This window comes from Nicotiana tabacum, chromosome 18 (genome assembly GCF_000715075.1).
Source record: "Nicotiana tabacum cultivar K326 chromosome 18, ASM71507v2, whole genome shotgun sequence".
Taxonomy (NCBI): Eukaryota; Viridiplantae; Streptophyta; class Magnoliopsida; order Solanales; family Solanaceae; genus Nicotiana; species Nicotiana tabacum.
The window spans coordinates 118,397,552-118,469,640 of NC_134097.1; the positions used below are offsets into that span (position 1 = coordinate 118,397,552).

Sequence of the window (72,089 nt, forward strand, 5' to 3'; positions counted from 1 at the left end):
GGGGACAACTTCATTTACGGTCGGGGTTCCACTCCTCCGGGAACAACATTTTTTCCTCGGGGATGATATCGCAGGTCCTCACTCAGATGAACCGGCTCATCCAACCTCAGTCTTTATCCTCGTCGTTGCTAGCAAAGAAGGATTTGGTTGACTGGCATTGGAGCTTGAACAACCCTCGAAAAAGTTGGGGCCGATACAAGCGGATAAGATCACTGAGGGTGAACTCATGCACCAGAAAGAACGGTGGATCTGGCCGAGGGTGACTTGATATCTTTTACAGAAATCGATCACGATTGGATCAAGAGGACCCGGTGTGAAGGGGTAAGTGTAAACACTTAGGAACCCCTTCACGTGGGTGGTGATACTCTCCTTAGGGGTAGGGATCTGTACCACGATCTCATCCCCCCAGCCACAATCCTTTTTCATAGCCTCGAGGTGTTTCTCCGTTATCGAACAGATATACCTTGATGCATGCTCACATCAACCAGGAACTGCATGAGGGTTTTCGAATTTGAAGTCTTTCGTTATGATGCAGGCCCCGGGAACGATCTCGTGAAAGGCTGGCGTTTTGTCACCGGCCGGACTGGAGGAAGATGAGGAAGCCTTCTCCTTTTGAGGAACTGTTTTAGAGGTTTTCGCCATTGTTTTAGGTTTAGAGAAGCGGAAGGAGTCGGAGTTTGGTATTTTCGGCGCTAAAAGGGCGGAAGTAGCAGGTGATGAGAGAAAGAGATGAAGAGAAGGAGAGATCAGAGAAATTGCAAAGAGGAAGTAAAGTCCTTAATTCAAATAAGGAACCATGTATTTATAGGTAAGCGACGATGGTTCGGCGACGTTAGTGGCCGACCACTACTGGCACGCATTTAGTGTTTTGGGGAAGCAAACCGACGGGACGTTTCAGTCACCTCGAGCGCTTACGTCACGGGGATGATGTTATCATCAGGGACTCCGAAAAACTGAGGCTCAAATCGTTTCTTATCATCTTATTCTAAGAAATGCGGGGACTATCTGTATACGGTCAAAATCAGGTATGCCTGATTTAGTAAGCTCGGGGAACCGCTTGAAGAATAAGTCCAAAATAGACTGGGCTCGAGCCCGAGGCAGAGTTCGAATATCAAAGTGCCCGTTGAATATCAAGGCGCATAACCAGCCTCGAGATAATGCCGTTGTGGTTTTGTAATAGAAAAAGTAAGATTCCCACAATGGCCCAAGATCAAGGCGTAAATTTTGGAACGAATTTGTACGATTTCGTACTAGGCGGTTAGACAGTTGTCGAATTAGATTCCTTACTAAAAATGGAAATGTACCTTATTTAGAACTCCCATATTATATAAAGGAGAGGCCATTCACTTGTAAGAGGATCAATCATTGGCAAAGGAATATACATTCTTTACTTTCTAGCTCATTACTCATCATAATTGTCCTTTAATTTTATTGTTCTTACTTTATTGCTCTTGCTGACTTGCCTCGAGGCTACCTTAGCACGAGGTCGAGACTTACTTGCACACTAATTTGATTCAGCTTACTTCTTTAATTTATACATTTGATTTCTTGATTATCAGTTAGTATTGGACTAAATTACGTATCTTTAAAACCCCAATACAAATTTAATTGTTACTCAAATTTTAGGGGTAAACAGTATCGAATCTTATTTTATACATATGTGTTCGAATAGAAGTATCAAAATGATAATAAGCCGTTGTTTGTTTGATAAAATTAAAAGTGCTTTTGTACTTTTTTATTACGAAAACAAAAAAAAAAGAGTATGTTAGAATAACTTAAATGCTCTTGAAATTCTTTTGGAAAACAAATAAACTAGAAAGTATTATAACTGGGAGAAGGACGAATGAATTTATGTTAATCCATTTTCTTTCACTTATGTTCCGTAATTAATTTATAGGGTCACAAATTTATACAACAATGAGTAAATTCGGCATGTATTCTGCATGCATAGACGACCTTGTAACAGGGCAAATGAATCAGATAACAGTACCGATTCTTTGGTTTATGCAAACTAAAATGAATTCTAGATTTAAATTTAATGGGTTTAATATCTATCTGTTACCATTAAATTTAGCTGCATTTTTACAAGTATGAGTGGGTTCAGATAGTAGCTAGATTCATGCAAAACTTTTGGAACCGTGGCGGAAGCCATCGTTATTGAAGGGGTGTCAATTAATGTCCTCACACACACACACACACACACACACACACACACACACACACACACACACACACACACACACATATATATATATATATATATATATATATATATATATATATATATATATATATTTATGCATCGTGTTTTTACTTCTTTCTATTTTATCTTTCTTTTAGTAAAAATTATGAGTGCCCAAGAGAAGCAAACTATCATGCGCGATGCCTAAAGTGGCATAGCCACATATATTAAAGAGTGGTCAACTGAACACCCTTCATCGAAAGATTATAGTATATATATAAAAATTTATATTGTGTATTATATAGGTCAAAAATTATTTTTATATGTGCATATTAAATTTTAAATCTCTTTATAAAATTTCTGACTTCGCCACTATTATGCCTCTGTTTATAATATCTGTTAGATTTTAGTGAAGTGGTCCTGTCTGTGGTCAGTTAAGACTCAAGAGGACGGTGATGAAACATATAACAAACAAACGGAACTTTTCGTGGAGAAAGACCAAGTCTTGGCATGATTTATCCTAACTGTACTTTGCAAAGCAATACACATAATTGAAGGTCCACTTAACTTGATTCGACCGATTCTTAGTGGCCCTACTCTCTCTAAACTAATGTATTACTTGCTGGTGTTTTTCTGCTGCCTAATTAATACCATGCCCTATTTGTTACACTTTTTCTCAAAATATCTGAAATCTGCTGCCTAATTAATACTGTCCGGGATCGCTTGGTTGAGGAACAAGTTATCACATTATTATAATGATGGGAATATAATATAAGGATTATATATAAAAGAAAACAATCCGGTGTGCCGGGGAAGGGTTGCACTCCCAGAGAGTGTGATGTAGGCAGTCTACCCTTATGCAAGCATTAGTGGATGATTCCACCGCTCAAACCCGTGATATATATAGCTACAAGACTAAAACAGGGTGCAAAAATTTGAGTTTCTTTTTCAATCAACTGGCATAACTTGAACCTAGCCAAATTCTTTCTTTATTTTTATCTTAAAATTTTCTAGTTTGTGATTAAGGACCGTCAAAAATGAGATAGGTGAACAAGTTTAGGGAGCAAACTTTTAACAGAAAATTTAATTTATGTGTGGCTCCATCAAGTAAAATTCTCGATCAAAATCAAGAAAAAACAACTTCATACTTCAATTAATATGAATATCATTATTATTTTGACACAATATGTACTATGTTAATATACGCGTAGGTGTAAAAGCATTAATTGGCATCTATCGTTCTGGTTTGAATTTTAAATGAGTATGAGTTTATGATTATACTATGTAAGTATATAAGAGTACGTGTAAAAACATTAAATTGGACTATAATATTTTAGGTTTGACTTTTGTCTTTAGCAGGCTTTCCAATTCAAGAGGAGCATGTGAGTATTTTTGACTCTACTGTTTGAAACCAAATAAAGATTGGTTCAGAGTGATGACCTAAATATAATCTCCAGTAGGAGGTCACCGTTAACCTACCCTATTACAATTCCACCAAACTCTTCTCATCCATCTGCCCGACCGCCCAAAACAATAAAAGGACGGTCCATTACACAAGGTATTTTAGGGGATTTGCATCTATATTCATTTTTTGGATCTCACGTTTTAACTTGTACCCGTTTTACAAAAAAAAATTACAAGCATACCCACTTTTTCGCGTAACTTCAGCATACGGGACTGAAATAGCAAAGACAATCACGCAAAACTTCAGCATTCTAGTAGACGAGACTGAAGTAGCAAGTGTGCTGAAGTTTTTGTTTGTAATTGTTGAACTTAAGCATAGTAGCTGGAGTTTTGTTCTCTATTTGCTGAAGTTTTTGTTTGTAATTGCTGAAGTTTTTGTTTTTGTAGGCGAACTACAGCTCTAGAGCTGAAGTTTTTGTTTGTAACTGGTGAACTTCGCTAAAGAACTTCAGCTGCGTCAAATTATCGAAATGGCAAAATCGTCGGATCCAGAGAAGAAAATTACTTGTTTGACATCGTCGGAGGAGGAGGAGGAGGAGAACCAAAGAAAAAAAAGAGGAAGAAAGGGCAGAACATGTGATAGAAGTATTCCTTGGAAACAATTCAGAAAGCATCAGCCTAAGAGCACGTTGTCTAGTAAATTTAGCTGAGTCCCAAAAGAGGCAAATACAAATCAATTATCCCAAATCAGAAGAAGAACTTCTTTTAGATAAGAATTTATGGGTAAGAGAACACTATTCGTTCGAGGAGACGAGGGTAAAATCACTTTTACCATCAAAAGAGGATGAGAATAAGTGGGAAAAATACTTGGAATGAAAGAAGCAGAGGGAAAGAGAGATTTGTTTCGTACTGGAAAGAGAAATTCGTTTGGAGGAGAAGGAAGAGGAGAAAGGGGGTTGAAGTTGTTTAAAAAGTGGGTACAAGTTAAAACTTTTTAAAAATGGGTATAGATTAAATGGGGGCGACCAAATAGGGCACCCCATGCAATTTTTACGGTATTTCACGTTCACGTAGGGTTCAGAGAAAGGCCGCACTGGGTATAATATAAACAGCTAGAGGCGTAGACACCTTGCTTGAAGCAGTGTCACGTGACACCGATTCGTCGAATTTTTTTTGTAATTTGTATAGATAAATAATAGATAAAATTAAAATATTGGATATAAATATAAAAATATGACACCGCTTGCCATTACAGTAATATATTTATTTATTTACTTTTTCAAATATTGACATCGCTTACAAAAATTCCTATGTATGCTAGTGTAGACAGTCTATCCTAATGCAATAATTAGTGGTTGTTTCCACTGCTCGAACATGTAACCTATATATCATACAAAAACAATTTTATCGTTGCTCCGAAACTTCTCTTCTGACTGTCGAAAATAAGAACGAAAAAAATAGAGGGTAACTTTTATATGATGAAAAGAATAAATCAACGAATTTTATTAGCAAGTTCAATGATCATAACTTAATTATCAAGATTGACATAGGCAGTTTGGCATTTTTCAAGCATCTTGATATTTTGAGCAAAAACAGAAAAATTTCAGTTATTTTTAGTTGTCAAATACTAGGCTGGTGATTTTATTGGAAGAAAAAAAATATCGAAAGTTGAATGATTATTTGGAAAATTAGTTCTTTTCAAATAAATCGAAAAGGAAGTGCACATTATTTGAAAAGGCAAATATGTATAATCAAGTATAATAATCTATCTTCGGCTACGGTCATTGAGTCATTTGCATCTATACGCGCTTTTTGAGTTACGTTTTAACTTGTGTCTGCTTTGCAAAAAAAATTACAAGCGTACTCATTTTTTCGCGTAACTTCATTATACGGGGCTAAAGTACGTAGCAAAGACAATCACGCAAAACTTCAGCATTCTAGTAGACGGGCCTGAAGTAGCAAGTGTGATGAACCAAATGTACTGAAGTTTTTGTTTGTAATTGCTGAACTTAAAAATAGTAGCTGAAGTTTTGTTCTCTATTTGCTGAAGTTTTTGTTTGTAATTGCACTAAATAAGCTAAAGTTTTTTTGTCCTGGATTCATTAGTTTTGTCATTAAGCTTTTTCAAAAACTTCAGCAGAAGATGCTGAAGTTATTTAGTTCATTTATAAAAACTTCAGCACTAAATAAGCTGAATTTTTTTTGTCCTGGATAAGCTTTTTCAAAAACTTCAGCACTAAAAGCTAAAAAAAAATTGTCCTGGATTCATTAGTTTTGTCATAAGGCTTTTTCAAAAACGTCAGCAGAAGATGCTGAAGTTATTTACTTCATTTGTAAAAACTTCAGCACTAGGTTGTAGTTTAGGGGTAGCTTGCTGCTCATAAACTAGCTTTTAGGGTTGAATTGGGGCTAAGGTTATTTTTTTTAATACAGTATCATGACCCATTATAACTCGATATTAAGCGTCCGTATTATATTGCCCACGCTCCAGATGTCCGAGCGTAGGGTTTGGGGGGGGGGAGGAGGTTGTAAAGAGTCTCACGTCGTTGGTTATCCTCACTTCTTGAGCTAATTTTTGTGATTGGGCCTTGTTAGGCCCAAGGTTCATTTCTTTAACATGGTATTATAGCAGGACCCGTTCCAACCCGATGTTGGGCCTCCATATTATATTGTCCACCCTCTAGATGTCCAATTTTGCGCGTGAGGGGAAGGGGCAGGGGGGAGGTTGTAAAGAGTCCTACTTTGTTGGTTATCCCCACCTCTTGAGCTAACTTTTGTGATTGGGCTTTGTTAGGTCCTAGGTTCATTTTTTTAACATAGTAACATAGCAGGACCTACTCCAACCTGATGTTGGGCCTCCATATGTCCAGTTTTGAGCGTGAGGGTGGAAGAGGAGGAGGTTGTAGAGAGTCTCACGTCGTTGGAAGGCAAATTGGGTAAAAGATATGTTGTGAACAGAGAGCACTGCCTCCATCCCCACATTGCTTTCCCTATCACAATTGTTGGGCCAATGAATTCCATAATATGAAACCTTTAACAGCTTCTTGGCACTTCAAATTTAAGTTCTAGAATTCATAATTTGCTGATTGCTACCTTAGGCCTCAGTCATGTTTACATTCATGACAAGTAGAAATCAAGTCTTAAATTTGTAAGATTCAATTAACCAATTTTGTTGCATGAAATTTTTGTGTGCACATTGAAAATCTTAGTATCTGTTGGTAAGCATGGTTGTTGTCGGTTGCCTTAATTGGTCAGCTAGTGACACTTAATAATTGGAAACTTAAAGGTGACTTTGCTATTCTTTACCTTGTATACAAATGTTATGCCTTTCAAGATAATGATAACAAGAAAGGTATGTTACTAATTTTAGTTGTGAATACTAATTAATTCTTTGGTTTTGAAACCGGCTCAATTGTAGGGCTTCAAGTATTAACATAATTTTCAAACGAAAAAACAGCTCAATTGCTAATCAGTATTGTGTTTTCTTTTTCGTGGCGTTGGTTGTGACGGTTATAGAAAGGGAAAGAAAAAGGCCCTTTATGAGATTTGAACCATAGATAAAAGGTAATAAGTGATATCCATTATAGGAAAATGACATTGTATAATCGCTTTTAAAATAATAGTCAAAAAATATTTTTTATATATATATACAATCTGTATGGTATATACAAAAATTATATAACTTTTATACACATTTTCAGCTGCAAGATATAAATAATTTCTAGCGTGGGCTAAAAGTAAAAAAGCCCCTACATTATTTTCCCTTACGTCTCAAAATTTATTAAGTTCTATCACATGATACAACGAATAAGGGAGAATACATTTGCATCACTATTGTCAAATTCAATAAACCTATTTTCAAAAGTATTTAAGTTATATACACCGTTAATGTAAGAAATTTTTACATCAGTAGAATACTTTTATATTTTTTAGCAAGTAGCGCTATTATTTTCAAGAGGCAAAATACATAAGTTGTCACCCGAACTATGACTCAAATCCCTGTTACACACATTCCAGGAACGAATATTACTTTACACACCCAACCTTTCCAAAGTGTATCTAAGACACACCATTTTTTTCTTAACCAGTTTTTCAGAATATGTGCAATATCACGCACCAATCAAACAGTGACACGTGTCATTTAAAAAAAAATTAAAATTATAACCCTCATCTTCCTCGTCTAAACTACCATGGCAGTCTTCCTCCTCTCTCACCATCAAACACCATAGCTTCTTCCTCCACCTTTTACTTAATAACAAAGCCACCATTAATTAACAAAAATCACCAGAAAACACACCCAAAACTCCATCTTTTCCGCTGAAATTGAATCAAAATTTTTGAGCCCAGATCCAACTCATTTTTCATTTCACTTCGGTAAAAGTTCGACCGCCATTAACTGCCATCGCCACAAGTCAACTATTTAAAAGTCGTCCATTAATAAAATTAAAGAATGTGCAAAATCTTGAGCTAAGCTTTAATGGTTGGAAAAAATTTCGAAATATTCTCGCTTCCTAAAAATTTGACTTCGTCATGGGTAAAGCTCAAGTTAAGCTTCTCTACAACGAGAAGAGATATAAGAAATCGTGGTATATCTATTTGAGAAGAAGGAGATCGGGTGGTGGAGCTCAAGGAGTAGCTATGGCAGAATTTTTAAAAAGGAAGAAGATGACTCAATTTAAAATTTTAACTAAAAAAAAATTGACATCTGACACAAAATTCTTCTGTTCACGCGACTCATTTGTTGGGAAAAACACGCACTATCCACGTGGGCAAAGCAGTGTGTATTAGATACACTTTAAAAAGATTGGGTATGTAAAATAATATTCGTTCCTAGAAAGTGTATAACAGAAATTTGGGTCATAGTTCGGGGGTAACTTATGTATTTTGCCTTTTCAAGATTATGAATCATGTATTTTAAGGAGACTTAGCTGTACTTTTAAACAATCTGATGATGTATACATAAGTTAAAATATGTTAAAAATTATAAATCTTTTCTTCATTTGGATTACACAAAAGAAAAAGTTGCTTCAATTGAACACGTGTAATAGTAAAACCGAAGTATACTAGTCAAAGTAAAGATATTGTTTGGCATGACTAATCGAATCATCCTTGGACCTGGATTAATAATGATGTAATAAATTATTAGAAATTCATATGGTTATTCATTAAATTCCAGAAAGGGTCCTGCAAATTTAGTGCTCCCTCCGTCTCATAATATATGTTATAATTTTCTTGTACACGCCCCTTAAGAAAGAATAATTTTTTACTACTTTATGCTTATTAAATATTTTTTCTTAATTTATTTGTCATCTCTATCGATGACCTTATCCATATTTTTACTAGATGTGCATGCAATTGATTATTAAGGTTAAAAAAAAAAATATAATCAATTTTATCTTGAACTTCTAAAATAACAACTAATTTGAAATAATTATTTTTAGTCACCACGATACTTATTATGAAACGGAGGAAGTAAATTTTTATGTGTGGTTTGTTCTAAAAGAGAATTTATTGTTAAGCCATTACTAGCAATGCTTTCCATTTCGGAACATATACAACGTGTCGCAATATCTGTAGCCTAGTACATTCATCATTTGGATTATTTAAGATATTTTACATAATAATAACATAGTGTTATAAATAGAATTTTATTTAAGGTGAATGTTTATATTTAGAAAGATTTTAGGGTTTGTTATTTGGTGGCTAAGTCATTTTTTTCCTATAAATAGAGGGGTTCTATTCCATTGTAAATCATCTCATATCAATAAGAATTCTCTCTCTACTTTTCTCTGCAATACTCTTCTTCTTATTTTATTGTTTCATAACACATTATCAACACGAGACTCTAACCAATAGGATAGCAGTTTTGGGATTGAGAATATTAATTATCCATTGTTCAATAAACTTCTTTCATTATTAAATTCTGGATTTAAGGTAAGTATTTTACTTTGTTTTTAAATATATCACACTCACCTCTAGAAAGAGGTTTGAGATGAAATAAGAAGATAATTTCATTATTATAGCATGAATGGTCATTGATCACATACTTATTGTACGCCAAAATATTTTGGCAATGTGATTATTAAAAGACAATGGTAATGCAAGAAACAGATATAGCATATAATTTTGACCATAACCATAATGGTGTAACTTTCTCTTTAAAATAGATATTCACCATATGGATGTTGATGAATATGTGGTAGTACCAAATTAATTGAGAGCTTTGGAAGAGCCAATTATTACTATTTTGGAGGAATAAAATTGATTATCAATAAGGCATTATGTTGTAGTAAGTCTCAAAGAAACTTGTTTAGTTTCTAAAGTATTCGCGAAAGCGGTTGGTTATATTGAGACTATAAATAAAGGAAAGATTTAATATCTTTTATTACTACAACTTGTAGCGGGGTAATATGTATGTGAAAAGTTACTCGCTTTGTTCTCCAGTTTGTACTACACAAATAAAAGAATACCACAATAAAGTGGATGTTTATTGATATAAAAACTCATATCATAATAAACTTGGAGTTTATCGATAATTACACACGTCATGGTGTAAACCTGAACTTTATCAATATTGATAATTTATTCAGTTGACATAATTGGTTTAGCCATGATAATTTAAGTATGATGTGCAAAAATAAAAGAGAATTACATGGGTAAATATTAAAGAACTAAAAAGTTCTTTACGAATTCTCTTACATTGCTTGTTCTTATTAATTAATAGACCAACTAAAATTGGGATTGAATCCCATGAATGCTGAAAATATCAAAGGTGAATATGGGCCCATTCACCTGTCATTTATACCACATAAGATGCATCTATGAGATGGTTATATGTGCGATTATTATTAACCTGCAACCTGGCCGGTGTTTGCGAGGTAACTTGCTCAGTAATTTAATTTCAAGAATAATTTCCATATTTTCCATTCAAGACAGTTTATCTTGATAAGTTGGTTTACATCACAGTTGGTTTAGCAAAATGATTTATTGAGTGCCTCCACTTAATAGCTAAACTATTTCTTATGAGAACAAAGTTATATATATCAGTCTGATATACGTTATATACGAAAGTATATTATTTTCTCTCCTCACAAGTGGTTCAGGGTCAAGAACCAAATAATTCTATCTTATTTGTTATTGATGTGCGGTGTATATTTTGATTAACACCATAAAGCACAAAGATGGATTCTCAAAGTTGAGAAAACAAGTTAGTTTTTCTAACATGAGGGGGAGACATGATAAACAGTTGAGAAAAGGTTACGTGAAATGAATTATCATGTGTACATCTAGATTCTCGAAAAAAATAATATGAACTTGAAATTCATAAAAGGATAATTCATTTGCAATATATTGCAAAGCATGCCAGACGCATTTGCTGACCCAAAGAAAGTAACTATATTCTCATTGGTGCTCATATTAAGTCCTAGAAGGACAAAGTCTATGGTACGCGTAAAGCGTATAGACAGATCGGTTTCAAATAACTTCTTGATAAAGAAGATGAGTAAATGATCATAATAAAGGAGGCAAGTGATCTAGAAGATCACATGACATAAAACTTTATAAAATCTCACGAGAGATTCAGGTATCTGAAAATATGAATGAAGAGATCTCTGTGTCATGTCTTTAAGGAAAAAAAACTGGAACCGATATAAAATGTTCTTCGACGACATTTGTCATAATGCTAAGTATAGATGAGTATATTAAGTCTGTCGAATACAGACACAAAAATATTAGCCAAATAGAAGAGACACAATTCAAATAGAATTGGTTTCATATAAAAGACATGTAGTTTTGGACATGTAGTCCAAACACTTGAAAGTATAAAGTCAATAGTATGTGCAATCAGCTTTCAATATCTTATTTGTATAGCATGACATAAAAACTTGATATGCATCTAATTAAAGTCTATTTATATGACTTAACTTATATGACAATCCTTGAAGGATTTAAATCGCTTAAAGCATATACAATTCTTGGTCTTGAAGTACCATATCCTAAGTGCTATTTGCACACATATGTATCTTGCTATTACTATAAGCATGATAATGTGATAGCGAGGATTTTCAAGGTGCAACATATTCGTTGGAGTTAATATGACTATTTTATTCACCAAATCTCTATCGATGTCAACCTTCAAGAAGCGGATGCGAAGGCTCAAAGATGTGAATTGATGCTCTTATTAGGGAGAGTTAATACGCGTTGTACTCTTTGTCCCTTACAAGGTTTTGTCCTAATGAGTTTTCCTTGCAAGGTTTTTAATGAGGCAACCAAAAAGCTTATTGTTAGATATGTGTACTCTTTTTCCTTCACTAGAGTTTTTTTCCACTGGGTTTTATTTTAGTTAAGATTTTAACGAGACACATTATCTGTTGAATAGACATTCAAGAGGGAGTGTTATAAATAGAATTCTATTTAAGGTGAATGTGTATATTTAGAGAGATCTTAAGTTTTGTTACTTGGTGGCTAAGTCACTTTTTCCTATAAATAGAGGGGCTCTATTCCATTGTAAATCATCTCATATCAATAAGAATTATCTCTCTCTATTTTTATTTTTATTTTATGAAACTTCTTTATCCACATTTTTTGTCTTCTCGATGTTGACTTTCGTTCCATAATTATCTGTATCTTCATCCTGCATTCTTCCTTAACCATGCTTATTAACTTGTGAGGTCTGAGAACTTTTTGATTCCACAATGCTTCATTCCTAACTTTCCATATATGGTAGATTGTAGCTACCAACACTGTGCTAACAGCTGATCTGCATGCTTTACCCCTTATATTCCTTGTCATTCTTCTCCATATACCACCTAAACTGTGTTGTTGTAGTCTTATATTCAGCCAATCTAGCAGATCATTTAGATAGTTTCTAGAGTACTTACATTCAAAGAACAAATGGTCTATTGTTTCAGCTTCTTCTCCACATATGACACAATGATCTTTTTGACATATCCCTAACGTTGCCAGTCTCTCCCTCGTTAGGAGCCTTCTATGCATAGCTAACCAGCATATAAAGCTATGTTTTGGAATGTTATTTCTGTCCCACACCCATCTACCATGGCTCCAGCTATCTCTTCTTCCTTGTTTCCACGGATATCCACTCTTAGTTGTGTACTTCCCATCTGCTTTTAGCCACCCCAGTTGTGTGTATCCTGCTACAAATTGATCTCTAATTGAGCAGATCTTCCTCCAGTACCATTAGCAGTCTTTTGGGGGTTGGTACTCCCACCAGTCTTTCCCTTTCAAATATATATAATTCACCCATTATACCCACAGATTGTCTGCTTTTTTGCTATATTCCAAACATATTTAGCAATGGCTGCTTGGTTCCAAGCCTCACATTCAATAATCCCTAGTCCCCCTTCTATCTTAGGCCTGCAGATAAGATCTCAAGCTATTAAAGGCACCCTGTTGGTGTTCACTTTGCCATTCCATAGGAAGTTCCTACAAATAGCTGTAATGCTCTTTAGTATTTTCTTAGGGAGAATGAAGATAGAAGACCAATAGGCATGGATATGCATTAGTACTGAATTGATTAACAGAACTCTTCCTGCATAGGATAGGTTCCTAGATCCCCAACTTTTTATTCTAGCACACATTTTCTCCACCAGCATTTCACAATCCACAGCCGATATCTTTTTTGCTGAAATTGGCACCCCTAAATATCTGAAAGGCAAGACACCTCTTTTGTACCCAGTCAGCTCACATATATCATTCACTTCCTGTTGCTTCATGTTTGCACTATATATATTAGACTTAGTGGCATTAGTATGCAACCCTGAAGCTTCTGAGAAAGCAGCCAGTCCCCTTAACATCAACAACACTGATTGTACCTCTCCTTTGCAGAATAGTAGTACATCATCAACAAAACATAGATGATTCAGCTTCAGCCCTCTGCATTTTGTATGGTACTCAAATCCCTGCATTGTAGCTACATGTTGCATGATCCTTGTGAAGTACTCCATGCATATGACAAATATTAGAGGTGAGATGGGGTCACCTTGCCTCAGCCCTCTTTTCCCTGCAATGTTACCATATATCCCTCCATTGATTGCTATAGAGTACTTTGTAGTTGTGATACATTGCATTATCCATTGTATGAACCTGCTAGGGAAGTTTAAAGCATGCAACATCTCCTGTACAAAATCTCATTCCACAGTATCATAAGCCTTCCTTAAATCTATCTTTATCAGGCAGCTTCTAGTAGATGCTTTCCTGTTGTATAGCCTAACCAGATCTTGACAGATTAGGACATTCTGAACTATACTTCTCCCTGCCACAAATGCATTCTGATTTGCTGAGATGATTTCTGGTAACACAGTCTTCAATATCATGCATAACATCTTTGATATTATTTTGAACAAGGTGTTACAACAGGCTATTGGCCTATACTCTCCCACCTCTTCTGCATGACTATTCTTTGGGACTAATGTAATCATGGTTGAGTTTAGGCTTTTAGGCATTGTACCTTTTTGAAAGAACTCCAGCACACCAGTAACAACATCCTTGCTAATAGTATCCCAGCAATCCTTAAAGAATTGGCTAGTGTAACTATCTGGCCCTGGGGCTTTGTCCCCTGTTATTGACCATATTGCTGCCTTGACATCTTACTCCTTATAGCTCTGTATCAGCCATTCCCTTTGAGCATGTGATAGTGTTGATCCCTTCCTTACTAATTCACTACACACACGTTTCTTGTTCTCATCTTTTTCTCCAAGTAACTTCTTGTAGAATTCTATAAAGGCCTGAGCAATCTTGTCTGGATCTCTTCTAGTTACCCCTTGAGAGAATCAATAATTGAGAAGATTCTATTCTTGCTCCTTTTTTCCTTTATTGCACTGTGGAAGTATTTTGTGTTATGATCCCCTTGAGTGAGCCATAACATTCTACTTTTCTGCCTCAAAAACAGTTATCTAGCTTCTCCCCAAGTTCTGTATTCTTGTGCTAAGTAGATCTTTTTTTCAATTAATTCTTTATTTCTTTCATCACCTTGCAGTTCTGTTTGACATCTCTTCAGTTCTTCCATAGCATGCTCAGTCTTCCTTTCAATATCTGAGAACCTTTCCTTGTTCAGTTTTATCAAGATTGCCTTCAATCTGTTCATTTTTCCTATCATCTTAAACAATTTGTTGCCTGCTATTTCTGCTTCCCAGCTATGCTTAACTCTTTCTTTGAAATCATCAGCCATTTTCCACATGTTGAAGTATTTAAATTGCCTTCTCTGATTTCCTTTGCCATTATCCCAGTTTACATAGCAGGACAATGATCATATAGTCCCTCATTCATGTAGTGCACTTCTGAGACTGACAATGCAGTGATCCAGTTTGAATTCACCACTACCCTATCTATTCTGCTATATACCCTTTCCCCCCTTCTTGTTTGTTATTCCATGTAAAGAAAGCCCCAGAGGACCTCAACTCCTAAAGACCACATTCTGCTATACATTCTCTAAATTCCCTTATCTCAGCCATAGTAACTTGTCTCCCTATTCTATCCTCCTTATTCAGAACACAATTAAAGTCCCCCATCAAAGCCCATGGTCCATTTATACTACTTTTTATATCCCTCACCTCTTGCCATAAAGGCCTTTTAATAGTTGGATCATTGAATCCATATACAAAAGTGACATAAAATTTTGACGATTACCACTATACATTACTGCACAGTGAATTACTTGTGCAGATACAAACTCAATTTGCACCTGCATGATTGCAGGTTTCCATACTATCCAAATTCTTCCCCCCGGATGAGCCCCTAAGTTGTTTGTTAAAAACCATCCATTACAAAGATTAAGAGCAACCTTTTGAGCATTATTCATTTTAATCTTTGTTTCCAGGAGCCCAAATAGACTAACTTTACATTGATGCAGAAACAGTTTAACTTCCTTCTGCTTTGCTAGTCTATTTAGCCCCCTGGTGTTCCAGAAACCTATACTATCCATTTCCTGGGGGAGGGCTTCCTCTCTTCCCCAATATTTGTTCTCCTTCTCCATTTTCCATCTTCTTCCCAGTTCCCTTCTTCCCCTGCTCCACTACTCCCAGGTTACTAGTCTCTCTCAATGCACTAAAAGAATTCTCTAAGTTGATCTTATTCTTGGTTATATCCTTTCCTCTTTGTGCTCTACTTCCCTTCTGTATGTATGTTGCTTTACCCCCATCCATTACATTGTTGTGATGGTTTTCACTAGCATTTTGTTCCCTTCCATTCTGCATTTGGCTTCCTTCCTGCTTTCCTTCTTTGTTCTGCTCTCTTTCCTTTTTTGCCTTATTATGTTTATCCGCTTCTTTTATACTTGCCATCTGTTTTTCTGCCTGAACATGCTTCTTACACTCCACCATCTCATGCCCATAGTTGTTACATTCCTTGCATAGTGTTGGCTTCCACTCATAATGCACCCTTTGTTCAACTATTTTTCCTATTTCATTCTCAAACATTATGCTCTGTGGATAAGGCTGATCTAGTGTAACTTCCACCAACACTCTGGCAAATGTCATCCTCTCCTTCCATGTTGTGGCTCTATCTGCTTTTAGAGGTTTATCCACTAATCCCGCAATTTTTGTCAATGCATTCTTCCCCTAGTACTTGATGTCCAGTCCTGGGAGCCTAATCCATATTGGCACAGTACTGAACGACTCCCTTCTAGTGTCTATATCTGGTGACCAAGGCTTTATGATGACAGGCTTTTTATCAAACATCTGGACTCCATCTTCCAACACCTTCATTCTACTTTCAGTTTGTGTAAATCTAACCAAAAATACACCTCTGTTAACCTGAGCTACCTTGTCTATTCCCAATTTCCCTCGGATTCTATGAAAATAGCCATTCATAACTACTGGAGGTGGATTAGATCCAAGTACATAACAAATTACTGCATTACTCCAATACTCTACTTCCTCTTTGATATCCTCCATAGTTATTTTAACATTTTGTTTTGTAGATTCATTAGTTTTCAATTCTAATTCATCTACATCAGGACTATTAGCCACAATTCTGCTCCATAACCTCATTTTAGGTGCACTTTGAGGCTCAACCCCCAACGTACCTTCATGTTCTACTTCATTCTCCACGATATCTGCCCATGACTGTTTTCCTGATGAATTGTGCTCCATCGCACCTCCACGCATGAGCTTCACTGGTGTTTCCTGTTCCATTGATGCCTTATTTAACTCTAACGGAGTGATTCCTTGTAGCACGTTGATGCTCCGAGTTTTCTTCGCATCAGCTGAGTTCGGGATTCCAATTCTAGCATTGAATGATTGTTGAACACTCTCCTGACTCTATTGTCTTCCTCCTCTAGCTTTCGATTTCCTCGTCATTTTCAACTTTCGTTGAGAGGGAATTTCATTCTAGAGAGAGAAATTTTTCAATTACCTCTCTCTCTATTTTTCTCTGCAATACTCTTCTTCTTCTTGCATCTATTAGATGATTACATGTGTATTTATTCTATCGCAATTGAAGCTTGCGAGTTGAGTTGCGATATAGCATGCATAAATGATTCACCTGAGTACAATTTTCAGATTATATAATTGATATTATTATTATTATTATTATTATTATTATTTATTATTATTATTATTATTATTATTATTGTTATGAATGTTGCTGGTTATTGGAGTTGGACTCACACAAAAAATATATCTGAAAACTAGATTACTATAAAAGTAGAAGGATTTATGTAAAAAAAAACATAATAAAACATATTTCACTAGCTTTATTCATCATTAACTATTTACTCCCTCCCTTCACTTTTAGTTGTCCTCTTTTGACTTTCACTTCCTCTAAGAAACAATAAATAAAAGATAATATTTCAAAAAGCGTTAGAAAATAATTTGGGAAATAAGCAATTAATAACCTCTCAGTGGGGTTCAGGGGGTGGGTCGGGTAGCAAGGGAGGTAGAGGGGGCAAGGGAGCCTATAAGTTGAGAATCGGGTCATGGAACATAGGTTCACTAACGAGTAAATCCATAGAGTTGGCGAAAATCCTGCAGAAGAGGAAGATTAATATAGCGTGTGTCCAGGAGACTAGGTGGGTCGGATCGAGGGCGAAAAATGTGGATGGGTATAAGTTGTGGTACTCTGGTGTCCTGAGGGGTAAGAATGAAGTGGGTATCCTGGTAGATAGTCATCTTAGGGAGTCTGTGGTAGAGGTCAGACGGGTGAATGATAGGCTAATGACTATTAAGTTTGTGGTGGGTGAGGGTACTTTAAATGTCGTTAGCGCGTATGCACCACAAGCAGGCTTGGATGAGGATATTAAAAGGCAATTTTGGGAGGGGTTGGATGAGATTGTTCGTAGTATACCGCCTTCTGAGAGGTTATTCATAGGAGGAGATTTCAATGGTCATATTGGGTTATCTGCAGGTGGGTACACTGAGGTGCATGGCGGATTTGGTTTCGGAGAGCGGAACGGAGGGGGCATTGCGCTGTTGGACTTTGCCAAGGCTTTCGATCTAGTCATTGCAAACTCGAGTTTTACGAAGCGGGATGAACATTTGGTTACTTACCAAAGTTCGGTGGCGAAGACTCAGATTGACTATCTCCTCTTCAGGAGATGCGACAGAAGGTTGTGCGAGGACTGCAAGGTTATCTCAAGTGAGACCCTCTCAACGCAGCATAGGCTTTTAGTGATGGACATTTGTATTAGGATAAGGAGGAAGAAGAGGTCAGTACGAGGACGCCCCAGGATTAGGTGGGGCGCCTTAACTAAGGATAAGGCTAAAGAGTTGGAAGGAAGGTTATCGGCAATGGGAGCTTGGAGAAGTAGTGGGGACGCAAACACAATGTGGTCGACGACGGCGGACTGTATAAGAAAGGCAGGTGTTAGGGATATCTACGGGCCACTATGGTGGACACAAAGGAGATTGGTGGTGGAATGTAGTGGTCCAAGGTAAAGTGGAAGCAAAGAAGGCGGCTTACCTAAGGTTAGTAGGGAGCACTGACGAGGAGGAGAAGAGAGAGAATAGTCAAAGGTATAAGGTAGCTAGGAAGGAGGCGAAGATGGCAGTGACGGAGGCTAAGACGACAGCTTTTGCTCGTCTGTATGAGGAACTAAGGAACAAAGGTGGGGAGAAGAAGTTATTCCGACTCGCTAAGGCGAGAGAGAGGACAACTCGGGATCTGGACCAAGTGAGGTGCATAAAAGATGATGACGGCAAAGTTTTGATGGGAGATGACCAGATTAAGAGGAGGTGGCAGACCTATTTTCATAAACTTCTAAGTGAAGAAGGGGATCAGGATACTATACTTGGGGAATCGAGGAATGCCGACAGTCACCATGAAGTAAGTAATTGTAGGGACATTGAGATCGATGAAGTCATGGAGGCAATGCGTAAGATGAGAAGGGGCAGAGCTACCGGGCCAGACGAAATTCCGGTTGAACTGTGGAGGTGTGTGGGTAGAGCAGGCTTGGAATGGCTTACTGCATTGTTTAGTGTTATATTCAAGACTAATAGAATGCCTGAAGAGTGGAGGTGGAGTACAATGGTCCCGCTGTATAAGAACAAAGGTGATGTCCAGAGCTGTAACAACTATAGGGGCATCAAATTATTAAGTCATACCATGAAAGTTTGGGAGAGAGTGGTAGAAATGAGAGTGCGAAGGACGGTATCTATTTCAGACAACCAGTTCGGGTTCATGCCGGGACGATCTACCACAGAAGCTATCCACCTTATTAGGAGGATGGTGGAACAGTACAGAGATAAGAAGAAGGATCTCCACATGGTGTTTATTGATCTGGAGAAAGCGTACGATAAGGTGCCTAGGAAGGTCTTGTGGAGCTGCTTAGAGGATAAAGGGGTCCCGAGTTACTATATTAGGGTGATTAAAGACATGTATGAGGGAGCTAAGACTCGGGTTATGACAGTAGGAGGCGACTCTGAACAGTTTCCAGTTATTACAGGGTTGCACCAAGGGTCTGCGCTCAGCCCATTCCTATTTGCCCTGGTGATGGATGCACTGACTCATCATATTCAAGGGGAGGGTCCATGGTGCATGCTATTTGTTGATGACATTATTCTAATTGACGAGACAAGAGGCGGCGTCAACGAGAGGCTAGAGATTTGGAGACATGCTCTTGAGTCGAAAGGTTTCAAGATGAGTAGGACGAAGACGGAATACCTTGAGTGCAAATTTGGAGTTGAGCCGACGGAAACGGGAGTTGAAGTGAGGCTTGACTCTCAAGTCATTCCCAAGAGAGGTAGTTTCAAGTACCTTGGATCGGTTATGCAAGGGATCGGGGAGATTGACGAGGATGTCACACACCGTATAGGGGTGGGGTGGATGAAGTGGAGGTTAGCGTCGGGAGTCTTGTGTGACAAGAAAGTGCCACCGTTACTAAAAGGTAAGTTTTATAGAGCAGTGGTTAGGCCTGCCATGTTGTATGGAACTGAATGTTGGCCGGTAAAGAACTCACACATCCAGAAGATGAAAGTAGCAGAGATGAGGATGTTGAGGTGGATGTGCGGGCATACAAGGATGGATAAGATTAGGAATGAAGATATTCGAGAGAAGGTGGGTGTGGCCCCCATGGAGGACAAGATGCGGGAAGTAAGACTCAGATGGTTCGGGCACATTCAGAGGAGGAGCACTGATGCACCGGTGAGGAGGTGTGAGCGACTGGCTGTAGTGGGCACGCGGAGAGGTAGAGGAAGACCTAAGAAGTATTGGGGAGAGGTGATCAGACAGGACATGGCGCGACTTAGGATTACTGAGGACATGGCCCTTGATAGGGAATTATGGAGGTCGAGCATTAAGGTTGTAGGTTAGGGGAGAGTGTGAATATTTCTACAGCGCAATAGAGGGAGACTATCCAGTTAGGAGTTAGACTAGGAATGTCATTGGTCGTCTATTAATGCAGGGCTTTCCCTTCTAGTTGTACTATACCAGCCATCTATTTCGTATTTCGTATTTTGTATCATGTATTCCATATTTCATATCTCTTATATATTGTTGTTGTTATTGTTGTTATTTTTATTACGCATTTCTATGGTACTAATATATCATCTCCTATTGCTTTTTTGAGCCGAGGGTCTCCTGAAAACAGCCTCTCTACCCTTCGGGGTAGGGGTAAGGTCTGCGTACATATTACCCTCCCCAGATCCCACTTGTGGGATTATACTGGGTCGTTGTTGTTGTTGTAAGCAATTAATGATAAGGGTACAAGAAAAAAAAATTATCTTTCTCTTAATCTGCTAAAATGAATAAGTAAAAGTAAAGATATATTTTTAGTATAGTGGACAAGTAAAAGTGAACGGATGGAATATTAAAAAATGGTGAGATTGATACTAAACAAATCTACTCAAGTAACAATCTTGCAACTCTGCTCAACAAATTTTTTTTTTTTTTTTTTTTTTGGTAATCCATACTCAAATCACGTAGTTATTTTTTTTTCTCTGAGACCTTATGATTCGCCTCCTACGTCATTAGTCACTTAAACACATCTTTGGGTGCTAGAAAATACACATTATATTAGACCCTATAAAATAAAACAAAAGGTTTAAAAAAAAATCAATTTGGTTGATGGAAATTTTTTGTGGAATTGTCCAAGCGTTTCCTAAAATTCTCAATCTTTACTTCACAGAGTACAAACTATATTCAATAACAATGATAAGAACTAAAGGAAATGAAAAGGTTATCTAGGGTCACACATGAATCAACTTCACTACTTGGTTTAAAATTAACAAAACTCCTATCATGTTCTGGATCAAGAAAACAAAACTCCTATCATGTTACATACCTCAGAATTTGCATTCAAGGCAAGGCAAGGTGCCGGCTAGGTGCATCCACTAAGACAATCTTTACAGCTTTACAGTCCACAGCGTCGGTTGTAATGTCAGCAGTACTTTCAAGTCGACTATTACGTCTAATCTACAATGAAATGTACATCAAGAAACCTTCTCCTTTGGTGAAGGAGATGGTTCCGATTCAACTGATGCAGGCGGATCCAAGTTCATTTGATCTGTTGGAGGTGGTACAGATTTAGCTACATCAGTTTCTTGTTGAACAGAGTCCATTGGATCTTCCGTTGGTGTAGAAGACTCAACATGATCGCTTGATTGTACTGCAGAACGAGTAGGATTCTCTCGGTCATTTATAGACGTGGAAGGTGTTGGGTTAGTTATCAGTGTCTGTGGAACTGTTCTTTGAGTCGAAGGGATATCAGTATCCATCGTATCTGTAGCCGGAACAGATGTAGTGGTTGCAACATTGGTCTGTTCAAGATTCATTTCAGTTGATGTGGTGGTCGCAACATTGTTTTGTTCAACACTCGTGTCGTCATATTCCGAGATGAGATCCATGAACTCGTTGAGCAGCCGCTGTACTTTCCTATTAGAAGCCATTGCTGGAAGTATGTCTTCTCTAAGGAGTCTGTGCTTTTTCAAACCCTGAAAACCAGATAAAGAACCTTAATAAGAAAGACAATTTTTGGGTTTCATTTGGCAACTGGATAGATTTGATTGGAATCTCACTTTTAAGAAAGCCAGCAAGAAAGAGCCAAAACATGAATAGACGAGAACATATATGCATGGAATATAAACATCGTCAAGGTATATTATATCAACAAGATGCTGTATGAACATGTACAAGCACACAGAGGCGCCAAGAAAACGAGATGTTATAGATAAAGTTGAACTGTTCCGACAGTCTCATTTTATGCAAACTACCTTCCTACTTTGAGCTGCTCCAAAGAGATTGACATAGTTCCAACAAAGATATTAACAATCAAATTCTCACTCTGTAGTTTATGAATCCTACCTTCTAGCTTGAACAGTTCTGAAAAGATTGACATAGTTCGCTGGATGTGGAAAATAAGATGGACATTGCAGAGAGTTAAAACCACATGCATAATTTCAATGTGATGTCATATTTCAGTATTATCTTATTTTGTTTATTTACATGTTCCAATTATTTCCAAAGAAACCATGCTATGCCTTCTATCTTGTAATCTGAACATATTTCACCAGAACGATCATAGTTTCTACAAACACAGAAAATCCCTCCCAGAATATTGGGGAAAATGAAGAAATCATGGTCGACACAATAAACAGAGAGAGAGGGGGGAGGGGGGGGGGGTCAAGAGCCCCCCTGTTTAAAACAAAAATTAACTAAACAGTGTGCAATTCATCCTATAATCTGAATATTGGTTGTTAAAATTCTCAATGACAAAATGGTCATATTAAGCAGAATTTATCTCGAAAGAAGTTCCTCATATTTGCATCGGAGAAAAAAGAAAAACCATGGTAGTGCGTGATATGAGCCACTGGTGCGCTAACTCCAAATTCATAGGGAGACGAAATACGAAATGATGTACTCTACACTACAGAAAAGAAGGATATTTACTACTCCCTCCGGTCCAAAATAAGTGAGTTTTTGGTTATTTTCACACATATTAAAAAACTCACCTTTTAGCATTAATTAGCAATGAAATTGACCATATTAACCTTTACTATCTCTTCACATAAACACTCCTAACACATACTCCAACATTATTTACTCCAAGGGCAATGTAGGAAAAAAATAATTAATTCATTCTTGAATCTGGAAAAATCACTTATTATGGACCACAAAAAGAAGCCAAAAATCACTTATTGTGGACCGGAGGGAGTAGCTAATAAAAATATCACCCTTTTTTCTCTCAGCAGCGATAGAGTGAGAAGTTGGGAGAAAATGGAAAAGTCCAGCTCATTTGAAAAGCCAATAACAGATATTCGAAGATATTGTTAGAGTTGAGCGACAAGAAATATACAGGAAAAAAAGAAAAGTGAAAAGCCCTTACAAGTACACAAGGGTCCCAAGCAGTTTTATTTGAATCAGAGGATGCAGCCTCAGCCATCCCTGTAGGAGGCCCAAGAAAGCTCTCACAAACTTCTCTCAAGCGTGACTCATCTGCCTCTCTGCATTTAAATATCAATTGTGTGTTATTTTGATACTCAAGAATTCAAATAAGGCGGACACTCACCTCTAACAAAAACAACTTTGCACTAGTCCAAACACATGTTGACCCAAGATATACCAACACCAGAAAGCAAAAGCCTAAAGTCAAACAAGACTCTTTCTCCAAAGTCCAAACATAACTTCACTTCAAAAAAATTAACAATAAAATTGAATTAACAGAACAGTAAGTGAATATACATAGGATTTCATAAATAACAGAACTAACAAAACCATGAAACTTCAGATACAAATATAGCACCAATTCAAGATCCAGTTATTCAGTTCTTAGAATTAATATTTCTTAAACTGGAACAATTGATTTCTCTAGACCAAACCCTGTCAACTGTGGAGGCAAAACAATTTCCACGGACTCAAAAGCTGCTTATATATCCCACATATCCTCCATACAGCACTAAGGATTCGATTTGCAACTCTCAACTTAATCAATGGGCCAACTTTAAACGTACACATTATAATTTAAAGGACAAAGTTCCAACATCAACCGATGCATTAAAATTGGATATTAAGTGAAAGATTTCATGTCAACAAAGGACTAGACACCAGACCTTGCTAAAAACCGGATGTACGATAAAAGGCATTGACGATATTCACTAGGAGACTTCAATGCAAGGGCAGAAGCCAACTGAGCCTCCAAATGAGCACGTGTTTGTACCCCATCATCCGTGACTCTGCAGATGTACAACAAAGAAAAGTCAATATTTTACTTGCACATACTTCAGTAACAGAGAATTCCAAAATAAAATTAGGCAAGAAACTTGCACATACATCCCAATTGTAATGTTATTCCAACTGCAAAAGTCACTCTACCACTAGTAACATTTCAATATGCTAATATACTGAGATACAGACTAAATAATCATTAGTACACCCAAAATCTCTTGGGACATTTTTTTTGATAAGGTAAATTGTATTAATCAAAAGGGAGAGAACTCCCGTATACAGGAAGTATACCAAAAAGTAGAGAATTTACACCAGAACATGATTCTCTACAAAAGACGCCCAATCTTCTATACAAGCAGGGGCTATATGAGTGCACCAAAAATCGATCAAAGATAAAAGATTATTCTTAAGATGTGAAAAAGGAGACTCAATCCCCTCAAAAGCTCTCCTATTTCTCTCCCCCCAAACTATCTCTTGGGACATTCTAGTAAGCAATATCTAAGAGGAACTAATAAAATTTCAAGAATAAAACGTAGAAAATGTTGAGGGCTAGTGACAAAACATAATGTGGATGATACGTCAGATAAATCAAAACGAAAGGAAATGCAGAATACCTGCTCCAACCGGGTCTTCTGGCCAGGAACTTCCTAACATCCACCTGCAATGCCGCTAGCTCACCACCATGCAATGAGCCCGAACTCCAGGAGCTTGAAAAATTCGATGCAGGAAAACAATCATCTGCAACCCTCAGCCAGCACATGAGGCTCATATCAAAGAGGTATGCATGTCGTGTGGCCAGGACAACAAGAGGAGAACCAGACTTTGATAATTTTGCTGATATCACTTTGATTGTGCCTGTTAACAAGTTTTAAATAAATAAAAGGGTTAATAAGAAATGATAGCCAGCAAAGACAGTGGACTCTGTTGGTTTAACAAAATATCAATGACTGCAGCTCTTAATAAACATCATATCAATTGGCAGGTTGTGTGGAGCCAAGTAATATCCCCTTGAACTTTTGAGAGCAACTAACTTCAGGACGGTGCTTAAAAGAGGAAGAACGCAGTTCTCCGCGACAATGCTTAAAAAAGAAAGAAGTCAAGAACACTATGCTCTGCTCGAAGAATCAAAAGTTTCATCTTGGGTTTTCTAACTCACCTGCATTCGCTTTTGGATCTGAAGCCAAAAGGGAAGCCAACGAGTCTTGAAGGAGACACTTCCGATTAAATAGATCCCATAGATATAACGACCCTTTCCTTGTGACAAGCAAAAACTTCCAAGATTCATCACAATCAACAAATACTGCAGCAGATCCCATCATCATGGTCGGCATAGTACGTCGTCCACACTTCGTATAAATCTTTTTACAAGCAAAGATGAGAATAAGAACATATTATACCATTGGAAGAATACTTGAAGTTAGAAAGCAAATACGGGAAACGTTAACAGCACAAAGAAATAACTGACATCTGTAATTAAATGTGACTTTCTTTGCCTCAAATCAACCTTGAGCCTCAAAGATTTAATACTATCGTCTTTTTATAACCGTGGTGTCCGGGCTAGTTTGCACAGGCCTCGACTAATTCCACGGGATACTTGCCACCTCCAACCAGCAACAGGTACCAAGTAACTCTGTCCACCAAGGCTTGGACAGATGCGAAGAAATAACCTAGTATTTTTTTTGTCTCCGGTGGGGTTTGAACCTAAGACCATAGATTTAATACTAATACCAATCTATAGTTTATGCATATAATCCCCCAATGTGATTTAAAAGACAGAATTTCATTATGCACAGGAGATGAAGAAACGCGTAAAGAGGCTGACATAAAGCAAATATAATATAATATGCCAAGTTTAGATGAGAAAAAATTTAACATAACTTTTGATAAAGAAAAACTCGACATTATTGTTTAAAAAACTGTGCACTAGTGGTTGATGCAGAAAACTACATATCTGATATCCGTAATGTAATTACTCGTACTCTTCTGTTTGGTCCTCTTACAAAAACCTAGAAATAGTCAATCATTCCTTAGAACTTGTATTCTTCCTGTAAGTAGGATAAAGCACAGTCCATGTAACATCTCAATATGCAAGAACAGGTCAATTAATATTCTTTTGTTGTCAACATCGATTGATCTCTTTGGAAATATGAGAATGGAGTTGATTGGAGGATAGAATCTTCAAGTTAATAAAATGGCACTCAATCCTTCCCAATTTATGTGGCATACTTTCCTTTTTAGTCTGTCCCAGAAAGAATGTCATACTTATTTAAAAACAATTTAAGTTTAAACTTCCTATTTTAGCCACAAAATGTCTATGGTTTGTTTTGAGCACAAGTTTCAAAAGTCTTTCTTTTTTTTCTTGAACTCCACGCACAGTCAAACACCGCCACATAAATCGAGACAGAGGGAGTAGCACATATTGAGAAACATTGAACCTGAATCATGTAAAATGTGATGGCAGCCATATAGAGGAGAACGCTCAATATATCAGAGACTAAGTCACAATGGACAAAAATTGAAAAGAAGGGAAGACTACAGAGAAATAATAGATGTTCTTCTCTCTCTTCTACAAGCAGCAAATATGCAGGTAAAGGCTTTGGATGACAAAATTTTAGCTCAATAAATGAATCACCGTATTCACGCATGCCCAGATCAATTAACATGTATAAGTGTATAACAACAGGCAATAAAGTACGAGTGCTCACCCAGGCAAAGAGAATTGACAAAAAATGAGGATAAATTCTGAAAGAAAAGGGCTTGAAAAAGGAGCCATCCACAAGTCTAAAGTGTGAAATGATACAATTTACATCACCCCCAACTCTACCTCTCATCTTGGTAAGGAGGGGAGAATTCTCATGTTTGGTAGTTCTGGAAATATACAAGTAAAATAGAAACTATACATTCACTCTCTCATTTTACATGTCTGGTGTCAGTTTTCCGGGAGAGGTGCTTATGTAGTCTCTAGAAGATCAACACACAAAAGCAGGAGATAACCAAAGAATTGCGTAGAAATAAAAGAAGCAGATCCACATCTCAGATAATTGTCGAAATGATACTCAGTTGTACAGAAAATAGTATAATGAGCCAGCTCAAAGTTTTTGAAACTCACCTGAATGCATCCATCTTCACATCCCACAGCCCAAAAGTTGGCATTTCCAGCCAAAACAGTAACTTTTCCAGAAATCCGGTCAGACCAGAGGGTTTGACTCCCCCTTGTACAAAGTATCTCAGTTTCTTTCACTACAAATGAATTTCCTGCCCCTAAAATATCATTAGCAGCTTGTTCTCTGGGTTGAGCCTCTAAGCAAACTGGACCAGTGTCCTCCCCTTCTTTATTATCAAAAACCCTGATTAAAAGAGTACCACCAGAACCCAAATGAGATGGATCCTTGACAATTCCCATCTGTTCTATGGTGATGCTTCCATCCTTGCCTACAGAAGGCGGAACCTTCTCAATGATGAGGCTCTCACTGATGCTAGCTCTAGCAGTTACACCTGAGCGCTCCTTTTGGTCAGCACTGAGACCAACTGTTTTCCTTACAAATCCTTCCCTAACACTTGCATCAGACAGTACCATACCATTCTCATCTTTCCTCTGATCCACTGTCTTCTTAGGGAATTCAATAGCAGGAGATTCAGGAATTCCGGAGATGTTCTCCTGCTGGGTTGGCACACCAACTGCTTCTGGAATTATCCTCTTTCGACCATCGGGCCGTCTGTACTCTCTTTGCTTCACGGGACTTGACATGCGGGTAGAAGCTGCAGGTTTATTTAAACTATCACTGCTAACTCCTTCGGTCTTTTTCCCGTTATCAGATTGTGGTTTGGGAACCTTCACCACACTCACCAAATCAACAGAAGATTTTGAGGTTGCTTGAACTTGTGTAAGATCCTTAGTTAGTTTTTTGCTTGAACTTTGCTTTGCAGCTGCTGCTTCAAGCAATAGTTGCGCTGGACTTTCGGCTAAATTTGCCTGTCGACCTCTAACATCACCATAGCGGCTTCTCTTCAACTCCTCTAATTCAGCATCAGATAACCGAACACCTAGTTCATTCCCATCAAAATGGAAAGTGGCTACACTTCCATCCAAAGAACATGCAAAGAGTGAATATCCATCAGGGCTCCTGCACAGAGAAAATAATATCCTGAAAGTAGGCAAAAAAGCTAGAAAGAAAATTCAAGATAGAAAGTGCCTTCACTGTTGTGAAAGGACGAAGTTATTTTATGCTATGAGCTAACTTACCATGATAAATCCACAACACTTTGAGAAAAGAAATGTTTAGCGACAAAAAGAGGACGTGGACTTGCTGTTGTCCACACAGTTATAGTGCGATCTTGACTTCCTATAGCAATAACATTGTAGGGTTGGGACTCTTTTCCTCCATTTTTTGAAGAGCCATTTGACCATCCAAGAGATGCATTTTTCACTTCCTGCGCATTAGCCAAATTCCTCCGAAACATAGAATGATTAAACTTAACCACAATAACAGGAGCATTGTGTCCTAAGAAGTCAAAAGTGGCAGACCATTCCCCTCTCTCCAGAACAGGAGCAGAATGCCTAGGCTTTTGAAAACCATGAGTAGTAGTTATATAGTGTCCACAGGGTGACCATCCAAGCCGCCTAAAGAAGGTTGACCCAAGCTTTAAAAAAAGACACATTTGTAAGGATATAGGTTTCAGTATTTGAAAAATAAAAGAACAAAGGAAATCTTTGGAGAGTAAATCTGAAACTCACAGATTTTGCCCAGTGACCTTCAGTTCTATGAGCAAGGCTCCAGTCACTTGTTCGCCAAATGATGACAGTCTTATCATCTGATTGACTAGCTATAAATGAACCAATTGGATCCCATGTGACACCTTTAACAAGACTAGAGTGACCCCTCAGAACAGCAGTGCATATACCATTGCTCATACTCCAGATATGGATGGTGTTGTCGAGACTACCACTAGCCAATGTCGAGTCGTCTGGAGACCAATTTAGATCCACCTACTTTAAACATGGAAAAGAGCAACCCTATTGGTTAGAAAGTACATGGTTAGACAACATAGGCATCTACAGAGGAGATATTCAAATAATTGCAAGGTCCATCAAATGATTGGCATAGCAAAAGAATTAGTTATTGAGAATCTAAGATCAATCACATTACCACATCTGCAGTGTGTCCTCTCAAAGTCATAGTAACTTTCCAATTCTCTACATCAGGGGGCTCTCCACTGCCAAACTCTGTGGTTCCTGAGCCAGGTTTCCTCTCATGGACTAGAATCACCTGATCGTCAGAGCCAGAAGCAACATATCGACCATGTTTTGCCCATCTAACACAGTTTACTGACCCAAAATGATCGCGTAGTGTGGCAAGAAGTTTCGGTGTAGATTCATCTGCTTCCAAGTCCCTACCTACACATTTCATGTTCCATATCCTAACCTGAAGACACGTTAAATGTACATTATGCAAAGTATTACATTTAGCAACAGTAAATAGCAATATCCAGAAAACATAGACAAGTATCAAAGATAAAAGCTTCTCACTCCAAAAATAACCTTTAATTGCTACTTTATCTTTTAACTCCCAAACAAACAATAACATGTTATTGGTCCATCAAAAGATGAACTGCTTGAATTTATTACCAACTTCAATTGTTCAGGTTCCAAAATCCATGAGCAACTCTTAAAAGTCCATCAACTACTTAAATTATTAGTTCAGGTCCCAAAAGTTTATGTGACACTATTTTCTTATTAGTATGTTCCTAAAAGAATGGCACGCTACTATATTTAGAAACAATTTAACTTGAAACTTCTCAGTTCACCCTTCATGAACAGTTCTCATGGTCCCACAGATGTTATGGCATGTTTAAGACTACAAGTTTCAAATGTCTTCCTGTCTGCATTAAACTCCATAACAAGTCAAACTAAAAGGACAGCTCGGTGCACTAAGTTCCTGCTATGCGCGGAGTTCGAGGAAGGGCCGAACCACAAGGGTCTATTGTATGTAACCTTAACCTACATTTTTGTAAGAGGCTGTTTCCGCAGCTCGAACCCGTGGCCTCCCGGTCACATGGTAGCCACTTTACCAATTACGCCAAGGCTTCCATAACGAGTCAAACTATGTCAAGTAATTGGGATGTCGGGAGTACTAATTTCTTCACCAAACCAATAAATTGAGCAAAAGGTAATGAAGGCAGACAATATAAAACAAGAATATACATTAAAGAATATATTGGTAAAGAGTGAAAAAGCAGTTACCTTGTGATCACCACCACCAGTGGCAAACCTAAGTCCACCAGGCTGAATATCAATAGAGAAAATTTGCATACCCTCATGTCTAATCCAACTGGGTTTCTCAGCAATCATCTTAAACACAATTCTTGATTTGCTGATACAGAATGAAGACTCAACCTTTTTCACTCAAAACCCTTCAAACCCCAACAAGAACCCCACAACTTCAAAATTAACATACAACTTGTAAAGAAGAAGAAGAAGAAGAAGAAGAAGAAGAAGAAAACCCCCAAAATCAAATACAACAAAAATTTTACCCCCACAAAAAAAAAGTAGTAAAGAGGTAAAACCCTAGTTGTGAAATTAGGAATAAGGAAAAAGACCCCAAAAAGGAGTAAAAGAGGAAATATCTTGATTTATTGAGTTTTAAAAAAAAAAGCACTAGAAATGGAAGTAACAGGTGAAGTGGGTCGAAGTTTTTATGAAGAAATTTTATGCAAAATTCTTGGTTATACTTTTTTTCCCTTTGTTTTAGTTAACGGTCAAATCTAATGAAAGATTGGAGAGGGAAAAAGGACTGCAAAAAGAAAAAAAGAAAAGAAAGAATGATTAAGGGAAAACAAAAGGGAATCTTAAAATATATGTTCTAATCTAAGTACACTATGAGTCTATGATATAAAAACAGGAGAGAAAAGAAGTGGTGTGTACCAGGTATTGTGTAAGGGTAAAAACTCAGAAAAAGAGACAAGAGGGACATAAGAGGATTGTGTAATGGGAACTGTGAAGTAGTGGTATTGTGCACATAAAGTTATGTGATGATTGGATTTTGCCAAAAAAAATCCACTTCACTAATCTGAGGGGGGAAAGTTGGTTTTTATGTTCTCTTTCTGGTTAAAGTGTACAAAAAATAATGTTTTAGGTTGAGAATTTAGGAAGTGGGTCTTATGCGGTGCGAATACTAATTAGTCAGACCCAAGAGAATACCGAACAGAAATGATTTTTTTTTAAAAAAAGTTTATCAGAATTGGACCACCGTTATTAGGAAGATCTAACCTAATTGTAATATAGAGAACGGAAAAGGGTTCAAAATGTCTCTAAACGAATGGAAAAAGTTTAAAAATATCCTTCATCTATTTATTGGGCTAAAAATACCCCTCCATCCACTCTTTTTGATTTACTTATGCCCTTTGACCGTTAGGTCAATGCTAAATTAAAAATAATTATTATTATTCTTTTTGTAAAACTTAAAAAAAATTGTTTTTTTAAACTAATACACCAATAGTCCACTAATTTAGTAAAGTCTTCTTTTTCAATTTTTACAACAAAATATATTTTTTCAGTTTTTTAAAGCATTTTTTTTGTAAAAACTGAAAAAAATTGTAAAAACAAAAAAATATTTTTAATAAAATATTTTCGTTTTTTAAAAACTGAAAAAATATTTTCAACAAAACATTTCGTATTTGAAAAATATTTTTTTTCAGTTTTTTCAAATTTTTTAAAGCATTTCGTTTTATTTTCGTTTTTCAGTTTTTTTAAAGGAAAAACATTTTCATTTTTTTAAAAAAGTTGAAAAAAATGAAAAAAAAAATCAAAAACGAAAATATTTTGGTTAAAAATATTTTTTTAAGTTTTTAAAAAATGAAAATATTTTATTAAAAACATTTTTTCTATTTTTACAATTTTTTTCCTTTTTTAAAAAAACAATGCTTTAAAAAACTGGAACAAAAATATTTTTTGTAAAAATTGAATTGTTTTTTGTAAAAACTGGAAAAAGAAGAAGAGTTTACTAAATTAGTGGACTACTGGTGTATTAGTTAAAAAACGAAAATAGTTTATAAAATATTTTTTAAGTTTTACAAAAAGAATAATAATTATTTTTAATCAGCGTTGACCTAACGGTCAAAGGGTATAATTGAACCAAAAAGGTGGATGAAGGGGTATTTTTAGCCCAATAAGTGGATGAAGGGTATTTTTAAACCTTTTTCCAATAGCTTAGGGGCATTTTGAACCCTTTTCCGTATAGGGAATAAGTTATTAAAATTAGAATCGTGAGGCGGTATTCGGATCAACTTAAGTGCGTCTCGATTAATTCATCACATGCCTAATATCTTCTTTTTCACGAAAACTTAGAATACTCAAAGCAAATCACCTAATTTGTTTTATTTTTGCTAAAATTTGAATACTAACTTCTCTAGTATTTTCCACTTTACTAAGCACTAAGTCATACCCTACGGAGTAATTAGAATTCACGATATTGCAATGATACTAGCTTAGGTAAAACAGCAGAAATTGAAAGGGAAATGGGAAAAAGGCAATAAAACAGTAAAATGCAGGAAAGAAAAAGAAGGAATGCAAGCTAACTAGGGCAGCAAAAATAAGGTTCTGTGTATTCATAATGAAGAAAGGGATAGCTATTACAATATATAGAAATGCAGACCTAGATTCATTAGCTGGCAATGTACAACCTCTGCCATATTCTAACTACCCGGGGCGGACCTATTATGTATAAGACAACCAAATTCACAGGGTCAATGTGTAATTACTGCAACTATAACTTAAAAGTAAAAGGGACTTAACTGACTAACTCATAAACTTATTCCTAGCTTTGTCTTCAACTAACTTAACGGCTAAGTACACCTGAGCAAGCATAAGGTACCATTATTGCAGCTCTTCCCTTTAAGATTCGTATCATATCTTCCTTTTTAAAATCTCCCTTGCCCTCAAGGAAGGAATAAAGGGAACCTGATTTTGAGAGATTGGTAATCCTCCCAAGTGACTTGATCTCGAGTTGCTTTATCACATTGAACTAGCACATGTGCGATGACCTTGTTTCCCTTATGTATCATTCTTCTATCTAGAATTTGATGGGGTTGAGGACAATATGGACTGCATATATCGATTACTGGAGGGTGAAAAATTATGTCAGGTAGTTTATAGCAGGATTTCAGCTGGGATATATGAAATGTATGGTGTAGTAGGAGCTGAGGGGATATGGACAGCTTGTATGCTACATTACCAACCTTTTGCAAGATTTGATAGGGTCCATAGTACTTTGCTGAAAGTTTGGAGAAGTGAGTTCCTGACAGTGTCACATGTCTGTAAGGTTGTATCTTGAGGTGAACCCAATTAGGGGTGAGGGTTGGTTCATTCGGTCGGTTATTATAAAAGTACAGTTCGATTTTCGATTTTGTAATATTAATAACCAAATCAAACCAAAGTATTTAAGGTTCAATGCAATTTTTTCAAGGTTCGGTTCGGTTATTTTCGATTTAATTTTTTGGTCATTAACGGTTCAAGATTTTGATTAATACAACAAGTTGCTGAAACATGTTAGTTTTTGGTTGGCATTAGGTATTAATTTTCAAACAAGACTGCAATTTGAGTTTGATGTAAGATAGGTTAAGAAACCGTTCTTTGTTGTCAATTCGATGTCAATCTCTTTATTTTCTAAATTAAGGTTTACATACTCATAATTATATTAAGTGTGAGCACGTGATTTTTGTTTTACGCGACAATCGCTCCAAAAGAATTAAAAATGTATGTGTCATGCGTAATTTAAACCATGACCCGTTTGTTAGATGGAAAATTACAAAAAATACGCATTTTTTCTTTTGTCCTGATTTGTTGCCTTGTTTAATTTTACCTACTTTTAACATTTTTATACGCGTGAAATAAATATGTTAAGTGTTAATTAGTGGTGCTTAGTTTTATTTAATTAGGTTGTGTATTTAGGAAATTAGAAATAAAGAAAAAGAAGACAAAAATTTGTTGTAAAATGAATTTGGGCCGTGCCCATTTCAAAATCTGGAACCCAAGCAAATAGCCCAGTCCACCGGTCCACACAGCCCACTCCCCAGGCATCAAAACGACGTAGTTTAACACCAAAACTACGTCGTTTCAATGCCAATCCATCCCAACCATTCAAACCAAGCTGATCCAACGGTCTGGATCTCTCACCCATAACCCCATTTGCCCGACCCGTTACCCGAACCAACTCTGCCCCTAACACTTGAAACGACACTGTTTCCCTCAAGTGGAAGGATCTTGGCCCTTCGTCATGCCTCATCCAACGGCTGAGGTCCATCCACTCACTCCATATATAAGTTGCCCCTCATACCCTACCCCATGTCCAAATACCCCTGCCCTTCATCATCCTCACAAAGAACCCCGGAACCCTAGAGCCGCCCCCATCTCCCTTCACCAGGAACCCGGCGGCATGAACGCCGGTGACCCTACCCTTAACACCATAGAACCCCCATGCCATCCTGAACCCAAATCTACCAACCACACGCTTCGAATCTTATCCCACCTTCTCGAATCTTCATTTGAAGATTCGAGTCGGAACCTAATCTACACCTATCTGCTTCAAATTCATACCAGACACTCCCCAGACCCCCCTCGTGACCAAACCATACTTGGTTTGGTCCGAATCTGATCAGGGAAGCCTGAATCCCAGATCTAAGTTTTGAAAGTTTTGTGTTTCTCCGTCACTGGTTCAACCAAAGAGATTAAGGTCTAATGGACTTTAATCAAAGTGTTTCTCATCTGAGAAACACTTCGTTTAAAGTCCGTTCAGCCTTAAGAAAGGCCTGACCAAGTCCGAGTTAAGGTTTTGATTTTTGCGGTTTAAGGTGAGTTTCTTTCTTTTCTTAGTTGTTTTGATTCGTTTGATTGTTGTAAGGGTCTGTTCGTTTTCTATACTTGAACTTCTATCAACTGTGCTTCAACCGCTTTGCCTGAACCTCTGTTTGTTTGTCTAAAATCCCCCCTCCTATTCTGATAAGACATATGTATTTGTTGAACAATAATTGAGCTTCAAATGTTGACTGAGCAATTGGTTCCTCGAGTACCACTTTGCTCAGTCAGTATAATTCGAATTATGGGTCGATACTGTTAAATGTCTGATTTTTGGTTACGATTGTGTATGTTAATGCTAATATAGTCGAATCGACATGTGTCGTCAATTAGTTTCAACTGTCCGAACAATAACAAATCGACTTACTTCTGCTAAGCATGTGTTGAGTCAATTAAGAACCAGTTTTTGTTTACTTATAGCCGTTGAATTGATCAGTAATGTAAAAAGGGATGTTTGGTTTAAATTCTGAATTGGAAGGCATGTGCACTCGTGCACAGCATATGCGTTGGTGCACCTCATGTGCTTTGTGCACAGCCTGTGGCCTGCATAAAGGTTTTTGTTAAGTTTTAAACAATTTGACAGCATATGCTGTCAGATACATCCCACTGCCCATACTTTGCTTTAGTTTAAAGAAGTATTAAACCTTTTAAAAGTTAAATCTGCCAGGGAATGTTGATGGGGTTATATACTTAAATAACTAATTGGAATCTAAAAATGAAAAAAGGGCACATGGGAGGGGTACTGTGAGATTCTATCAGGCTGTTAAAAGGGGTAATATGAAGGCTTATAAAAGGGAGAATCAGAGGGAGAATGGGGGGACTAGACTTAGAGAGCTGTAAAAGAAAATACACAGAAGGTGAGGAGTTTTGAAAGAGAGAGTTTGAAATACATACAAGGGACAGAATTGAGGGGGAGATTTGGGAAAAGAAAATACACAGACTGTGAGGAATTTTTGAAAGAGAGAGCTGAAATACACACTGAGAAGTATACACACACAGGCATACATAGAGAGACACAGGGGGAGCCTAAACTGAAATTTTGAGAATTGAAGTTCTGGGGGAAAACAGTAAAAAACTGGAAAAGGTCTCTTTTTCTGATAACTTAAGTATAAGTTCAAAACTGCAGTCTGATATTGGATTCTTGAAAAGAAAGAAGATAGGGAAAGGGATAAACAGAAAATCAGCAATCATTTCTGTCTTGTTTGTCTGATTCTCAGTCTTGTTCAACCTGTTCAATCAACTCTGTTTTCTTCCAAGTATCAGCTGAGTTCATTGGTTGATTCATATTGTTCGTTTCCCCTGGATTGGTCTGTCTTGGAGTTTTATTCCTACTGCATTGTTTGCTGCTACCTGTCTACCATTTCTTGCCGGTTCTAACTGTATCTTGCACTGGGAGTTGTCCTATTTGTTCCTGCTGTTACTGCTGTTGTTTGGTGTTGCTTCTGTTGTCCTGCTGACCCCTCGCTTTCTTCTGTTGTATCCGACATCCAGGTACATACTAAGATTTTGCATCTGATGTAACAATGAAAGCATGAAATCAAAGATATGCAGGAGTTTAATCATTCGTTTGCTGCAGTTACAGTTTTACAAACGTTATTAAGATATGTGCAATTTGTTTAGCTTGTAATTCTATAAAGAAACACTTTAGATAGCTTTGTACTTAACCATAGTTTAGTTCGTCCTAAACTGTGATTTCATTTGTTTAAGGGGTTGTCTAATGAGGAATGCATAAGTTTTCTTTAACACATAGATAATTAGGAACTTTTAGCTGACATTCCGCATGTATAGAAAAGATTGCTTTAAAGTTTGCCAAATATGATGTTTAGTTTTATTGAACCTTTGTAGATAGTTCACAGGTTCACATTCAAATTCTATTAGTAATAGGTTCTGAAAGGTTAATTCCGCTGATTTGTTTTAAATAGGCAAGTTTCAAACTTAGATCTGAAGAACGTTTATCATAAGCTTCCTTTTTAACAGTTATATTAATCTTGTATGGTGATTTCCTCTGACAATTTAACAACGTGCTCATCTATGAAATAAGGCACTGAATAATTCACGCCTCATAAAAATCGGATAATCAAGTAAGGATCCAAAGCGGGTCAAGCATGTAATCAACACGTAATCCTTTCTTTTATTTTTAGAAACAAACGTAGTAGAAATGTAGTCACTGTAGGATACCCTTCTAAAAAAATGAGACGAGCCTCGACAAACAAAAATGCACAAGCTGCGGGGCCCTCTAAATGTATATATTAAAATATTTAGAATTCGGGACATGCCGTTTAGCGAATTTTACGGCCTTCCCAAAATAACAATACGCTAGTTGCTTTAGGCGCACCTTTAATAATTTAACCTTCTTAAACACGGGTGCACATTGATGTGACCCAAATCCATCTCAACGGAGTCAAAATATGTCGACGACCACGGGTGCATTGATTGTGACGTGGTTCGAGATGCATTTTTACGATGTGGCACTTCTATAAAAATAAATGATAATAATAAAAGCGGTTTAAACTTAATAAAAGCACGTAAGTCATAACATGTATTTAAATCAGATATTTAGCCATTATAACAATTTAAGCGACCGTGCTAGAACCACGGGATTCGAGGGTGCCTAACACCTTCCCTCGGGTCAACAGAATTCCTTACTTAGAATTTCTGGTTCGCAGACTTCATTTGGAAAAGTCTAAAATTTCCTCGATTTGGGATTCAAGATAAACCGGTGACTTGGGACACCAAAAGCCAAACCTTTCCCAAGTGGCGACTCTGAATTAAATAAATAATCCCATTTTCGAATATTGTCACTTAAATTGGAAAAACTCCACCCGCGCATCTAACCCTTCGGGGCGGGCACGCAAAAAGGAGGTGTGACAGCTCTGGCGACTCTGCTGGGGAATGTATGACCCAGAACCACTGGTTCAGGGTCCAAGAATTCGAGCTTAGAATAATTGTTATATTTGGCTTTATTATCTGATCTTTATTACATGTTTTTGCATAACGTGCTAAATGTTGTCTTTTACCGCTTTGATATTATCTGAACTGTATATAAACTGTGTCGAAACCCTTCTCTTCTTACCTCCGGGGAGAAGCTCGCTGGTCGAGACTCCCTATTCTGTTAGTGTCAATACCTGAGATAAGAAAGAGGTCGGACAAGTTACAAAGCCGGACGATCTCGCGGGTCCCCGGTACGTAGCCCCCTCCTCGACTCGAGTTGTCCGCTCGGGTACACAGTCTAGAACAAATACCAAGGTTTAAACCTAGTATAACGAAACTTCATGCCGGATCCCTAGTAGGAACGCTTATTTGCATCATATTGCATTTGACTTAGGGGACTCAACACAGGGGTTGGGTCCGTCTAGGACAGGCAACCTGAAATGGAAAAGACCATCATGCTGCATTCCTATCTGTGTTGCGCATTTATTTGCTTCGGTTCCGCATGTCGACCGGTTCCTAAAAAAAAGGGGAAAATAGCAGCGTAGGAGAGATAATTACTTATTTTTGGAAAATAAAACCAATGTCCAAGTAGTGTCAAAACCTCGCCGGAATTTTTCTAAAAAAAAACTGTCTTGTTTATTGAGAGTTATTAAAAAAAATATAAAAATTTTCTTTTATCACTTTCAAAATCAAAAAAAAAAGAAAAGGTATTTATTTTAAAAGTAAAAAAAAAAATCGAAAATTCATAATTCAAAAAAAATGTGTTGTTTCTTTCGTAGTACCCCTTTTATGAATTCAGACTAATAGTCCAAATTTTTCCTAAAAAAATAATATAAAAAAAATAAATAGTTTCTTTAATCTTTATCTCTTTTCAAAAAAAAATGTAAAAAATACGCATTCCTAATTTCTAGGTTTATTCGATTTTTTCCTATTTTACGATATCCCGAACTACACCGGTTTGATTCTCACCGGATGTGAGATACGTAGGCAACCCTCGTCGGGTTCAACCCCATTTTTCTAAATAGCCAAAAATCAGTAAATAAATAAATAAAAGATGTGTCAAATTTTTAAAAGAGTCGTAAATAAGTCAGGTGACGTTGTTTTATCATAAATAGCCGAATGTTCCCGAAAGGGACGCCGGAAGGCTGACTTTGCATAAACAGCCACCTTTGGGTCTTGTTTAGCGTTTTTATCCAATAGACCCGCACAGCCTTAAAATCTTCGTCTCCGAAGTGTTTAAAGGCCGTGTTCAAAACTTGATCCTCTCTGTAAAAATATTTTTTTTGAGTTAGTCAATTTTGTTAAAATCACCTTAATAAATGTGCAGGATGAGCACGATGCAAAATGAACATTTTTCAATAATGACCAAAATCCCTGTCAAGTTACGGCTATGGTGGAATGATCTAGGTGTTGAAGGACAAAATGAGGTTAAGAAATATCTTAAAGGTCTTGTGGGTCTGTTGGAAATCCAGCCTCGGGGAGATATCATAAGAGCTTTGGTTACCTATTGGGACCCGGCGCACAATGTTTTTCATTTCTCTGATTTTGAACTCACCCCGACTTTGGAAGAAGTGGCCGGATACATCGGGAATACTGAGTTTCCCTTGAGGGAAAAATACTTGGTCGCCCCAAGAGTCGTCACGGTACATCGATTCCTAGATTCATTGAAGATACCTAGAACAGTCCACAACCCGGATCTGGCAGCTGGATTTTGTACTCCATGCTTCATATATGATAGATACGGTCACAAGGGGGGATTCAATAATCCAATCAACAAACTGTGCAGCAAAGGAGTTCGTCAGAAGTGGGACGAGCACAGACGGGTAGCGTTCATGATAATGTTCCTGGTATTTCCGAGGAAAGATGGAAACATTGATTTGAAGATATCTGGGGTCGTCAGCACTTTACTCACGCAAAGTGACAGTACTCTCGCGCCTATGGTGGTATCCGACATCTTTCGAGCTCTCACAGCTTGTAAAGCTGGGGGAAGTTTCTTCGAAGGTTGTAATTTGCTCTTACAGATATGGATGACCGAGCACCTCTGCCATCATTCCGAGATTTTGAGCCATGGTTCCCCGGAAAAGACCCGCATAGAAGAATCTTACACGAGAACCAAAGAGATCATTTGGCCCAAAGGAGTTCTGGCATGGACCTCGTTCTTGCAAGCTCTTACTGCCAGCCAAATACAATGGACGTTGGGATGGTTGCCTGTTGATGAGATCTTATATATGTCTGCAGCTAAAACTCATTTCTTACTGATGGGGCTTAAGAGCATTCAACCTTACGCACCCTGCCGAGTTTTAAGATAGTTCGGAAGATGCCAGACAGTACCTCATGAGGAAGATCTAAGCACTCAAGCAGTTGAGATAAGTCCTAACGGACAGTTCCCAGAAGCAAAGATTCGCCAAATCTGGAATGAGGGTCAATATTTGAAATCAGATACTTGCGTGCGGGATCAAGCCAAAGGAGAAACGGCGCCAGGTTACCTTGCATGGTACAGAAGGGAACTCGAGCATGAAAGGCCAGCTAAGAGACCCCACATCCGGAATTTTACCGAATCATCACAAAAGCAGTGGGATTGGTTAGCGAAAGAAAGAGGCTATTGCGCCGAAATCAGCAGGTTAAAGCAACAAGTGGAAAAATTGAAATATGAACACAACGTGCAAGTTGCTACCGATCTGGGAGAGCGGAACAGGTTGATTCAAGAAAATGAAAAGCTCAGAGCCCAGATCAAACAGATAAGGTTGGATGCAGATAAACAACCAAGGCGTCGATCAGACGAGCACCTGATAAAAAGGCTAAAAAGCGAGATCAGAGAGTGGCGAGATGGTTTGGAGAAATCTGAAAACGTCATAGCAGAGCTCAAAGCACAGTGGGATACAAGAACAGATAAGCATCGCAGATACCTGTATCAATTGGAAGGCGACCACGAGAAGACTGTTGCTAAGATAAAGAGAGAGATGGCAGCACTTGAGATCAAAGCAGCTAGTCAGGCCAAGGATTTCCAAATTGAGAGCAGATACTGGTATGACTCAATAGCCCAGATGAAGTTGGAAGTACGGCGATTGGAGCATCAGCATATACAGGATATTCAAGTATTCGAGATATGCAGCGATCAGATAAAACGCCTACTCATAAAAAAGAAGCAAACCAGAGATAGGATCAAAGCCATTGCCCATACCATCACCAAACGATGTCTGCGATGTGAGAACATGTCCAGTGTTACCTTCCCCTGGGCAGTAATGGTTTATGTCAAGCAGACTATGCACGAGCTGGAGCAACTTGAGAGGGATCTCATGCCTAGGACCGCGGCGAGGCCGAACGATGCCCCGCGGAAACCAATTTTTAAAACCATAATGCATTCATAGGTCAAATCTGTATTTTAGCATCTTCTGCCTGTTTTTTCGTCAAGGTGATTTTCAGTCTATTTTGAGTCTAGGTTTATTTTCAAAGTTTGCTCTTTCTTTTGCAAAATGTAGCTTGTAATAGGACGTTTCAACAATAAAGAGGTTGTTTCTTTTACGCTCATTTGTGTTTTTCGAACTACGTAATGATCTGATTCACGTAGGCATCGTGATACGTAGGCAATCCTCATCGGATCCGGTCGCATTTCTTTTACTACGAAAATAAAAAAAAATAAAAAAAAAATAAAAGGAAAACAAAAGAGAAAAAGAAAAGAAAAGAAAAAAGGGAAAAACTAATAAGAGGAAAAAATGCCGGAATGACGCATGCTCTCGTAGCAAACATATAGTAATCCACTTAACTGTATAGGTGCATCATGCCCAACGTGAGATTAACTATCTGTTATTTGCTGCAAATTAACCGTGCGTTTGTCATTGAGCATTTTTCCAGGGTTTTTGGAAAGACGGTTGGTTTGGTGAAAGTCTGGCCTCGCACTCATACTTCACGAGGTCAAGGAGAAGTGTTCAACTACTTGTTGTTAAGACCAGAAGAAGTACTCACACTTACTTCACCAGGTCAAAAGGAAGTGTGGAAATGTCTTCAGAAATTCCATTGCAAACAATCCCTGTTTCTGAGGAAAGCTCGATCTCAGCCGTCCTCACACCTGAATCCGCGACTGCGGAAGAAAATAGAATCCTACGGCTCCGCATGTTGGAAATGCTGGACGACTGGAATAATGGGAAAGAGCCGCCAAGTGTCGTCCCCGGATTCCCTGAATTATTCTCCAGGTCAAGTGGAACGTCTAATGTCCCCATAAACTATCCTGCTACCCCATTCGGGTACCCAGCCACCTCAGCCTTCTCTGCTGGATCGCCTTCTGAGCCTCATCCCCGAATGTCATCCACTGATGCAAGCATGAACATCTTTACTGCATCGCCTTGCCCGGTTACGGCACAGCCCACCACGTACAAGCCAAGCTTTGACTCGCCCTCTTTTACATTCCAAGCACCATCGTTCTCAATGGAACCAACTAGGTTCGCTACCAGTACTAATCCTCTACCGCCTCAGTGCGAGCTTGCACCGGGACAGGATCAGAACCCCAGAATTGCAGAGCAAAATGAGATTGCCAAGAGAATGAGAAGCCTTGAACAAAGTTTGAAGAATATGCAAGGATTGAGCGGACAAAAGAGCGTCTCTTACGCCGACCTGTGCATGTTCCCTCACGTGCACCTGCCAACGGGTTTCAAGACCCCCAAGTTCGAGAAATACGATGGGCACGGTGACCCCATCGCACATCTTAAGAAATACTGCAACCAATTACGGGGAGCCGGCGGAAAAGAAAAACTGCTGATGGCGTATTTTGGGGAAAGCCTAGTAGGGATAGCTTCGGAATGGTATATGGATCAGGAAATGTCCCGATGGCATATATGGGATGATCTCGCCAGAGATTTCGTAAAACAATTCCAGTATAACATCGACATTGCGCCAGACCGAAACTCTCTGTCGAATTTAAAGAAGAAACCTTCGGAAAGCTTCAGAGAATATGCTATCAAGTGGCGTGAACAGGCGTCGAGAGTGAAGCCTCCCATGGATGAAGTGGAAATGGTCACTACTTTTCTCCAGGCTCAAGAGTCTGACTATTTCCAAAACATGATGTCGGCCATGGGTAAGCCATTCGCGGAAGCGATCAAGATTGGAGAGATGGTGGAAAATGGGTTGAAAACGGGAAGGATTTTGAGTCAAGCAGCCATAAGGGCAACCTCTCAGGCCGTCCAAAGCGGGTCTGGAGGAACGACAAGGGGGAAGAAGAAGGAAGAAACGGCTATGGCAGCCTCTGAAGCAAGGGAGTATCGTCATCCCAGGCCCCATTTTCCGGAAAGGGCCCCACAACACTACTACCCCCACTCAAATGTGGCATATGCTCATCAACCTTATATGGTCATGAATGCCCAACCTTATAACCATCCACCACAACAAGCCAACCGAGGCCCAGCTCCACCTCCCAGAAATCAGCCTCCTTACCGCAACCACTATAACCCACAACCCCCGCAGAATAACTACCGCCCCCAAGAGCCACCTCGACGGCGGACTTTCACGCCCATCGGTGAACAATACTCTACTTTGTTCCCTAAGCTAGTCCAGTTGGGTTTCTTGCAACCAATTCCCCAAACGAGGCAAAACCCAACATCGCCTTCTTACAAAGCCGGAGTCAGATGCGCCTATCATTCAGGAGCCGAGGGACATGATACAAACAACTGCTGGTCATTGAAAAGAGTGGTCGAAAATTTGATAGAGCAGGGGAAAATAGTGTTAAGGGACGAAGAGATCCCAAATGTGACTAACAATCCATTGCCCGCTCAGAATAATGGGCCGCTGATCGGCATGATTTGTGAAGACAAAGAGTTCGACCCTGCTTTGAAAGCCATAATTGCCATTATCGACACAGGGAAGAGGCCTGAAATAGACCAGAAATCAGAAAAGGGGGAGGAGGCCAAGGCTGTAAAGAGCAAGCCTGAAAAGAAGGTGGAGAAGAAAGTGGTACCAGCAAAGGGTGGAGTTCTTTACATACCGCGAGGTCAAGCCGAGAAGACGCAGAACTTCGGGATCAAAAAGACAAAGCCTATGTACGTGCCGAAAGGGGCCTATGTGGTCCGGGGGACGATTCAACCACCTCGGCTGAATGAGCCAGTGGTTATCGGACGCGTGCCACAAAAGCCAATGACCAACCCGTCCACAGTACCGTGGAATTATCAAAAGACTTTGGTGATGTACAAAGGTAAAGAGGTCATGGGAGAACTTCCAGAAAATACTTTCATTGGAGGGTACTCAAATACCCAAGAACTGAACAACGCCACACAAAGGCGCTTCCCTCCAAAGAAGCCTGTGAGTGTTGAAGAAGCGGAAGTGTTCTTCCAACAAATGAAGATGCCGGATTACGAAGTGATAGATCAGCTGCGCAAGCACCCTGAGCAAGTATCCATGCTGTCATTATTAATGAGGTCAACCGAGCATCAAAAGATCCTGCTGAAAACCCTGAATGAAACATATGTACCGGTTGAAACCTCGGTGGAGCAACTAGAGCGGATGACAGAAAAATTCTTCGCCGTCAACCAAATCTCTTTCAGCAAGAATGATTTACCCCCGGAAGGAGCGGCACACAACAAGGCTTTGCATCTAACAGTTAAATGCGAAGGCTATTATGTCAAGAGGGTAATGTTGGATGGAGGCTCAGGCGTTGACATTTGCCCGCTCTCCACACTGCAAAGAATGGAAATTGGGGCCGAAAGAATCCGACCCAACAATGTCTGCGTAAGAGCTTTCGACGGCATCAAGAGAGACACCATGGGAGAAATAGACCTGTTGTTGGTCATAGGACCAGTCGAATTTCGAGTAACCTTCCAGGTGATCGACATGGACACATCCTACAATTTTCTCCTTGGCAGACCTTGGATCCATGCGGCAGGAGCCGTGCCTTCCACTCTTCACCAAATGGTGAAGTTCGAGTACGAAGACCGAGAGATCGTGGTCCATGGGGAAGATGAGCATGCCATTTATCGGGACCCATCCATCCCGTACCTTGAACCGAGAGAAGGAAGCGAACATACGGTATATCAAGCTTTCGAGATTGTACTGGCAGAGCAGCACCAAGAGGGAATACCTTGCCCCCAGCCTTTCTTGTCTAACACCTCGGTCATGGTGGCCAAAGAGATGATCCAGCACGGATTTAGGCCAGGGAAGGGACTTGGACGAACCCTTCAGGGAATAACAGAACCCATTACTTTGCCAGTCATCAAGAAACCTTTTGGACTAGGTTTCAAACATACTCCAGCAGAAGAAAAATGGGCAAAGAAAAGGAGAAATGAGGGCTGGAAGTTGCCTCAACCACTGCCGGATTTATATGCGACTTTCATCAGGCCAAGATACGCTGAAGGAAAAGATGATGAGGTCTTCACAGCTGAGGAAATCGAGGAAATATGTGGGGCAATGAGAGAAATGCTCTACGAGATCCACATGGTTCAGCTAGGTGAAGGAACGAGCACTGCTGAGATGTTGTACATGGGGCCGAGCGCCCAACTTCAAAACTGGGAGGCTACGCCATTCCCGACTAGACGGAAGTCCGGGTAGACCTGTCCTGCCACCTTTCCTGTGTCACAAGTTATCTCTAGGACATAACTTGAACGTTTTCTTCTTCTCTTTTGTTGCTTTGAATTCCTAGTTGTAAACATTGTTGTCTTCCAACTTTCCAAAGAACATAATAAAAAAAAATCATCATTGCTTTCCTATTCTTTCTTTTGTTCTGATTTTTATCATTTTTCCTTTTATTTTCCTTTTCAGTCCTAATAATGCGGCTTTAAATATGACATGCTTGCGGACTTCACGCCCAGATCACAATGAGCTTTTTAACTGCGAATTAATGAACCCAGAACTAGAATATGATGCGGAAGAGGCTTTTAGGGAGATAAACCGAGAGTTGGAATATTTCGAGAATAAACCTAAGCCAAATCTGAATGACACTGAACCGGTAAATTTAGGAACCCCGGAAGAAATCCGAGAGACCAAGATAAGCATTCACACGGACCAGAAAACGCGAGAGGCGATAATTCAACTTCTTTTTGAATTCAAAGATGTGTTTGCTTGGTCATATGATGACATGCCGGGATTAGGCGTTGATTTGGTGGTTCATAAATTGCCGATTCATCCTGACTGTCCTCCGGTTCAACAAAAGCAACGAAAGTTCAAAACTGAGGTCAGCGACAAGATTAAAGAGGAGATCACCAAACAACTGAAAACGGGAGTGATTCGGGTAGTCCAATATACAACATGGTTAGCGAATGTGGTTCCAGTACCAAAGAAGGACGGGAAAACTCGGGTATGTGTAGATTACCGAGATCTGAACAGAGCAAGTCCTAAGGATAATTTCCCGCTGCCCAACATCCACATCCTCGTTGATAATTGTGCCAAACACGAGATACAGTCTTTTGTAGATTGTTACGCTGGGTATCATCAGGTACTGATGGATGAAGAGGACACCGAGAAAACTGCCTTTACCACGCCTTGGGGAACCTACTGTTACCGGGTCATGCCATTTGGTCTGAAGAATGCTGGGGCTACTTACATGAGGGCCATGACTGCCATTTTCCATGACATGATGCATCAGGAAATAGAGGTGTACGTGGACGATGTGATAGTCAAGTCCAGGACGCAGGATAACCACATCCAAGACTTGAGGAAATTCTTCGAGAGGCTAAGGAAGTATGACTTGAAGCTAAATCCAGCCAAATGCGCTTTCGAAGTTCCGTCGGGCAAACTTTTGGGTTTCATCGTAAGCAGGAGAGGAATCGAGCTCGATCCAACTAAGATAAAATCCATTAGAGATCTACCTCTCCCGAGAACAAAGAAAGACGTGATGAGTCTGTTGGGCAGGTTAAACTACATCAGTCGGTTTATTGCCCAACTGACGAGCACGTGTGAGCCCATATTCAAGCTGTTAAGGAAAGATGCGGCGATTAAGTGGACAACTGAGTGTCAAGAAGCCTTTGATAAAGTCAAAGAATACCTTTCAAATCCCCCGGTCTTGGTCCCTCCAGAACCGGGAAGGCCACTTTTCTTATATCTAACAGTCTTGGAGAACTCTTTCAGCTGCGTCCTCGGGCAACACGACATAACCGGAAAGAAGGAGCAAGCAATCTACTACTTGAGCAAGAAATTCACCGGCTACGAGGCCAAATACACTCTGCTGGAAAGGACATGCTGCGCTCTCACATGGGTTGCACAAAAGCTGAGACATTATCTCCAAGCCCACACTACATTCCTCATAAGCAGGTTGGATCCTTTGAAGTATATATTTCAGAAACCAATGCCTACTGGTAGACTGGCTAAATGGCAAATCTTGCTTACGGAATTCGACATAGTTTATGTCACTCGCACGGCAATGAAAGCCCAGGCGTTAGCAGATCATTTGGCCGAAAACCCGGTCGATGAGGAATACCAGCCATTGGATACCTACTTTCCAGACGAAGAGGTAAACACCGTAGAAGTGATCTCGGAGGAAGCACATGTTTGGAAGATGTTCTTTGACGGAGCCGTGAACGCCAAGGGTGTAGGGATTGGGGCAATTTTGATCTCGCCTTCCGGTCAGCATTATCCCGCCACAGCTAGACTGCGTTTCTTTTGCACAAACAATACAGCTGAGTATGAAGCCTGCATTATGGGCATGCATATGGCAATCGATCAGGATGTCGAAAACTTACTGATTATGGGAGATTCTGACCTGATCATCCGGCAAGCTCAAGGCGAGTGGGAAACTCGGGATGTCAAACTTATCCCATACCGACAACATGTGGAGGACCTCAGCAAGCGCTTTACCTCAATAGAGTTCAGGTATATTCCGAGGTGTCACAATGAACTGGCAGATGCACTTGCTACTCTGGCTTCTATGCTACCCTACCCGGGCAACGCCCACGTCGATCCTTTGGAAATCCAAATCAAGGAAATACACGGTTACTGCAGTGTAATCGAGGCGGGATCAAATACGCAGCCTTGGTACCATGACATCAAGAGGTTCCTGAAGACGCAAGAATACCCCGAGCACGCTACTGGAGATCAAAAGAGGACCATTAGGCGACATGCAAGTGGTTTCTTTTTGAGCGGTGAATTGTTATATAAGAGGACTCCGGACCTCAATCTCCTAAGATGTGTCGATATCGAGGAATCGAGAAAGATCATGCACGAAGTACACGCAGGTGTGTGTGGACCTCACATGAACGGGTATGTCTTAGCGAAGAAAATCCTCCGAGCAGGTTATTATTGGATGACCATGGAAAAGGATTGCTTTAGCTTTGTCCGGAAGTGTCATCAGTGTCAGGTGCACGGTGATTGATTCATGCACCTCCCACGGAACTGCATCCCATGTCCGCTCCTTGGCCATTTGTCTCTTGGGGTATGGACATCATTGGACCGATTGAACCAAAGGCTTCGAATGGACACAGGTTTATACTGGTAGCCATCGATTACTTCACAAAATGGGTAGAAGCTGTCACTCTCAAGTCAGTCACCAAGAAAGCTGTGGTGGATTTTGTACACTCAAATCTTATCTGTCGCTTCGGTATTCCTGCGACTATCATTACAGATAACGCGGCAAACTTGAACAGTCACTTGATGGGAGATGTATGCGAGCAGTTCAAGATAACGCATAGGAATTCTACTCCTTATCGGCCGAAAGCCAATGGTGCTGTGGAAGCTGCAAATAAAAACATCAAGAAGATTTTGAGGAAAACAATACAAAGTTCCCGACAGTGGCATGAGCAGTTACCTTTTGCATTGTTGGGGTACCGCACTACAGTACGCACATCGGTGGGAGCGACTCCTTATCTTTTGGTTTATGGGACCGAGGCTGTAATACCGGCAGAGGTAGAGATTCCTTCGCTTCGAATCATTGTCGAAGCAGAAATCGAGGACAGCGAGTGGGTTAAGGCTCGACTGGAACAATTGACGTTGATTGATGAAAAGCGAATAGCCGCAGTTTGTCACGGACAGTTATACCAACGAAGAATGGCCCGTGCTTACAACAAGAAAGTCCGACCCCGGAATTTCGAAGTAGGTCAGCTGGTACTGAGGCGTATTCTGCCGTATCATGAAGAAGCGAAAGGAAAGTTTGCCCCAAATTGGAAAGGCCCATACATCGTAAGGAAAATATTGCCAAGAGGAGCGTTGTATTTAGGTGATATCGAAGGAAATGACCCCGACACAGCAGTAAATGCAGATGCAGTCAAGAGGTATTACGTCTAAATCATACTCCAGTGGGCCTGACACGTTGAAAATGGCGAAGGTGTTTATTCCCCACTACTCCCCAAACACTACCCAATCCTCTCTACAAAAAAAAAAGAAGAAAACAAAACAAAACAAATTTGATTGAGGCCTGAACTACGTTTGACTTGATTCCGAAAGGATACGTAGGCAGCCTCTCTCTGAGGTTCAGTCACACCAACAATAAAATCCCATCCACCCTGAAATTGAAACCGGGGCACGTCAAGCAGTTGAGAAGTTGATATCACTACCTCTCCTTACCAAGCACAAGCCTTCAAACCAATTACCAAATATGATGGGGAACCAATAAGCGTCACGAATGGAGACCAGCACACTCTGAATTAAGAGAGATAAAATGAGAGAGTCTCGGCGGTGAAAACCTTCGGGCACCACGAGGCGACGGGAGTAGAGAAACCAAAATGAGAGAGCTTGTTTAGTAAAAACTCGCAAAGAGTGCTATCAAGCAATGACAGGAAGAGAAATGAGAGAGGTCAGCCAGCGAAAACCGGCAAAGGGCGCTGTTGGCCGAAAAAGAATGACGCCATCCCAAGAAAGTTTCGGCAGAGCGCCACCAGTTTGGAATCACAGATCCGTTCTGGTTCAGGAAAAACGCAAGCTCTTAGAAGGTCAGACGTCCAGTCCAAAGAGCATGTCATGTCATTTAAAGCCAGCGTTATCTTCCGCAGATAAGTCTTTTCGTCCCGAAAAGGGTATTCCTTTTCTGATTTGTTTTCCCGTTCTTTATTTCTTTTCGAATCCCTTTTGCACTTTAACCCCGAGTTCAGGACACGCCGGAAAGGACAAGGCGGCATGGTTTGTTTGCACGGAATCCCGTCTCATGAAGGAAAGCGCCTCATCTCATTGGTATGATTGCCCAAGCCTGATGGATCGTCACGTTTTATGGTGTTTAAAGAGGAAAGAGAGAAATCTTCCCCAGCAAGGCCACCTTCGGACAAATCCCCACAGAGTCTCCCCCCTGTACAAATCCCCACAGAGTTTCTCCTTTTGTACAATCTCCCACAAAGTCTCCCCAGTATAAAAAAAAGAAAAAAAAAGAAAAAAAAATCTCCGTTGGAATTTCATCAGCACATCCCCAGCGAGTCCTTTGGTAAATATTCCCCAAACAAGCTTACCCCAATAAACCCTGGGAAACTCATTTTGAAATAAATCCCCAGCATCCCCCATTGTACAAAATCCACACAAAAAATCCACTTTGTGAATATCCCCCCCACAGAGTTTCCTTTTTGTACAAATTCCCACAAAACACCCCCAATAAAATCCCCGTTGAGAACCTCCAATCAAAACGGGACAAAAAAAAGGGGCCTTACAAGGCAAGTCATCACAGAATCTGGAAATACAAGCCTGAGTAGTCTAAAGGTTTCGCCATTCGAATCAAATCAATGGCGGAACTTCGCAACAGAAATGAAGACGCAAGAAAGCAATTGGGAACGATCAAGGTCACCAAACCGACTGTCATTTCCGAACTAACAAATGATTCTTTGTCTGAAAGTTTGAAACAGGTCCGATCCAAGACAACCGTGCAAGAAGCAGGTGTCGCCCAAAGAAGAAGGTGCACGGGTACAGGAAGTACTTCGGCAATGATTGAATTCACTCGAAAGGTAAGCTTCCACGAAACTCCCTTTTATCTTCTATTGAAACAAGAAAACTCAAAAATAGATCGTGTAGTATTCTCGAGCTTTATCTCCAGCCAATCAGCATTAGGGTTTTAAAACCCTAAACTGAATTTTCCTTTTAATCAGCATTAGGGTTTTAAACCCTAAACTAAATTTTCCTTTTAGTCAGCATTAGGGTTTTAAACCCTAAACTGAACTTTTTCCTTTCAGCCAGCATTAGAGTTTTAAACTCTAAACTGAGATTTTTCATGCAATCAGCATTAGGGTTTTAAACCCTAAACTGAATTTCCCTTCCAGCCAGCATTAGAGTTTTAAACTCTAAACTGAGCTTTTCCATGCAATCAGCATTAGGGTTTTAAACCCTAAACTGAACTTTTTCCTTTCAGCCAGCATTAGAGTTTAAACTCTAAACTAAGCTTTTTCATACAATCAGCATTAGGGTTTTTAAACCCTAAACTGAATTTCCCTTCCAGCCAGCATTAGAGTTTTAAACTCTAAACTGAGCTTTTCCATGCAATCAGCATTAGGGTTTTAAACCCTAAACTGAATTTTCCTTTCAGCCAGCATTAGAGTTTTAAACTCTAAACTGAGTTTTTCCATGCAATCAGCATTAGGGTTTAAACCCTAAACTGAATTTTCCTTTCAGCCAGCATTAGAGTTTTAAACTCTAAACTGAGCTTTTTCATGCAATCAGCATTAGGGTTTTAAACCCTAAACTGAATTTTCCTTTTAGTCAGCATTAGGGTTTTAAACCCTAAACTGAACTTTTTCCTTTCAGCCAGCATTAGAGTTTTAAACTCTAAACTGAGTTTTTCCATGCAATCAACATTAGGGTTTTAAACCCTAAACTGAATTTTCCTTCCAGCCAGCATTAGAGTTTTAAACTCTAAACTGAGCTTTTCCAATGCAATCAGCATTAGGGTTTTAAACCCTAAACTGAATTTTCCTTTCAGCCAGCATTAGAGTTTTAAACTCTAAACTGAGCTTTTTCATGCAATCAACATTAGGGTTTTAAACCCTAAACTGAATTTTCCTTTTAGTCAGCATTAGGGTTTTAAACCCTAAACTGAACTTTTTCCTTTCAGCCAGCATTAGAGTTTTAAACTCTAAACTGAGTTTTTCCATGCAATCAGCATTAGGGTTTTAAACCCTAAACTGAATTTTCCTTCTAGTCAGCATTAGGGTTTTAAACCCTAAACTGAACTTTTTCCTTTCAGCCAGCATTAGAGTTTTAAACTCTAAACTGAGCTTTTCCTTCCAGCCAGCATTAGAGTTTTAAACTCTAAACTGAGCTTTTCCATGCAATCAGCATTAGGGTTTTAAACCCTAAACTGAATTTTCCTTCCAGCCAGCATTAGAGTTTTAAACTCTAAACTGAGCTTTTCCATGCAATCAGCATTAGGGTTTTAAACCCTAAACTGAATTTTCCTTTCAGCCAGCATTAGAGTTTTAAACTCTAAACTAAGCTTTTCCATGCAATCAGCATTAGGGTTTTAAACCCTAAACTGAATTTTCCTTTCAGCCAGCATTAGAGTTTTAAACTCTAAACTGAGCTTTTTCATGCAATCAGCACTAGGGTTTTAAACCCTAAACTGAATTTTCCTTTCAGCCAGCATTAGAGTTTTAAACTCTAAACTGAGCTTTTTCATGCAATCAGCATTAGGGTTTTAAACCCTAAACTGAATTTTCCTTCCAGCCAGCATTAGAGTTTTAAACTCTAAACTGAGCTTTTCCATGCAATCAGCATTAGGGTTTTAAACCCTAAACTGAATTTTCCTTCCAGCCAGCATTAGAGTTTTAAACTCTAAACTGAGCTTTTCCATGCAATCAGCATTAGGGTTTTAAACCCTAAACTGAATTTTCCTTCCAGCCAGCATTAGAGTTTTAAACTCTAAACTGAGCTTTTCCATGCAATCAGCATTAGGGTTTTAAACCCTAAACTGAATTTTCCTTTTAGTCAGCATTAGGGTTTTAAACCCTAAACTGAACTTTTCCCTTTCAGCCAGCATTAGAGTTTTAAACTCTAAACTGAGCTTTTTCATGCAATCAGCATTAGGGTTTTAAACCCTAAACTGAATTTTCCTTTTAGTCAGCATTAGGGTTTTAAACCCTAAACTGAACTTTTTCCTTTTAGCCAGCATTAGGGTTTTAAACCCTAAACTGAGCTTTTCACGCAATCAGCGTTAGAGTTTTAAACCCTAAACTGAATTCTTCCTTTGTTCGGCATTAAGGTTTTAAACCCTGAACTGAACCTTTCCTAGTTAGTCGGTATTAGGGCTCCAACCCTGAACTGGGCATGCATATCCTCTTTCATCAATTTTATGAACTTCCTGGTGAATAATTAACGAAATTTTCCTAGTGAAACTGGGGCAGAAAATTTCGTTCGTTTGTTTCCTCCCGCAGGTCTGACCACGAGCCACATGGATCGAAATGACCCACGAGATGAATCCCAGTTCGGAATCAAAGAAGAAAAAGACAAAAGAAGATATCCCGAGATATCAGAGTGAAGGGAAAGCAGATCGACTCCAACATTTGACTAAGGTCCTGAACTCTACCAGTCACATTTTATTCGGTATCCCGGAGATTAAACAAGTCACTGCAACTCGCAAGCATCAAGATTCAGATCGGAGTCTACAAGCAGAATCAGCTAAGACCCAAGATCAAGTCGTAAAAGAATCATAGATAGGAATCTTGTAACTAGCAGTTGACATGCATATAAGTAGTTAGTTCATTTTCCAATTTTCGTTTGGTTGTAATAAGGCGGTCAGTGACGTAGCAGTGACAACAGCAACCGCAGTAGCAGCAAGCATTGCAATCCCATGGTAGTCCCAGCTACCAAAACTTCCCGAACTACATTGACCTGATTCCTGTTTAGCCCAGGATATGTAGGAAATCTTTGAAGCAAGATTCGGTCAGATCTTTCAAAAACATGCTTCATACGGAGTAGTCCATAGGCAAAAATCGCTCATACACGCTCACTTTATCTTTGCATGAAAACTCTTCGTGTTTCCGAACAAAGAGGGGCAGCTGTGAGCACGTGATTTTTGTTTTACGCGACAATCGCTCCAAAAGAATTAAAAATGTATGTGTCATGCGTAATTTAAACCATGACCCGTTTGTTAGATGGAAAATTACAAAAAATACGCATTTTTTCTTTTGTCCTGATTTGTTGCCTTGTTTAATTTTACCTACTTTTAACATTTTTATACGCGTGAAATAAATATGTTAAGTGTTAATTAGTGGTGCTTAGTTTTATTTAATTAGGTTGTGTATTTAGGAAATTAGAAATAAAGAAAAAGAAGACAAAAATTTGTTGTAAAATGAATTTGGGCCGTGCCCATTTCAAAATCTGGAACCCAAGCAAATAGCCCAGTCCACCGGTCCACACAGCCCACTCCCCAGGCATCAAAACGACGTAGTTTAACACCAAAACTACGTCGTTTCAATGCCAATCCATCCCAACCATTCAAACCAAGCTGATCCAACGGTCTGGATCTCTCACCCATAACCCCATTTGCCCGACCCGTTACCCGAACCAACTCTGCCCCTAACACTTGAAACGACACTGTTTCCCTCAAGTGGAAGGATCTTGGCCCTTCGTCATGCCTCATCCAACGGCTGAGGTCCATCCACTCACTCCATATATAAGTTGCCCCTCATACCCTACCCCATGTCCAAATACCCCTGCCCTTCATCATCCTCACAAAGAACCCCGGAACCCTAGAGCCGCCCCCATCTCCCTTCACCAGGAACCCGGCGGCATGAACGCCGGTGACCCTACCCTTAACACCATAGAACCCCCATGCCATCCTGAACCCAAATCTACCAACCACACGCTTCGAATCTTATCCCACCTTCTCGAATCTTCATTTGAAGATTCGAGTCGGAACCTAATCTACACCTATCTGCTTCAAATTCATACCAGACACTCCCCAGACCCCCCTCGTGACCAAACCATACTTGGTTTGGTCCGAATCTGATCAGGGAAGCCTGAATCCCAGATCTAAGTTTTGAAAGTTTTGTGTTCCTCCGTCACTGGTTCAACCAAAGAGATTAAGGTCTAATGGACTTTAATCAAAGTGTTTCTCATCTGAGAAACACTTCGTTTAAAGTCCGTTCAGCCTTAAGAAAGGCCTGACCAAGTCCGAGTTAAGGTTTTGATTTTTGCGGTTTAAGGTGAGTTTCTTTCTTTTCTTAGTTGTTTTGATTCGTTTGATTGTTGTAAGGGTCTGTTCGTTTTCTATACTTGAACTTCTATCAACTGTGCTTCAACCGCTTTGCCTGAACCTCTGTTTGTTTGTCTAAAATCCCCCCTCCTATTCTGATAAGACATATGTATTTGTTGAACAATAATTGAGCTTCAAATGTTGACTGAGCAATTGGTTCCTCGAGTACCACTTTGCTCAGTCAGTATAATTCGAATTATGGGTCGATACTGTTAAATGTCTGATTTTTGGTTACGATTGTGTATGTTAATGCTAATATAGTCGAATCGACATGTGTCGTCAATTAGTTTCAACTGTCCGAACAATAACAAATCGACTTACTTCTGCTAAGCATGTGTTGAGTCAATTAAGAACCAGTTTTTGTTTACTTATAGCCGTTGAATTGATCAGTAATGTAAAAAGGGATGTTTGGTTTAAATTCTGAATTGGAAGGCATGTGCACTCGTGCACAGCATATGCGTTGGTGCACCTCATGTGCTTTGTGCACAGCCTGTGGCCTGCATAAAGGTTTTTGTTAAGTTTTAAACAATTTGACAGCATATGCTGTCAGATACATCCCACTGCCCATACTTTGCTTTAGTTTAAAGAAGTATTAAACCTTTTAAAAGTTAAATCTGCCAGGGAATGTTGATGGGGTTATATACTTAAATAACTAATTGGAATCTAAAAATGAAAAAAGGGCACATGGGAGGGGTACTGTGAGATTCTATCAGGCTGTTAAAAGGGGTAATATGAAGGCTTATAAAAGGGAGAATCAGAGGGAGAATGGGGGGACTAGACTTAGAGAGCTGTAAAAGAAAATACACAGAAGGTGAGGAGTTTTGAAAGAGAGAGTTTGAAATACATACAAGGGACAGAATTGAGGGGGAGATTTGGGAAAAGAAAATACACAGACTGTGAGGAATTTTTGAAAGAGAGAGCTGAAATACACACTGAGAAGTATACACACACAGGCATACATAGAGAGACACAGGGGGAGCCTAAACTGAAATTTTGAGAATTGAAGTTCTGGGGGAAAACAGTAAAAAACTGGAAAAGGTCTCTTTTTCTGATAACTTAAGTATAAGTTCAAAACTGCAGTCTGATATTGGATTCTTGAAAAGAAAGAAGATAGGGAAAGGGATAAACAGAAAATCAGCAATCATTTCTGTGTTGTTTGTCTGATTCTCAGTCTTGTTCAACCTGTTCAATCAACTCTGTTTTCTTCCAAGTATCAGCTGAGTTCATTGGTTGATTCATATTGTTCGTTTCCCCTGGATTGGTCTGTCTTGGAGTTTTATTCCTACTGCATTGTTTGTTGCTACCTGTCTACCATTTCTTGTCGGTTCTAACTGTATCTTGCACTGGGAGTTGTCCTATTTGTTCCTGCTGTTACTGCTGTTGTTTGGTGTTGCTTCTGTTGTCCTGCTGACCCCTCGCTTTCTTCTGTTGTATCCGACATCCAGGTACATACTAAGATTTTGCATCTGATGTAACAATGAAAGCATGAAATCAAAGATATGCAGGAGTTTAATCATTCGTTTGCTGCAGTTACAGTTTTACAAACGTTATTAAGATATGTGCAATTTGTTTAGCTTGTAATTCGATAAAGAAACACTTTAGATAGCTTTGTACTTAACCATAGTTTAGTTCGTCCTAAACTGTGATTTCATTTGTTTAAGGGGTTGTCTAATGAGGAATGCATGAGTTTTCTTTAACACATAGATAATTAGGTAACTTTTAGCTGACATTCCGCATGTATAGAAAAGATTGCTTTAAAGTTTGCCAAATATGATGTTTAGTTTTATTGAACCTTTGTAGATAGTTCACAGGTTCACATTCAAATTCTATTAGTAATAGGTTCCGAAAGGTTAATTCCGCTGATTTGTTTTAAATAGGCAAGTTTCAAACTTAGATCTGAAGAACGTTTATCATAAGCTTCCTTTTTAACAGTTATATTAATCTTGTATGGTGATTTCCTCTGACAATTTAACAACGTGCTCATCTATGAAATAAGGCACTGAATAATTCACGCCTCATAAAAATCGGATAATCAAGTAAGGATCCAAAGCGGGTCAAGCATGTAATCAACACGTAATCCTTTCTTTTATTTTTAGAAACAAGCGTAGTAGAAATGTAGTCACTGTAGGATACCCTTCTATAAAAAATGAGACGAGCCTCGACAAACAAAAATGCACAAGCTGCGGGGCCCTCTAAATGTATATATTAAAATATTTAGAATTCGGGACATGCCGTTTAGCGAATTTTACGGCCTTCCCAAAATAACAATACGCTAGTTGCTTTAGGCGCACCTTTAATAATTTAACCTTCTTAAACACGGGTGCACATTGATGTGACCCAAATCCATCTCAACGGAGTCAAAATATGTCGACGACCACGGGTGCATTGATTGTGACGTGGTTCGAGATGCATTTTTACGATGTGGCAATTCTATAAAAATAAATGATAATAATAAAAGCGGTTTAAACTTAATAAAAGCACGTAAGTCATAACATGTATTTAAATCAGATATTTAGCCATTATAACAATTTAAGCGACCGTGCTAGAACCACGGGATTCGAGGGTGCCTAACACCTTCCCTCGGGTCACCAGAATTCCTTACTTAGAATTTCTGGTTCGCAGACTTCATTTGGAAAAGTCTAAAATTTCCTCGATTTGGGATTCAAGATAAACCGGTGACTTGGGACACCAAAAGCCAAACCTTTCCCAAGTGGCGACTCTGAATTAAATAAATAATCCCATTTTCGAATATTGTCACTTAAATTGGAAAAACTCCACCCGCGCATCTAACCCTTCGGGGCGGGCGCGCAAAAAGGAGGTGTGACATTAAGAAAATAAAGTTCCATCTATTCTAAAAAGACTTATGGATGGGAATTATATTATCTAATTTTTTTCTTAATTGAATATCTAATTCCACATCCTGAGAATCCAAAGTTATGGACTGTCTGCAAGCAGGAAACCAGTATTAAGATTAAACCCTTGTCAACACTGGCTTCTATGGCAAAGAAAATAGAGAAGAAATGCGTGGAGAAGTTCCAGGCAAACAGCGCGAAAGGTAGAGATATTATGGAATGAATGTGTAAGTACTTAGAAGCTAAATCCAGTGGCATTTCAGTGTGACCAAGTTCTTGAAAATTTTTATGTTAGTCTTCTTCAGTGATTAGCATGTTTGGGTATGAGTCCAAGATTTTAATTTTTCAATTTAACCGAAAACTGAAACACCAAAACTGTAAACCGCATCGAAAAATTGAAATTTAATAATTTAAAAACCAAACACCGACCGAATAACCGTTTAAACAGAAACCGAAAAATTGAAATTCAAGATTCGACTTTTTTCGGTTCGGACGGTATTATGCCCAGCCATAAACCCAATCCCCTTTTTTAAATTACCTATCACTTCTATGTTTATTAGCTTGGTCAGTCATTCTATGTTGTGCCCTTTGCAAATGGTACTGCAACAGCTAGTACTTGAATTCCCTTGTCAGCAGACTTCTGTCGACTTCTTCCATAGCTGAATCACCTGTTATGTAAGGTAAGTGAAGTAGTGGAGGTTGACCATAAAGGGCCTCATAAGAAGTGGTATGAATTGAGGAATGAAATGTGGTGTTATATCATAATTCAACTGCTTCTAAGTAAGGGTACCAATCCTTTTGAGAATCAGAGTAAAAACACCTAAGGTAGGTCTCCAAACACTTGTTAACAACATCTGTCTGTCCATCAGACTGTGGATGGTATGCTGTAGAAGTGCTAAGTGTGATACCACTCATAGAGAACAGCTCATGCCATACTTTGCTAGTGAATATAGGATTTCTATCACTCACTATGCCTTCTGGCATGGCATGTAATCTGAACACATGCTCCATAAACAACCCGACAATATCAGTAGTAGTGTAAGGGTGAGCCACTCTTATGAAGTGAGCATACTTAGTTAATCTGTCTACCACCACCCATATCCTGTCTTCCCCTTAGCTTTTGGCAACCCTTCAATGAAATCCATGCTTATACTGCTCCAAGCCAGTGAAGGTAGCTTAAGTGGTTGTAACAATCCTAGGTAGGGTACTGTCTCATACTTGTGCCTTTGACAGACGTCACACTTCTTGACAAGTGTTTGAACATCTTCCTTCATTCCCCTCCTGTAAAAGAGAGCATTTATCCTTATATAAGTGTGATCTATGCCAGAATGCCCTCCAGTAGGTGAGTCATACCACATCTTCATAATATCCTTCCTTAATTGCTCATCAGGCCCTACCACTAACTTCCCATTTCTTCTTAACTGATTATGCACAAAAGAGTACCTCTTGGATTTTACTCCTTCCTTCTTGAGATCTTCAATGAGGACCATAAGCTCAGCATCCAATTCCCAGCTCTTCATTATCTGGATTAACAAGTCAGTCTTAATAGTGAAGAGTGTTAAAAGCTTCCAACTCTACCAAGGGCAATCTAGACAAGGCATCTGCCACATTATTCTCCTTTCCCTTTTTGTACTCAATGATAAAGTCATATTGCATTATCTTGGTTATCCATTTCAATTGAGACGCTTTGTGCAACTTCTGCTCAAGAAGGAATTTCAATGCCTTTTAGTCTGTTTTCACTGTGAATGGTCTCCCAATCAAATATTGTGGCCATTTATTTACTGCCACTACCAATGCTAATAATTCCTTATCATAAACTGACAATGTTTGTTGCTGTGGGGATAAGCCTTTGCTCGAGTAAGTTGTTGGTTGACCTTCTCCATCAACACAACCCCTTATTCCCACACTACAAGCATCTGTTTCCACAACAAATAATATGGAGAAGTCAGGTAGGATCAAAACTGGTGCAGAGGTTAAAGCCTTCTTCAAGTTGTTAAAGGCTTCAGTAGCTTTGGGAGACCATTTAAAGCTATCATTTCTCAATAAGTCAGTAAGAGGATTGCTAAGGAACCCATACCCTTTGATGAACCTTCTGTGGTACTCTGTTAGCCCTAGGAATCCTCTTAGCTGCTTGAGATTAGCAGGTTCTGGCAACAACTGGACAGCTTCTATCTTCTTAGGGTCTGTAGCTACTCCCTCTGCAGAGACATAATGCCTCAGGTACTCAACTCTGGTGGCTGTAAATACACACTTGCTTTTCTTAGCAAATAGATGGTGTTGGATCAGTAGTTCAAAAGAGATCCTAAGGTGTTGAACATGCTATTGCAGGTCTTTGCTAAATTACCAAAATATCATAAAAAATACCAAGATAAACTTCCTAATGTGTGCTTAAAATATGTGGTTCATCAGACCTTGAAAGCTAGAGGGTGCATTCGTAAGGCCAAAGGGTATTACTAGATACTCATAGTGTCCAGAATGAGTCTTAAAGGCTGCCTTTTGAACATCTGAGGGTGTCATCCTAATTTGGTAGTAGCCAGCCCTAAAGTCTTTCTTGGAATAGATTCTTGAATCCCCTAACTCATCTAATAGCTCCTCAATAATTGATATAGGAAACTTGTCCTTCACATTTAGCTTGTTCAGGGATCTATAGTCCATACATAGCCTCCAAGAACCATACCAAAACCACAGAAGAAACATATGAGCTAGCATCGTACTGACTTATTCCTTGCTATAGATTTCTGATATTATCTTCTTTATCATATCCTTTTGAAGAGGAGAATATCTGTAGGACTTTGAGTTCACAGGGACGTTATCATATTTTAATGGAATATGATGATCAAACACCCCCTTGAAGGTGGTAAGTATTTTGGTTCCTTAAACAATTCTTGGTATTCTTCCAGTAGTACCTGCACTTCAACTAGTTTTTCCTCTTGGCTAGTATCACGTTCCTCTTCAATAAGTGATCCTAGGCATACTTTGATCATAAATATCTGAACATCATTGGCAGAAATCTTGTTGAGGGCCTTGGCATCTATGGTCTTGAAGGAAGGCTGGATGCGTTGCAAAACAACTTACTTGCCTTGATATACAAATCTCGTGTATAACTTTTCAAAGTTGATTTGGATATCTCCAAGCTTGCACAAACACTGTATGCCCAGCACCACATCACAACTCCCTATGGGAAGCACCAAGAAATCATTCTGAAATATAATGCCTTGCATCAACCACTTAAACCCTTTGCTCCCCTTTATTGATTGGATAATTCTTCTACCTACCACTTATACATATTGAGAATTCATTTGATAAACCTTGCATCCAATCCTTTGAGCTGCCTTTTCATTAATGAAGTTATGTGTAGAGCCACTATCAATGAGGATGTTGATTGGTTTGTGCTCTGTGAACCCTAGAACCCTTAAGGTCTTGTATCTTCTAGAATCATGCAGGGCTTCTAAGGATATCCCACAACTTTCTATAACCTCCTCTTTCTGCCCTTGATCTTCATTGTTATCTTCAAGTTCTAATTCTTTAGTGACAGCTACACATTCATCCTCAATTTCCAAAGAATATATTTGCCTTTTGTCTTTACATTTATGCCCTGGCACAAACTTTTCATCACAGATAAAACACATGCCTTGGGCTCTCTTCTCTTCCATCTCAGCTGGGGAAAGTCTCATTCTCCTGTTGTTATCAAAGCTGGCAGTAACTGGTCCCCTGCTCCCTGTTATATTCCCTTTGGAAACTCCACTAAATCACGGTCCTGATGCTCCCTTGAAAGCTGAATGTGTTGAAGTATGCCCTTTGATGGCCTTGCTTTAAGCAACAAAGCTTGCCTCTTACAGTCCAGCCAGGTAGTAAGCTTGAGGCAAGCTGCAAGGATTCCCTACTCTTAACAGCATCCCTGAGCTCAGGTTTTAGGTTATTTAAGAAGATACTAATTACATGCTCAGTAGCTAAGTTGATTCTAGTTATAACACTAACAAAGGATCTCTGATAATCCTTCATTAAGCTCGTATGTTTGACATTTATTAGCTCAATCATAGGGTCAGAATACTCAGCCCAAAATCTATCACAAAGTAACCTTAAGTACTCTTTCCAAGTGGGAAGAGGCATCTGCCCGCTACTTCTCATATAGCCCAAATGCCACTGCTGTGCATCCACTTCAAAGTGCATGGATACTAACTTCATTCTCTACTAAATAGTTGTCACGACCCAAAAACCAACTGGTCGTGATGACACCTAACCCAACCCGCTAGGTAAGCCAATCAACATATATCCAATTCCAATAATATAATAAATAATTAAATAGAAGAAATTATCTAAATCTTACACATTCCCCAAGGGCTGGTAGTACAAATCATGAACTTCTAACTTTAGAATTTACAAAGCTGGTATGAAATAAATACATCATATGTTCAAAAAGTACATAAACAGATTTTTATGATCTAAGGCTACCAAGAACAAGAGGCAGCTACAACCGGAATGTAGGTACGTCTTCAATTCCAGCTCTCGTCGAGCACAACAACATTAGTAGCCAACATCTACACGCAAGATGCAGAAGTATAGTATGAGTACAACTGACCCTATGTACTCAATAAGTAACAAACCTAACCTTAGGTTGAAAGTAGTGATGAGCTGGAACAAAGGTCGGGTCCAACACTAATAGCCAACAGTAGTTCATAACAACGTAAAACACGTAATGAAAGAAGTAACTCAGAGATAAAATGCTCAGCTTTCTCATAATATCCCGAAAAATAGTTTCCCTTTTCAAGTATATCAGTGAAAACTCAAATCCTTTACCGAAGTCATTGAAAATACAAGTAAGTTTGAAAACTGTAATATTTTCCAAAAATCCTTTCAAAGATGAATAAGATGTTTCATTTTTCTTTCCAGATATCAAGTGTAAAATACCTATCTATGCCCATATGTCAATATGTTTGAGAAGTCGTGAATGACGTGACACCATACAGTATGAGAAAAATGCATCTCTATGCATGTATGTCATATGTGCATGTCAATGCAATGTATCTCAAAGATAAACTCATGTATTCACACTCTCAGAGTACTCAATTTACTGTCTCACACTTTTCACTCATCATGATCAATCACTCAGTACTGTATATTGCCAATCCGGCCCAAAAAAGACCCATCCCGGAATATATACATCAATTGACCATCAGTTACTCAGTACTGAGTAGGGCCAAATCCAGCCCATAGGGAAGATCCATCCCTAGGTATATAAATGCTTCGGACAAGATCCATGTCCCGGGAAGATCAATCCCTTAATATAATCAACCGCGCTCACTGAGGGTTTGTTCAGACTTTGGAGGGGCTTTTTCAGCCCAAACGCTACCATAAATCAGTATAACCGTTGCGGCGTGCAGCCCGATCCCATAAATATCACTCGTAATCAGGCCCTTGGCCTCACTCAGTCATCAATTTCTCTAGTCTCTCGAGCTCACAATGCTATGAAACTAGCCCAAAATGATGATATGATATGTCAATAAATGGTAACAAAGACTGAGATATGATATGCATATGAATGCGTATGACCGAGTATAAAAAGCAATGAAAGTAGATAACTCAACAACAGAAATGACCTTAGTAGGCCCCGATAGGATAAGCATGTAGCCTAGACATGGTTTCTAACATGGATCACAACTCAATAGCTCAAGTATGTACAAATTTCATGGTTATAGGTAAAATCAGGTAACTATACAGTACCATAGAAATAACGAAATCACAATTCACATAGTGCATGCCCACACGCCTGTCACCTAGCATGTGCACTTCAACACCAATCACATAGCACGTAATTCAGGGTTTCATGCCCTCAGCACCAAGTTTAGAAGAGTTACTTACCTCGAACAAGACAAATCCAATACCCAGTAAGACAAACGATGCTACAAAATACCATCCCGCGTGTACCGACCTTCGAACGGGTCAAAACTAGCCAAAAGCAACTCAAATACATCAAATAATTCCAAAGGAAACAAACCCAATCGATAAAGGTTGAATCTTTAATCAAAAGCCCAAAATCAACCAAAAAGTCAAATTGGGGCTCGCGCCTCGAAACCCGACAAATTTACAAAATCTAATAACTCATTCAATTACGAGTCCAACCATACTAGTTTCACTCAAATCCGACTCCGAATCGATGTTCAAAACTCAAAAATTCACTTTATGAAATTTTAGACAAACCCCCCAAATTTCCCTTTGAAATCATCAATCAAATGCCAAAAATGAAGATGGATTCATAAAATATAACCAAAATCGAGTATAGAATACTTACCCCAATCGATATGGTGAAAATCGCCTCCAAAAATTATCCAAATCCGAGCTCCCCACTCAAAATATGACCAAATGAACAAACCTTTGATATTAAGTATCTTTGCCCAGTTGTTCTGCCTCGTTTCTCGTGCCAACAATCATGACACTCACTTTTGATGCCTCCAATGGATTCCTTATAAAATTTCAGTCAAGTTAGGCTTTCGAATCACTCCATTTGACCTTATAATGAAGGGGATATATTGGTTTCAATATTTGAAAATAGTCATGATTTTTAAATACGAAGTCAGTGGCAATTTCATAATTAATCTGAAAAATCTAGCAACCCAATTATTAGTAAAATGACTATAAACTCCTTATACGATATCTAAATTCGACGATTCTTTTTGCTATGCCTCCGTAATTACGATACGGATCTAATGATTCAATCAAAACAGAAATTGGAGTTCATTTGCTTAATGTGGTACCATTTATGCTTGAAGAAACGACGTCGAAACGTAAGAAAAACGAGTGCACCACAACCCAAACCTATCCGAAACTCACCCGAGCCCCTAGGATCCCATATGAATATACTAAAAAGTCCCATAACATAACACAGACCTACTCGAGGCCTCAAATCATGCATAACAACATCGAAATCATGAAACACACCTCAAATCAAACTTAATGAACTTTTGAACTTTCGCCTTCAAAAAATTCGCGCCAAAACATATCAAATCAACTCGGAATGAACTCAAATTTTACACACAAGTCCTAATACATCATACGGAGCTATTCATGCCCCCAATCTACCGAGCAAAGTGCAAATGCTCAAAATGACCGGTCAGGTTGTTACAATAGTTACCTCTTCATTAGCAAAAAACTACTCCACCTTGTACAACCAAGTCATCATATCCTCACCATTAAATTTAGGAAATTCTACCTTATGATACTTAGCAAAAGGAATATTAGGTTAGGTAATAGTCGTGTTATAGGGGATGTTTTGTTGGTGACCAGTAGTAGGTATAGGTTGATAGGGGTGAGGTATAGGAATGTAAGGAACTTGGTAGTACAACGGAGGGGATATATGAGTGGTTTGGGTATAGTAGGCAGGTGGAAACTGAGTGTGTTGTGTATAGTAATTACAGAGTGGAGGTATAACCATAGGTGAACCTTAAGTCTTAAACTAATCTTGTTGATAGCTTCTGCTTGAGCTGTTTGGGTTATAAAGAGGCTGAGGTTGCATCAAGGTTGCTCTAAGAGGTTGAATAGGTTGGGAGGGAAAGTTATATGTTTGAAAGGGAGCAAGTTATATTAAAGTGGTTCGTACAGGTAGGTTGTGTAGTGATGAGTTAGGGTTTGAAGGGATCTGTGAGACCTGTGACATAGCAACAGAGTTGGCTCTAATTGGAGCAATAGAGATAAGGTTATTGATAGCGCTGGGGACAACAACATGACTATTGACTCTTCGTGGGCTAGGTGAAACTAATCTCTAAAATCAAAAAGTTTATCATTAGGAGAGTAAAATTTACCTCCACTGTAGGCCACTGATATATCTTTCTCATGTATCTTCACATCGTGTATAACTTCATTAAGTACCTCTCTTAGCTCGCTTAGTGCTTCTTCTTGATTTTTGCAGATCTGCTCTTGAACAGCCTCCAGTTGGCCTTGCCTAGCTGTGAATGTCGACACTTCTATGGATATCTTCTTGAGTTCCTCCATAATTTCATTCATATTAGCAGTCATTGTACCTACAGAGCTAAGATTTGCTTTGATACCACTGATACGAGTTGAGCTAAAATAGCAGAAATCGAAAGAAAAATGGAAAAAGGCGATAAAATAGTAAAATGCAGGAAAGAAAAAAAGGAATGCAAGCTAACTAGGGCATCAAAAATAAGGTTATGTATATTCATAATGAAGAAAAGGATAGCTATTACAATATATAGAAATGCAGACCTAGATTCATTAGCTGGCAGCGTACAACCTTTGCCATATTCTAACTATTTGGGGCGGACCTAATGTGTGTAAGACACCCAAATTCACGGGGTCAATGTGTAATTACTGCAACTATAACTTAAAATTAAAAGGGGCTTACTTGACTAACTCATAAACTTATTCCTAGCCTTGTCTTCAACTAGCTTAACGGCTAAGTACACTTGTGCAAGCACAAGGTACCATTGTTGTAGCTCTTCCCTTTTAAGATTCATATTATGCAATTTGAATTATAGCTAACTTTGGACCGTAAACATTCCATTAGAAACATGTTGTCTTGAATTAGTTGATAATACTCACTTATTTCTTCTTCGTTTTGTTCTTTCTTTTTTGGGATGAGTTTTGAAAAGAGGCTTTTTCGTATATATACCATGTATGAAACTATATTACCAAATATGTTCATAGTTTGTTTATTACCCTTCATGCTAATAGTATTTCTACCTAATATATATAATGCATTAAATAAGGAATTACTGTATCTTTATGATTCCTTATTTTACGCGCTAAAAAGGGGAATTAAATATTTTCCAGATCTTCCCCAACGCAAATCACGCACATTCCATAATTATCGTCGGCTTCAGTCTGATCTTCCACAACGCAGAACAAGATTTTTCATACTCTATTTTTGCGATACACTTTGTTTCCAGAAATTCTCTTTACATCTCTCACTATTTCTCAATCGCAAATTTCAGTAATACAAAGCAAATGAAAATAGAGCATCAATTCCACCATTGACAGCCATTAAAAAGCTTGAAAGCTTTGAATTCAAATTTGGATTTTCAAAAATCATTATTTGTTTGGATTGGGTGTTGTTGAAAATAATCGAGAATATGGTTTGGAGTTTATATCTCAATTTTGAGGGGTTTTGGTGAAGATTAGACTTGGTTTTGACTGAATTTCAGATTGAAACTCGAAGAAGAAGAAGAAGAAGAAGAAGACATATTGCAGAAATTGTAGAAAAATTGTAGACTGTTGTTTATTTATTTATCTTTTATTCATTTACCTATTGTATGAAAGTTGAACAACATTGTATAAAAATTGTATTAAAGTGGATGATTTAGTACTGTTTTGGACAAAAAAATGTATAAAAAATGTGAAACATACATTTCAGGGGAAGCATGTCGATTCCAAATATGTACCCAGTTTGTAGATATTTTGTAGATAAATTGTAGATTATTTGTATTCTGATTGTAGATGCTTTATTTTCTGTTTTCACAAATAAAAACGGCTAAAACTTCTACAAATATTCTGAAAAAGTGCAATTATGTCGAAAATCCCAATTAAACTACAATCGAATGGGAATTGGGATATTAAAATTCAATATACCCAGTTTGTAGATATTTTGTAGATAAATTGTAGATTATTTGTATTCTGATTGTAGATGCATTGTTTTCTGTTTTTACAAATCCAAAACGACTAAAACTTTTACAAAATCTTCTCCAAAAAATGCAATTATGTCGAAAATACCAATTAAGCTATAATTGAATGGGATTGGGATATTAAAATTCAATGTACCCAGTTTGTAGATATTTTGTAGATAAATTGTAGATTATTTGTATTCTGATTGTAGATGCTTTGTTTTCTATTTTCACAAATCAAAAACGACTAAAACTTCTACAAATCTTCTGCAAAAAACGCAATTATGTCCAAAAGTCTAATTATGCTACAATTGAAATGTGAATTGGAATATTAAAATTTAATGTACCCAGTTTGTAGATATTTTGTAGATAAATTGTAGATTATTTGTATTCTGATTGTAGATGCATTGTTTCATGTTTTCACAAATCCAAAACGACTAAAACTTCTACAAAATCTTCTGCAAAAAAATGCAATTATGTCGAAAACGCAATTATGTTTTGTGGTCATATATTAAATAAAAAAAATGGAAACAAGGAGCTCTTCAGATCTTGACTAGCCAATTAAGTCAATTGGTTTGCATGAAATAGAAGTACATACTAATAGTTACTCTGCAGTAAAAGACATTGCAATTTATGAGATTGGACGAATCTTTATGATTTAAGAAGAATAAATATTGAAATAACACATGGAGCTAAGTTAAAACCTGTGACAACTTGTACATATAATGTGCAAAAATATCCAACGAAAAGAAGAGTGTCCAGCTACTAGAAGTCTGGGAACAACAGATTTTGCAGATCTGAATGAATTTAACTAAAACATCCTTCAACTCCAACCCGAAAGAATTGCGTTTTGGATATTCTACACAACTGAAACGTAAAGCAATGTTCATTCTGGAAGACCAGGAATCAATTTCTGAACTGATAAGCTACATAGATTTCAAAGAACTGAACGCCTAGTGAACAGTTCTAATTTTAGTATTAACAGACCATGTTACAAGTTAAATATGTAGAAGTGTTGGTGTCAAATATTCCCCTGGTATCTGAACCAAAAACATATGAAGGAAAAAAGAGGGCATGAAGAAAAGAAATCCCTCACTAAAACGTGGGTGAGGGTGAGGGTTTGGGAGAGAGAAATATGGGAGGGGTCGGATATACAGTACCTTGAATTAAGGAGGGATATACGTTGCATTAATTGTACCCTTAAAATACACTATGGTATAGAATTGATAATTTGGTATACTAAATATAATTATATCAAACCTTAAATATTGAGGGTAATAAGGTTTGCTATATGGTATAGGAATGTAAAAATACATTTTGAAAAACTCCTAATACATGTTTTTTATTAGTAGGATTCATTAAAGAGAAGAAGATAAGGTTCTTTAAATCATAAACATTATCAATGTGGCCCCCATGTTAAATATGTCCTTTCAAATATAACCCTTTTTCTTCTTCTTTTTTTTTTTCTCTTTTAAATTTTTTATTTTGAACTTCCCAGGTGATGTGTCTTTCTTTTTGGCAAAGGCCCTCCATCATGTTCAGTCACACCATATTTTAACTAAGTTAAAAAATTTCAGGTAAGTATAGCATCAAAACCTGTATTACATATATTTCAAAACCATAGTTAAGAATATTGTAAAAAGTAACCAAAAAACGTCTATTAAATGGAAAATAAAACTAACTGGAAAAAATCAAATATTTTTCAGTTATCTTATTCTGACATTTTTCATATTCTTTTGTCTTTCTCTTTTATAGGGTAAATCGAAAATTTCACTCATTATTAATGAATAATGATTAAATATTGAGAGGCTCTATAATTCAAGAATTATAATAAAAGGACAAGAAGAAGGTAGTCTTTCGTAATATCAAGGTGCAATACTTTTTATTACTACTAGCTATGTTTGATGCCCATGCCCCGCGCACAATATGAACCCAACATGTGACTCAAAATAATTTTTACATATTAAGATTAACATCTCACTGAGATGAAAAAAGTATTATGGATTTAGTGATGTTGAATGTTATTGGAAACTACAGTGTTTTGGGTCAATTGCAATCAGAAAGTAACAAATGTAAAATGTAAATTTCTTGCAAGATGGATAGTGATGTGGAACATTATTGGAAACATTATTCTTTTCTCTTTTTCTTTTTTATGTCCTCCTACATTTTAGAAAATTTTCTTATTGCTTTTCTGAAACAATTACCTATATTTTTTTTTTACCCTCTTTAATTGATAGTTGACTCAATCATGCTCATAAGTTACGAAGTGAAAGGGACTAAATGAACACCGGGGGGGAGGGGGGGGAGAGAGAACTTACTAGCAAAATCCAATGTAACAATTGCTATTGCTGCCATTCTTTCTTCAAAGCAAGTTGCAAAAATGCTCTTAAGAATAGCTCTTTGCTTGCATTTTCTTACATCTTTTTTGGATGGTTGTATCCATTGGATTGTTCATATTGTATGATTATCCCAAAACAATGTTTGTGTTGGTGAAAATATAATTATAGTTAAAAAAATAAAAAAAATAAAATATCTTCAGACTGAAGTGCGGATATCTCGCTCTCTTTAAGAAGATTTAAGCTCACTGCAGCAAATTTTTCATTTATACAACAATAATCCTCTTGACTTGTCTCCCCAGGATACAATAGCCTAATCACGCCGTATGACTCAAACAAACTCTGGACAAGTTGTTGAGTCCAAATCTCCACCCAAATGAACACCTTCCTTCAACAAATGTAAAACTCTTTTTTTTTTTTTTTTTTACAACTTTAACCTCACTTTGTTGAACACTCTACAATTTTTTTTACACACCACATTATGGAAGAAATCCTCATATTTATAGGTGTAGAAATTCTTTCTTGGATTAAATTGGAAGAAAATGAGTAATAAGTTATGAAATCATGGAGAATATTGGATAATGGATAAATTAAAGTGATAATTAGTGGTAGAACATGGGAGAAGAGTTACAAAAAAGTTATGGCCATTTTCTACATCATGGAGTAGTGAGAGTTATAGCCATTTTCTACATTATAGAGTGGTGGGAGTTATGGGATCATGGCATATTTTATTTTAATAATAAAATATTAATATTCTAACATTCCCTACAACAACAACAACATACCCAGTCTTATCCCATACCATGGGATCTGGGAATGGTAGTGTGTATGCAGACCTTACCCCTACCTCGTGAGGATAGAGAGGCTGTTTCCAATAGATCCTCGGTTCAGGAAAGCATAAGCACCACATTAATAAAAATATGGACAAGAATGGACAATCCCAAAAAGTCATATAAAAGCATAATAAAAACAACAAGACAGTAAGGTGATCAACAATGAAAGAAAACAATAGTTAGTCATAAAAACCTACTACCAACAGAAAGCGAGACTGCGTGCCAATACTACTGTTATGAACACTCTAGACTACCTATTCTACTACCTTAATCCTCGACCTCCATACCTTCCTATCAAGGGTCATGTCCTCGGTCAGCTGAAGCTGCGTCGTGTCTTGGCTAATCACCTTTCCCCACCTCTTCTTTGGCCTACCTCTACCTCTCTGTAGGCCCTCCAACGGAAACCTCTCACACCTCCTCACCGGGGCGTCTGTGATCCTCCTCCTCACATGACCAAACCACCTAAGACGCGTTTCCCGCATCTTGTCCTCAACATGGGCCACACCCATCTTGTCGCGAGTAACCTCATTTCTAATCCTATCTAACCTGGTGTGCCCACACATCCATCTCAACATCATTATCTCTGCTACTTTCATCTTCTGTATATGAGCGATCTTGACTGGCCAACACTCAGTCCCATACAACATCGTTGGCCTGACCACCACTCTATAGAACTTACCCTTAAGTTTTGGTGGCACCTTCTTGTCATACAAAACACCGGAAGCGAGTCTCCATTTCATCCATCTCACCCCAATATGATGTGTAACATCCTCATCAATCTCCCCACCCCCCTGAATAATATACCTAAAGTATTTAACCCTCTCATATGGATGACCTGCGAGTCCAACCTCACCTCTCCTTCCCTTCTTTGAGTCTCGCCACTAAACTTACACTCCAAGTATTCTATCTTGGTCCTGCTCAACTTGAAACCTTTAGATTCCAGGGTCTGCCTCAATCAATACAATATCATCTGCAAATACCATGCACCATGACACCTCCCCTTGGATGCGGTGCGTCAGTACGTCCATCACCAGAGAAAACAAAAAAGGGCTGAGTACCGACCCCTGATGCAACCCCATTATAACCGGATAATGGTACGAGTCCCCACCTACCATCCTCACTCGGGTATTTACTCCATCATACATGTCCTTAATCAACCTAACATTGACAACAAGTACACCTCTAGCCTCCAAACATCTCCACAAAACCTTACTCGGAACTTTACCGTACGTCTTTTCTAAATCGATGAACACCATATGCAAGTCCTTCTTTCTCTCCCTATACTGCTCCATCAATCTCCTAACAAGGTAGATGGCTTCTGTAGTCGTACGCCCCAGCATAAACCCAAATTGGTTCGAAAATAGATACATTTCTCCTCACTCTTAGCTCTACCACTCTCTCCCAGACTTT

At 38.5% G+C, this 72,089-nt stretch overlaps 1 protein-coding gene across 2 annotated transcripts; it reads right to left on the reverse strand.

Moving 5' to 3' along the window:
• Window positions 1–21,130: 21,130 nt before the first annotated feature.
• On the reverse strand, window positions 21,131–31,257 carry LOC107828920 (protein HIRA). Of its 2 annotated transcripts, none has more exons than XM_016656311.2 (10): window positions 30,438–31,257; window positions 29,344–29,619; window positions 28,932–29,183; window positions 28,440–28,837; window positions 27,306–28,320; window positions 25,353–25,554; window positions 24,811–25,051; window positions 24,082–24,204; window positions 23,358–23,475; window positions 21,131–21,966 (listed from the first exon to the last, which is right to left on the reverse strand). In XM_016656311.2, the coding sequence occupies exons 1-10, from the start codon at window positions 30,543–30,545 to the stop codon at window positions 21,466–21,468; spliced, it is 3,234 nt and encodes a 1,077-aa protein (XP_016511797.1). In that variant the 5' UTR covers window positions 30,546–31,257; the 3' UTR covers window positions 21,131–21,465. The 2 variants fall into 2 exon arrangements, with proteins under 2 accessions (XP_016511797.1, XP_016511798.1); XM_016656312.2 differs by having other exon boundaries at window positions 28,932–29,186; window positions 30,438–31,249.
• Between the last annotated feature and the right edge of the window lie 40,832 nt (window positions 31,258–72,089).

Coding starts and splice junctions, on each gene's coding strand:
- LOC107828920 (XM_016656311.2), bottom strand. CDS start 30,545: ATGATTGCTGAGAAACCCAGTTGGATTAGACATGAGGGTATGCAAATT. Junction 25,052..25,352: donor AGATCCAAAAGCGAATGCAG/GTGAGTTAGAAA, acceptor ACTTGTTAACAG/GCACAATCAAAGTGATATCA. Junction 24,205..24,810: donor AGAAGACCCGGTTGGAGCAG/GTATTCTGCATT, acceptor GTACATCTGCAG/AGTCACGGATGATGGGGTAC.